At 37.4% G+C, this 72,089-nt stretch overlaps 1 protein-coding gene across 1 annotated transcript; it reads right to left on the bottom strand.

Annotated features, from left to right (window-relative positions):
• Positions 1 to 16,243: 16,243 nt before the first annotated feature.
• LOC110214904 (radial spoke head 1 homolog) lies at positions 16,244 to 66,967 on the bottom strand. The gene is given in 10 exon segments (XM_020996034.2): positions 16,244 to 16,359; positions 25,512 to 25,529; positions 25,532 to 25,630; positions 25,919 to 26,081; positions 30,396 to 30,467; positions 34,663 to 34,798; positions 45,737 to 45,827; positions 59,382 to 59,487; positions 59,572 to 59,685; positions 66,628 to 66,967. Coding segments are annotated over 10 exon segments (888 nt in total). The 5' UTR covers positions 66,682 to 66,967; the 3' UTR covers positions 16,244 to 16,324.
• Between the last annotated feature and the right edge of the window lie 5,122 nt (positions 66,968 to 72,089).

The following is a 72,089-nucleotide window of genomic DNA, read 5'->3' as shown; positions in this document are numbered from 1 at the left end:
ATAAACAATGTGTGGTTGATTCTACTTTCTAATCCATTCTGCTGCCCTTCTCTCTTTTGTGTTAACTATTGTGGTTGAGTTCCTCCCATTCACATTCCCTGTTAATATAAATATTTGTGTTTTTCTTTTGGTAATGTCCTCTTATCTACACCTACCCCTTTCCTCTGACTCTTCTCTAACAATGAAAGAAAAGGAAAGTGATTGATGCTAGTCACCTATAATTGAAATGGTTTTATCCTACTCCTCTACTCCTCCTCTCTTCACCTACTATTTATCCAAATCACTGGTTCTTACTTTTTTTTCTTCCTTTTTGATGCCCCTCATGACCAATCCTTATGGTACACTTTCTGAAATTGAAGTTTGTTTTGCTTGTGACTGTTGTTTTCCCTGGGCAGTAGATAGAGCACTGGGCCTGGAGTCAGGAAGATATGAATTCAAATCGAGCCTCAGACACTTACTAGCTGTGTGACTCTGGGCAAGTCACTTAACCCTGTTTGCCTCAGTTCCTCATCTGTAAAATGAGATGGAGAAGGAAATGTCAAATCACTCCAGTATCTCTGCCAAGAAAACTCCAAATGGGGTCACAAAGAGGCAGACACAACTGAAACTACTCAACAACTTTTTTCCTAACTCCATCCTCTATCTTAAACCCATCTCTCCACTCTCCCTAACCCTGCCTGTTTCCTTGAAGAATTTAGTGCGTTGATGTACCAAACGATTTGTGTATATGTCCATTTCTCCTTTTCCCAGTGTAGATAATAAGAGTAAGGTTCATGAGATGGCACCTCTCCACATCCACTCCTTAACATTTACATAGTCTTCTTGTGAACTTCAATTATGAGAAAAGTTCCTTAACCCTTCTTGCAGATTTCATCCCTGGTGTATATCTTTTTCTCTCCCCTTTTTTTCTTCTCTTACAATCAATAGTATGGAAACAAGCTACACCCAAGTCCATGCTTATCTTTCTTTTTTTACTCCCTCTGTGACACTAGAAGCTAGTAGGATTCTGAAGGGGTATTTGCTGCTGCTGCTTCTTCTTCTTCTTCTTCTTCTTCTTCTTCTTCTTCTTCTTCTTCTTCTTCTTCTTCTATTAGAAAGCTAGCAATTTATCATCACTTAACCCCTTCCCATTGCTCAACATTTATCTTTCTAGGTTTCTCTTCTGTGTTTGCATTTCAAAGATTCTAATCAGTTTTTATCCTGCTATGAGTAATATTTGAAAAGTCTCTATTCTGTTAAAAATCCATTTTTTACCCTGTGGAGTTATATTCAGCTTTTCAGGGTATTATTTTCTTGGTTGTAAGCCTTTGTCTTTTGCCTTTTGGAATATCATATAACCAAGATTTTCTCTTCTTTATAGCATAGTCCTGTGTGATCTTGACTGTGATTTGTTGGCACTTGAACTCTATCTTTCTTACTGTGTTCTCACAAAATCTTTTGACTTCATTCTATTTCTTATTGCCTCACGGAGTTATTGATCTGTTCTATTTTTTTATGTTGGTTACTTTTGTAAGGTTTACTATCCTTCTTTTCTATGTTATTTATTCATTCCATTTTTAAATGTTTTTTCTTGTTTATATGTTTTTCAGTCATGTCTGACTCTTCATGATTCCATTTGGGATTTTCTTGACAAAGACACAAGAATGGTTTGCTATTTTCTTCTCTAGCTCATTTTTACAGATGAGGAAGCAAGGCAAACAGGGTTAAGTAACTTGCCCAAGGTCACACAGCTAGTAAGTTTCTGAAGCCAGATTTGAACTCAGGCAGATGAATCTTCCTGATTCCAAGCCCAGTGCTCTATCTACAATTCCACCTAGCTGTCCAATTTTAAATACAGAGTTCTTATATATCTATTTTTAAAAATGTCTTCTACATACTCTTGCATTCCTTGTGACTTTTATCTGAAATCTTGAATTTGTATAGAGTTACTTTTTTCTCCGGGGTATATATCATGGACTTCTTTTCAATGCATAGTATTTTTTAATTGTTTTCAGTGTTGTTTTTTTTTTCTGTTTACACATATCTCTAAACTTAGTTTCCAGATTGAGATTTTATGCAGACTTTGCTCTCTCTCGTCTTAGCTTGGGTGGTAAGTCCAGCTTGGTCATATCCCCTCTATAGTCTGGAAGGTATTGCCTCTGACAACCTATATGGAGGGTATAAGTCTCCCAGAACCCACCATCTACAGAAATCCCTGGGTTTTGCTTCCTGAGGCTCCCACAGGTTTGTTCCCAACTTCGAGTTGGTTCCATTCCTTGCTATGACTCTGACAAGCTCTAGCTAGATGTTTTCAATTACACTGTTAACAAGTCTCCTGTAAGACCCCTGGATGTTATGCTGACCCTCCTGCTATAGCCCAGACACAGGGTGCCTGATTACTATTCTGTCCTTGTGTCCTGGTCCCCATATGCTACTATGCAAACAGCCTGAACAGCCTACGTCTGGGCCCTCACTGGCTTTGTCTTTTGCTATGATTTCTTTGTGGTCTGCGTGGGAGCCAATAATGACCCTGTTTTCCACTATGGCTCCTGCAGAGGCTGCCTGGGTGCTTGCTATGTATGCACCCTATCTTTGAGATCAATCTGTTTTGCTTGCATAGAGAGCATACTCTTTTAATGTTATTGCTTTTTGTTTCTCTGATTTGTCATTCATTTCCAGTTATTTGCATTCTCAATCAGATATCCTCTCTTTTATTTCTTCGGTGAGATGTGCCACTGTGGATTCAAATTTTTCTATTCTGCCAATTATTTTGTGCTGTATGGGCCATGTATTATGTTCTCACAGTATGCTATGGTTCTATGCTCTCTTCAAAATCCACAAGGTCAAAAAAAAAATAAATCCACAAGGTCCTCTGCCTCATGGAGTGTTGAATGATTTTCCTTCATACTGCAGTATTTATTCGTTGATGCCTGAACTCTTTTACTTGATTTGGAGGCCATATTTCTTTCTGCTGCTAATATTTTTCCTATTGGTTTACTGGCTTATGCTCAAGATTTTTGAATTTTCTTCCTTCTGGTATCTCTGCTAATTTCGGTCTTTTTACCCCTATTGTTCATTTTTTAATTCTCTCCCTCTGGTGGAGGTTCCCCTGGGGGCTAGATCTCAAAGTACTTCTGCCTCCTCCCACGCTAGGCAATTTATAATTCACCAGCCTATATCTCTGTCCAGGTGACTTGGGTGGGGGGGAGTGACAGAAGGAGTGACAGCCAGATGCTGGTCTCTTTCCTTCAGGCTTAGTGGAGTGTTATAAGGCACCCACACAGGTCCTGCCTTCCCCCCTCCCTATCTTCCTTCCCTCTATTCTTCAATTTTCCGTCTCAGCCAGAGAGTGCTACTGTGCTGCTATCACAGCCCAAGCAAATTCCTGTCATTTGGAGCTTGGATCTCTGTGGTACTGGGAGGAGCCAGGGGGTGTCAGGATGTGGATTGAGCCCTGCTACAAGGTTAGTCATAAGTACTTACCTGTTTCTCCTTATCCTCTGCTCAGGCTGAGCTCCGAGGTCAGCACAGAATGCTGCCATATGGGTGTCACAATCTGAGCAAATTTCTCTCTTAGAGTTTGGATTTCCTTAGTACTGGTGGGGGTGGGGGCAGAGGTTAAATTCTATTGCAATCCTTTAGAAGGGCTTGTGCAGCCTTACTGCAGGGAGCATGGTGGGTACTCAAGGGAGGGAGTATTGAGTAATTAGGGGCTAGGGAATATTGGCCTTCTCTGTTGTTAGTTTGGCAGCAAAGTGGCCCAGTGGATAGACCGCTGGGCCTGGAGTCAGGAAGACCTGAATTCAAATCTGGCTTCAGATACCTACCAGCTGTGTGACCTTGGGCAAGTCACTTAACCTTGTCTGCCAAAGTTGCCTCATCTGTAAAATGAGCTGAGAAGGAAATGGCAAATCACTCCAGTATCTTTGTCAAGAAAACCCCCAAATGGGGTCATGAAGAGTTGGACATGACTGAAGTGACTAAAGAACAAAAATCTCAATTCTAGATGTTTGACTTTGAATTCCCCCAGTATGTGTGCATATAATCTGTTACTCCCACTCACTTCAGTCCTGAGTATCATTATACATACCTGGATTACCCAAACACTTTCAACAAATTTCATTGAAACTTAAGTTTCATAACAGAAGTATCACTTACATTCATCGGTGTTATAGGAGTAAGTACAGAGTTCTATGGGGTCACAGAAGAGAATGGCATATGAATTGAGGGAGTCAAGAAGACTTTATAGTGATATTTGAACTATGATTAAAGGTTGTCTAGAATTTTATTAGATAGTGATTAAGGTTATTTTGTGGAGGTTTGGGGCGCGTTGTTTGTTCGTTTTTAAATTCTGAAACTTGTAGCCTATAAAGCCACTTTCGGAAACAGTAAGAAATTGTGGAGAAATAGAATAGTAGAGTTAAGACTGCCTGATACCCTGTCCTTAGGGAGGTGGATAAAGCAGGTGGGCCAGGAAAAAGGGTCTATTGTATGTTCATCCCAAAGTGTGTCTGCTACAAGTCAATTCTCAACATTCCCATTGTTAATAAGCTCATTTTCGCTTTCGAGTTGGCAGCCAGGCACATTCATGGCCATGCACAGCAGAGAAAAGAGGTCTGATGCACTCATGTTTGTGGAGCAGCTGGTATTCTACTAGGCATTTCACTGGTCTTGTTCACTCTACCGGTGTAAAGAGCTCTCCGTGCATGTTTTCATTGTTTGCCTTTAAAACTCAAATTTCATGTTGCAATTATGCCCCCAAAGCACAGTGCAAGTCTTCCGGGCTCTAAGTCCAAGTGGGCAAAGTCAAAGATGCAGCTTTAGCAAGAAAATAAAGGTGTTAGATAAACTTCGTGTCAGAACGTCTGCAGCCTCTGTCAGCCATGAATTTGGTGTTAACGAATCAGTAATTCGTTATTATCAGCAAAAAGAAGGTGAGTGTTTGCAAAAGTGTTTGTGAATCTGCTCCAGAAAGTGTTAAAGTAACCTCTCAAATGTGCAAGGAAGGAATTGAAAAAGTGGGAAAACAGTTAAGTTTGTGGATACATGAAAAGCTGATCATGCCAGCCCTCTCCCGAGCCACGGGGCTTCAGAGCATTGCAGGGTGACAGAGCAGCGCTCCCCTTTGGGCCTCCTCTGGCCTGCCATTTCTAGCTAGGACAAGGGGTGGAGACTCACCCCAAGGCATGAGCTTTTCATCTCAGACCAGGTCAACCACAGAGCTGAAACACATATTAGAGATGACAGGGTGCCCTTTTCCCTTTTTTCCCTCTGGGTTTTTCTGCCATTATAGCCTCTTCCCCTCTCATCTGGTCTTGCATTGCCTCCCCTCTCCTCTGTATTTTCTGGATTATTTCACGGTTGCTGTTAGGAAAAGCACATATTATCAAAATTAATATAAAGATGTTATGAAGAATTGTACACAGAAAAGTATATTTTCAGAAATATTTAGCAAAAAAAAATTCCTTTTTTGATAGTCATGGGAACTTAATCCCCTATTTCTCATAGGTTCAATGTTTCAACATTCATATTATTGACTTTTGCACTGTTTTCTAGGAGCATTGCCCCACCCCAACCCCCCTGGAAAATTGAGGTATCTCCGCTTGACCAGTGAACTGGGAGCCAAGGAACAGAAGCAATGTTGAGAAGGCTATCATGGCATTCAGATTTGAAGTAGAAGCCCTATATGTAAGGTTATGCAGACTAGGAAAGAATCCATGATCATAAATTTAGAACTAGAAGGGACTTTAGTGGTCAAGGCCACAACTCTCTTTCTACAGATGAGACAACTGAGGTTCAGAGAGGTTTAGTTACTTGCCCAGGTTCACACAGCTAATAAGTATCGAGATAAGATTTGACCCTGAGTTCAAGTCCAGCCTTCCACCCAAAAATAAAGTATATTCCCTGAATGTAGTGAAGCATAATAACCTGAGAGATTGTGATTGACACATGCCACCAGTTTGTTGTTTAGTCATTTCAGTCGTGTCCAATTCTTTTGTGACCCCTTTTTGGGGTTTTCTTGGTAAAGATATTGGAGTGGTTTGCCTTTTCCTTTTCCAGCTCATTTTACAGATGAGGAAACTGAGGAAAACAGGGTTAAGTGACTTAGCCAGGGTCACATAGCTACCAAGTATCTGAGATCACATTTGAACTCAGGTCTTCCTGACCCCTGGCATAGCACCCTATCCACCGCAACATCTAGCCACCCTAAACGTCACCATACCCTATTGTAATTTGTTTGTATATAGTTGTATATAGTCATAGGTTTTTCCCCTCTCCATAAAGGCAGAAAAGTAGTAGATGAGTGGAGTGGGCAAGCTGTGTCGAATGCCTCCCAGCCACTCAAGATGCAATGTTTATGTTAGCCATCAGGTAGTGCTCAAATTTTAAGCTGTTTTATTTCCTTCTCTAGGTATAGTTGGGACCCCACCTTCAGGGCTCCGATCTCCCACCTTAGAAATCAGTGCCATTTCTACCCCATTTTATTTGCTTTATGAAAATTATCATAATTTACTTGGACTGCCTGCCCCCATCATCGTTAAGGCTCTAATGTCTTTCCCAGTTTCTGAGGATCTACAAAGAACAAAGAATACTTATATTGTAGATTAGAGTGCATTTATTAAGCGGAATTGAAATTAAAAGACAGCATCAAAACTGCCAAGCAGTTGAATACACCTACTCCAAAAAAATGTCTAAAATCTCAACTTCGCAACAGCTGCAACTAGGAAAGAAGACCTAAATCATATGTAACCACTTTTCCCAAGGAACAGATTCACCTAGAACCCTTTTGTAAAGGAGGGCTATTAAGCATTCCCTTAAAATAAAAGACACAAAACGAGAGAAAAGAATTATTCTTACCAAATGGTAGCTCCATCCTAACTCTAGCTGTTATCTCATTTTCTTCCTGGTCAATGACCAGGTGAAACCTGGAGTCTGAAGAGCCCTTTGATGTCCCTGTAATGGTTTTAATACGACCCTGTGCCACCCCGGCTCTTAGGGCCACTTGGGTCTCAGGCAGATTTTCTGTACATGACCCCAGCTGAAAACCTGGAGTCCCTCCAGGCTCAAACTCATATATCATTGGAGACAAAGAGCCAGTATGATACCAATGGGACACTATCCTGTTATCTATAATTCCAGTAAAATGACCATATTTTTAAAATTAACAAAAAATTTCAAGTCCCCACTAATGAGCAAGGAATGTGGAGCTGGGAAGTGGGAATGAGGAGCAGGGAAGTACAAGGCTTACCCGTTATGATAGTATTCCAACAAGAGGTTGATGAGGGTGTAGGGTAGCAAGGAGGGTGGGCCACACTAGTCAAACAGCTTTTCACTGGCTCAAATCCAAGAAACTCCCTAAGACTCCAGGGACGGAAGGTGTCAGCCTACATTGATAGATTTTCCTGTACCAAATTAAATCAGAAGTCCTGTTCCCCACCTGAACACACCAAAAGGGGGTGGGGGAGTGAGGGTGAAGTGGGGGGGGGTGAGGAAGATCCCATAACTCTTTGCCTGTCATTTCACAGGTGTCTTCCTTGTGCCTTAGACACTGTGCTAAAACACTTAGACAGCTAGGTGCCTCTAGGGTATACTAGAGTGCTGTGCTAATGCCAGGAGTCAGAAACAGTCGAGTTAGAAACCAGTCTGAGATAGGTCACACAATCTCCCTGGTCCTCAGTTTCCTCATCTATAAATAATATATAATAACATCAACTAGCTCCCAGGATTATTGTAATGATCCAATAAGATAATATTCATAAAGTACTTTGCAAATCTTAAAGAGCTATGCAAATGCTAGATATTATCATTTTATTAAAATCTTCTGTATTAACTCTTGCCTGACTCATCACGTGCCATGATAAAGAAACTGAGGTGCAAAGAAGTAAGGCTGCTAACTCAAGATCATATGTTTCATTAAGTGGCAGAGACTATATTAGATTCTGGGTGTTCTCCTCCTAGAATATTATTCTTTCCACATTGTACCACATATATGACAAACAATGTGACCTTCAAGTTACCTTCGAAAATTAGCTGACCATTTATAAGAAAAATTGAACTAAATGGTCTATGATTACTAACTTCACCGATAGAATGATTTATATCTTATTTTTCATCACCTGAATCCTAAGCTTCGGCTTTATAGGTATAACTCACATCCCAAAACCCATCGGTATGGGATTCTCTACTGATTGGTGGAGAGGAAGGCCTTGACCTGCACAAGAGGAGGGCTGGAGTTGGAGAGAGGTGAGAGAGTTCAAGATTCTGCTGGTCCCTTTCTTGTCCCTTTGGAGACTCATCAGGTTTTAAGTCTCCTTCATAATATTGAGTCACTCTGGGGAGTGACTCAAGAGAGAAGAGGGAAAAGGTCAACGCACCTTCAGGTTGACAAAGAAAAAGACTGGGAAGACGTGGGAGGAGCTGGCAATCTCCATCATGTCCCTATGCCCAGCTTGCTACACTAGAGAGCCCGGGAATTCCCCCAGGAAATTTGACTCTTGCTGAGTCAATTTATCTTGATCCCAATGGGGAGAACTCTTTTACTATGTATTGTTTGCTCTATATTCTCCTATGTATACCTTCTCTGATTTCTAGTTTGCTATGATTTGGATAAATGGGTTTCTTTGCTGTTCTCTAGGTATGTTCATTGTAGAAGTGGTATTAAATAGGAAAGGGGTCAATCCTTGGATAGAGAGTTTGTCTTCCTTTTCCACCCTCCCAATGATAAAACAATCAAAAGTTAGCTCAAACATGATCATAAGCCCTAGATGAAAAACATTTAAGGGAACAGATATAATTCTAGCCTGGTACCCCTTCTCTCTGAGGAGAGCAGAGTAACCTCTGTCCCCAACTTCGTGTTTACCCTCCTATGAGAAATAAAAGTCTCCCTTGGAAAAGTGGAGGGGGAGAAGGGGCTAGAGATGTCCATTCTGCCTCCCTCGGAGACACAGAAGCCCCTCACCATAAGTAGCTCCATCTATACATGGGGCTGTCTCTCTCCTTCCATGGGCATTACTCTCAAGAACTGATTCATTAGTTTCTAGTAGACATTTCCAAATTCAATAAGCATTTTATCATGCCAATACAAAACCAACATCTAGTGGTGGAAGAAGGTGAGTTTGAGTTGTCCAGTAACTACATGTAAGAAGAAATCCCCCCCTTCTGCTGATCACCTCAAACAGTGGGGTTAACTACCTTATTCCACGCTTCATGCTGCTCTTTTGTGACTTCTTTTCCCATTTGAGGACACACCTTTGATGTTTTCTTTAGTCTGATTTCACTTGTTTCAAAATATTGGACGTGACTTTCTCTGGCCTCTGCACCCCTTCACATAGCCCCAGAAGGGGTACTTCAGTCAGTAATCCTCTAGCTTCTTTCCTGAGGAAAATGCTTTATTATGTTGTTAGAAGACTTATTATACTATTTAAATCTAACTAGAAATTGTTTGAACCCAGAATGTCACCCTGACCTCTGTAACTCTCCAGGAATGCTGAGGAAGGCTACAAGAAATTTTGGGTTCCTGCAAGTCCTGGAATAATTCAAAACATTCTTGTTTTGGGTCTTCACACCCAACTCTGGTTTTGGGTCCACCCAAGCTTGTGTTTTGGGTTCCCCTTGTGTTTCAGCTTTGCGCACACTTTATTGAATGTTTGTATTTACTCATATCCTTCTCTATCTACCTTGCTATCAAGTTGCCCTTTCAACAGAATTTCTTAATTTGTACATGTGATTTGTGTATAGATGTCCTTATCTAAGGGCAGCTAGGTGGCTCAGTGGTTAGAATACCAGGCCTGGAGTCAAGAAGAGTCATCTTCCTGCATTCAAATCTGACCTCAGATGCTTACTAGCTGTATAATCTTTGGCATGTTACTTAATGCTATTTGCATTAAATGAGCTGGAGAAAGAAATGGTAAACCACTCTAGTATCTTTGCTAAGAAATGCGTGACCCAAATGGGGTCACAAAGAGTCAGACACAACTTAAATGACTTAATAACAACAATACCCTTGTCTAAATCCTATATAATGTAGACTTCCCAAAACCTGTATGAGAGGGAACCACACCTCTCTTACAACTTGCTCTCCTCTGCCAAATGAACCAATAAATGTCTTTTTAAAACTATTTTAGATTTCAAGGCTTATGCTTGGGAACAATATGCCACATAAGAGACTATGGGACTTACGGGAACTTCTTATCACATGCCACGTACATCTAAATTCTCTACTTCAAAAGAGACATTCAAATCCTTCCTCCGTACACCCACATGTGCAGGATCACTGAATTTTAAAGAAAGAAGGGATATCAGAAATTATTTTGTTTAACCTCTTGCTTTATGCCTATAGTTACACAATTGTTCACTGCAGAACTACAATGAAGATCCAGATCTTTGGGCTTCGAGTTCAGTGCTTTACATGATTGGTTGATTGGTCGTAGTCCTTCATTTTCAAAGGACCAAAATAATATCACTATGTTGGAGTCAAGTCACAGGGTGTCTGACTATTGCTAATTAGACTAATATGAGCTCAGAAGGCTCTACCACAGCTTGGGCACAAACAGTCCATATGAACATTTGGAGTGGAAATGCCTCTAAATTTGTCCATCTCTCGTTTCTTTTGAGCTACTGCCATGGCAAGCAGGCCAGGGTTGGGTGAAGCAGACAGTTTTAGGGCATCTTTTATAGTCCCTTTCTTGTGCCAGGAGGTGAGCAGCACAGTCCTTCAAAAAGTCCTGCTTAGATACGTAGGAGGCTGCCAAATCCCACTGCTACTTCAGTCCAATGAGATGACCCAAAAGCCTGGACTGCCTGTGCAGGGTTGTGACTACAGCTCCCAGTGTAGCCACACCTGCTGCTTTGCCACTTGCCTCTTGCCACAGGATTTTGAGGAAGGTAAAAATGGCAAAATGGTGTGGGTGATGTCTCTTAATTTATTTATAAATTGGATTGAAATAAGGCAGAGTTGCACAAAGTTGTCAGCCTCACTCTCTCTTCCGAAGTCATCAAAGTCTAGTGGCAAGGCAAAAGTTAGAATCATCGGCAATGGCCTGGGATGCAGTAGATGAACTTGGTGTCTTTGATGTTTGACCACACTCTAAGTGCTCCACAGCGCATGCTTCAACCACCTTCGTGGCTGTTAGAAGAAATTATTTTCTTCTGCCCATTCCACTGGGGGGACAGTCTTCACATGCTTGGGGTAGACACCCCCCTAACTCACCAAAGGGTTTGAGACCCCTCAGTTACCCTCGACCTAGTTTAGTCTGTTTGTGAATACAGTTTGCCAGGGTGAGTCCACTTTGCATGCTACAGCTTCTTAAAACCACAAGTGAGAGCTGGGTGTTTCAGGTAAAGACAGATGAGCAGAATTTAGACTGGAGGTGCTAGTCTTCCCTGAGCACACCCTACACACCTGTGCTCTATACGCTACACCACACTGTCTTCTCTAATTTATCAAAGATTAAGCTTTATCACTGTTCTTCAGAGTACAACAAATCTCCTTCTACTTTCCTTCCCTTATATAGGCTGCACAGACAAAATAGAATATTCTTCCCTTTTTCCCTTTCTTCTTCCTTCTTTGTTTTTTACTTCCGTGATCTTGATGCAACTCTTCATTCATCCATTACTTTTCATCAGAGCTTTTATTTACAACAGTCAGCAAACACTAGCCACAAAGTAGAGGCAGGTCATGGGGTGCTTTTAGAGGGGATAATCTATGAAAATTCATGCAAACATATCACAAACTAAATATGTTGCCAACAATGGAGTATAGATGACGGTTTTGTCAATGAAGTAGAGTTAAAGAAAGTTGCCTGAGTTCATCCAAAGGCAAAGTTGGTTTTGCAGATTGTCACTTCTAAAGAACTCTGTTGTTTAATCATTTTAGTTGTATCTGACTCTTTGTGACCCCATTTGGGGTTTTCTTGGCAAAGTTTGCCATTTTCTTCTCTAGCTCATTTTACTGATGAGGAAACTGAGGCAAACAGGGTTAAGTGACTTGCCTGGGGTCACACAGGTAGTAAGTGGCTGAGGTCAAATTTGAACACAGGATGATCAGTCTTGTTGACTCCACACCCGGCACTCTATCCACTGTAGCACCTAGCTGCCCTGAAAGAAGTCTACTGTCAAATATTCTTGTTGCCACCACCAGAAATATCAGTCTGCTCCCAGAGTAGGCAAAAGGACTGAATATGGTGTAAATGGAGTCAGCTTCTAGGTGGGAAGTGGTTGTGCTTATACAGAGATCTTTTCCCAAAGTAGTTTCTAGTGATTCATATGGCTTAGACATGGAAAATGAAGTTGATTTCAATATGTATTCACTTGCTGGTGGTAGCAAGTTTCCTAGTTCTAAAGACTTTTTTTGGTAAGTAGGAGAAGGAGTTATTAGATCTGTAGCTTCATAGGTGTACACAGCTCCCAATACGGAAAATCTTTTCATTGATGCAGATCTATAACCATTTTCTCTGTCTCTGCTTCTCTAATTAGTTGTAAGATCTTACCATTTCCATCTTCACAGCATCTTTGGCTTCTGATTCCTTTTCTCTGCTCACACAGCATCACCTTAGTTCGGGTCCTCATCACCTCTTAATTAGATTATTACAATACCTTTTTAATACTTATAATTTATGGATACTCATCTGAAACTATTCTCTTCAAAGTTACCAATTAGCTGGAAAGAAGTGGGGGGGGAGTAAGGAATGCAGAGGTAGATACAGTTAAGTTGCCCTTCCCTTAATGTATTAATATATAGATACAGTTTGTAGCAACTACAAGTTTAGTTTGAATTTAGAGCATTTGGGGGAACTATTAATATGTCACGTTAGTTAATGTATTTACATTGAATGCTAGTTAAATTGTATTTACAAAAGAAAAGTTGGGAGGCAGCTAGGTGGCACAGTGGATAGAGTACCAGCCTTGGAGGCAGGAGGACCTGAGTTCAAATCTGGCATCAGACACTTACTAGCTGTGTGACCATGGGCAAATCACTTAATCCCAATAGCCTTTAAAAAGAAAAGAAAAAGAAGTTGGCAAAATGTATTATGAAAGACCAAGAGATGCAGAGGGGGCAGGGATGTACATAACTGAAATCGGGATAACCTGAGTACTTATGTGATTCTTTATTCACTATTGAAATATGCAACTAAAGATCACCTCTTGGTTGCTAAGTAAGCATTTGTAGCTTGTACGTGTGGCAAAACCATAGATATAGTAGAACCCTCTCATTTTATAGATGAGGAAAGTGAGGCTCAGAAGTTAAAGGATTTCGAGTCAGGATCAAGTTAGTGTTGTGAACTATTTTAAAATAAACGTATTTTGAAACAATTACTTTAATTAGAAATTTTTACATCATTATCCAGTACTGTTTTGAATCTGCCTTTTTGGACAAGTAAGCATAAATACATAGAAATTGAATGAATGTCTATTCAAATTAGGATTTCAACCAAGGATTTCTAGTGGGATAATATATATATTTTAATGCCTATCATATCATCAACTTCAATGTTACACTTTCTATTTTTTAAAAGTTCCTCTGTTGTGACTAACGTAAAAGACATCATTATGAGTTCAGGTTAACATCTCGACTTTTGCAGGCAATAACTTAGAAAGAAGTTTATAATGTGAAAAAAAGACTGAAACATGATCAAAAGAAGTATTTCTGCTATTAGGAACTTAAAAGAATCTTATTTCTTCATTATTCTTCTTTCAGAAGATACCAAAAAATGTGCTTTTCTATCTGACTTTCCATTAAATATTTGTGTTTGGTGTTTGCCACACTTTAAAAAAATCATATTTCCACTTCCTTCCTTTTTCCTCCCAAGTAAGTTATCCCATCTTTGGCTTACCAGTCTCCAGCAACTCTTATAATTGATATGTCCTTTTGAGTTTTCCTTCAAAATAGCTCATGAACATCCCTTCTATGTTCACACTGCCATAACCTCAGTCAAGGCCCTAATCACATAAGGCATGGATTCATTTCAATAAAATATTAAGCACTTCTCTATCTGCAGAACACTATGCTAATTACTAAGGGAGATTTTTAAATATAAGAGATATTAGATGTTGCCTTCATGCCTGACATTTAAAATTTAGTATAACTATGCAACATATTTTTAAGAACTATATTGCTAGACATGAGGGATATAGATTATACTAAATAAATTAATGTAGCAGCTTTATAGTTATCTTCCATGGTTGTATATTCTTTCATGTTTCTTCCCAATATTTGATTACTTTTGAATTTATTGAGTTTTAGATATTTAGAAGCATTTTCCACACATAAGTCTATATGCAGCTGTAATTTTTCCCAGTTGCAATGATTTGTGAGGAGGGTGTCACTATGCAGAGGAGAGAGAAAGGGACTGTTAATTTGAAGCAGACAATGAAATAAATCATCACACATCTTTTTGCTTTGACTCAAAAATTATCTTATCAGGTAAGTAAAAATGGTCAACTACCTCAAAAAGTAAGCAAACAATCTTTCTCACCACTAATGGTAGTCATATAATTGTTTGGCAATGCCAGGCATGAAAGCAAAATCTCTTGTCTCCCCCAGTACCTGTATAATGACTAAAATGAAAGATGTTATGAGTTTAGCTTAATATCTGATTTTTACTGGTAATAACTAGGAAAGAACTCCCTGTTAAAAGCTATAATCAATTGAGTATAATATTAGTTTATACATCACAGCTCTCTATAATAACTGATTTATAATTTAAGTTAGCAAGTCATTAATCTATTTCCCTGACTTCCTTTAAATCCTTTCTAGGGACTCCTATTTTTAACAGATTTGTTTCGAACTTTTTACTTTGAAACTGCAAAACATACACAGTTTCCATGATTGGAGTCCTTTCTTCACTGCCTGGTACAGATTACATTCTAAGTCTTAATGAGCATCATGCATTGCTTTCCAGATTGAACTGGAAATCTGCCCCTCACTCACATATCTAAAGCTTTCTGGCTTGAGAAGGCCAACCATAACTTGTGTGCCATTGGCATAGCTCTCCAGAACCAAGGGTCCCCTTGAGACCAAATTGAAACATCCATGTTATAGAACTTGAAAGTAGACTGTCCTAGAGCATCGGGAAAATAAGGAAGAAAATGACAATCCATTGTAATAATAATAATAATAATAATAGACACTTTAAAGTTTGCAGAGTGCTTTACCATAGATAGGCAAGGCTCATCACAATCTTCTAAGTTAGGCCTTAGAGAAAGGATTATTATTCCTGTTTTGCAAATGAAATGCAATTCAGAAAAGTTGAATGATTTGCTCAAGGTCAGATAGTCCAATGGTCAAAATCAGTTGCAAAGGATGCCAGAGAAGGAATTGCTCTGAGGGGTAGAGAGAGTCTCTTTTTCTCTCCTCCCCTTCTCTACTTATAAACTTGGAAAGGTAGCTCTGTGCCATGAATATCAGCGGCTGATGAGTGTCCATATCAGAAGCTGAAGCTCACATTATGAACCAACTGACACACTGAGTAGGTAAGGGGCTGCTTAGTGCATATAAAGTGCTGGGCCTGGAGTCAGGAAGACCTGAGTTCAAATCTGGCCTCAGACACTTACTAGCTGTGTGACCCTGGGCAAGTGACTTAACCTCTGTTTGCTTTAATCCACTGGAGAAGAAAATGGAAAACCACTCCAATATCTTTGCCAAAAAAACCCCACGGACAGTATTGGTGTGCTATGGTCCATGGGGTCATGAAGAATCAGCATTTCTGAATGACTCAACAACAGACACACTGAGGAAAGTCACTCTGCAGGAAACATGACCCCTGAGGTGGGGTGGAGAAGTTAGTTGGTTGTCCTTCATTCTCATAGAGGACCAAAATGACATCACTATGTTAGAGTGAAGTCACAATGTGTCCTACTGTGGCTGATCAGACTAATACAAGCTCAGGGCGCTCTACCACAGGTCGGGCACAAATAGTCCATGTGAATATTTGGGGTGAATTCTCTCAATTTGCGCATCTCATGGTTCTTTTGAGCAATTTCAGTTTTGTTTTGCACATAGAGCACAGCACTTTCTTTGATGAGGGCATGCCATGGTGGGTGGTCCTGTGCCAGTGTCTCCCATGTCACATAATCAATTTTGTATTGTGGGAGACAGGGGCTGAATGATTCTGATTCCAAATTTGCTGCTAAATCCACCATACCATGCTGCCCGGTAAAAAACAATCTAGGACCTTTCTGTTTAAGGAACTGTGCAGAAAGGATTTCATAAACAATTGACCATTAAACTGTTTATTATCATATTTAAACCAATTTTACAAACTAGGTAAATGAGATTGCTATAATTTATATGCACAACATGTGCTCTTTTTCTGTCAGTCTGTTCATTTTAATCTGGTGATGCTGATCATCTTCCTTCCTCTTCCTCTTCCTCATTTGATGCTGGGAAACAAATGTGAGTGAGATACAGCTTAATTTTAAATAATTTCAAATTCTTAAATTACTTAGCAAGACTTTAGTGATTAAAATCATGAAATAGTATATATTGTTTTTAAAGAAAGAAAAGGAATACATATATGTATGTATACACATATATACTATATATGTATGTGTGTATACATACATACACACATATTAGTTATGTTCTCAATGCCATCTAGTAAGGACAATTTGAATGTCAATTCAAGGAATATTGCACTGCCAAGCACTAGGTGCTGGTGACATAAACACAAAAATGAACAATTCCTACCCATTAAACTAAGGAATTAAAATTTGCCAAAAGGAAAAGTTCATAGCAGATAAATGCAGCAAAACATCTTTGTTTCTAAATATGCATTCCCATGTTAACAACAATAATTGAAAGGATACCTACCATGTAGACTAGGCTAATTTTTTTCCCTAAGAGGCTGGGAAATTGTCCCTGAGAATTTTATGCTTCAGCTGAAGTTTAAAAAAAAAAAGGCAGAGGTAGCAATCATGATCTCAGACAAAGCAAAAGCAAAAATAGATCTAATTAAAAGAGATAAGGAAGGAAAGTATATCTTGCTAAAAGGTACCATAGACAATGAAGCACTATCAATACTAAACATGTATGCACTAAATGGTACAGCATATAAATTTTTAAATCATACTTTAAATGAGTTATAGGAGGAAATAGATAACAATACTGTATTAGTGGGGGACCTCAACTTTCCCCTCTCAAAATGAGATAAATCTAACCAAAAAATGAACAAGAAGGAAGTTAAGGAGGTGAATGGAATTTTAGGAAATTTTAGAAGAGTTAGATATGATAGACCTCTGGAGAAAATTGAATGGGAATAGAAGAGAATATATCTTTTTCTCAGCAGTACATGGCACCTATAAAAAACTGACCATGTATTAGGGTATAAAAAACCTCATAATCAAATGATTGTGATTTCAGATCATAATGCAATAAAAATTATATTCAATAAAGGGCAGTGTTAAGATAAATATAAAATTATTTGGAAATTAAATAATCTAATCCTGAAGAATAAGTAGGTCAAAGAATAAATCATAGAAACAATCAATAATTTACTTAAAGAGAATGACAACAATGAGACGACATATCAAAATTTATGAGATGCAGTCAAAGTAGTGCTTAGGGGAAAACATATGTCTCTAAAGGACTACATCAACAAAATAGAGAAAGCAGATCAATGAACTGGGCATGCAACTAAAAAAAAAATCAAAAAAATCCCTAATTAAACACCAAATTGAAATCCTGAAAATCAAAGGAGAAATTAATAAAATTGGAAGTTAGAAAACCATTGAACTAATAAATAAAACTAGAAGCTGGTTTTATGGGGGGAAGCAATAAAATAGATAAGTCAATGTTAATTTGATTTTAAAAAGAAGAAAACCAAATTACCAATATCAAGAATGAAAGGGGTGAATTCACCACCAATGAAGAAGAAATTAAAACAATTATTAGAAGCAATTTTGCCCAGTTATATGTCAATAAATCTGACAATCTAAGCAAAATGGATTAATATTTATGAAAATAGAAATTGCCCAGATTAACAGGTGAGGAAATAGAAAACTTAAATAACTCCATCTTAGAAAAAGAAAGTAAACAAGCCATCAATGAATTCCCTAAGGAAAAAAAAAGCCCCCAGGGCTAGATGGATTCACAAGTGAATCCCACCAAATATTTAAAGATAATTAATTCCAATACTATCTAAATTACTTGGGAAAAAAGGCAAAGAAGAAGTGCTACTCAATTTCTTTCATGACACAAATATGATACTAATACCAAAACCAGAAAGAGCGAAGACAGAGAAAGAAAACTATAGACCAATTTCCCTGAGGATATTGATGCATAAATTTTAAATAAAAGACTAGGAAGATTACAATAATATATCACAAGGATTATACACTATGGCCAGGTGGGATATATACCGGGAATGCAAGGCTGGTTCAATATTAGGAAAACTATCAGCATAATTGACCATATCAATAACAAAACCAACAGAAATCATATGATTATCTCAATAGATGCAGAAAAAACTTTTGACAAAATGTAGTACCCATTCCCATCAAAAACAGTAGAGAGCATAAAAATAAATAGAACTTTCTTAAAATGATAAGTAATATCTTTCTAAAACCATCAGCAAGCATTATCTGTAATGAGGATAAGCTAGAAACCATCCCAGTGAAATCAGGGGTGAAGCAAGGATACCCATGATCACCACTATTATTCAATATTGTGGTAAAAATGCTAGCAATAGCAATAAGAGAAGAAGAAGAAATTGAAGGAATTAAATTAAGCGTTGTGGAAACAAAACTATCACTCTTTGCAGATGAGATGATGCTATACTTAGAGAAACCTAGAGAATCAACTGAAAAACTAGTTCAAATAATTAACAACTTAAGCAAAGTTGCAGGATACAAAACAAACCCCCATAAATCATCAGTATTTCTATATATTGCCAGCAAAGTCCAGCAGCAAAAAAGAAAGAGAAATTCCATTAAAATAACTATATACAAGATAAAATACTTGGGAGTCTACCTGCCAAGACAAACCCAAGAGCTATATGGACACAATTACAAAGCACTTTTTGTACAAATAAAGTCAGATCTAAACAATTGGGAAAGAATTAATTGCTCATGGGTAGGTTGAGCCAATATGATAAAAATAACAATTCTACCTAAATTATTTTCTCAGTGCCATACCAAACAACCAAAAATTATTTTATAGAGCTAGAAAAAAATAATAACAAAATTTATCTTGAAGAATAGAAGTTAAAAAACATAAAAGGAATCAAAGAAAAAAAATATGAAGGAAGGTGGTCTAGCTATACCAGATCTCAAACTATATTATATATTATAAAGCAGTAATTATCAAAAACAATCTGGTACTGGCTAAGAAATAGAGTCATGTATCCATGGAATAGATTAGGTTCATAATACATTATAGTAAATGATCATAGTAATTTAGTGATTGATAAACCTCAAAATTTAAGCTTTTGGGAGAAAAACTCATTATTTGACAAAAAACTAGAAAACAGTATGGCAGAAACTAGGTATAGACGAACATCTCACACTTTTTACCAAGACAAGGTCAAAATGGGTACATGAGCTATATATAAAGTGTGACACAATAAGCAAATTACAAGAGTGTAGAACACTTTACTGCCAGATCTATGGATAAGAGAAGAATTTATTAGCACCAAACAACAAATAGAGAGTATCACAAAATGTGAAACAGATTAATTTGATTATATATAATTAAGAAGTTTTTGCACAAATGAAACCAATGCAACAAAAATTAGGAGGAAAGCAGAAAACTGGGGAGGGGAATCTTTTACAGCAAATATCTCTGATAAAGGCCTCATGTCTCAAATAGATGAAGAACTGAGTCAAATTTATAAGAATATAAGTCATGCCCCAATTGATAAATGGTCAAAGGATATCAGAGGCAGTTTTCAGATGAAGAAATCAAAGCTATCGAGAGTCACATGAAACGCAAATTAAAACAATTCTAAAGTACTACCTCAGACCTACCAGACTGGCTAATACGACAAAAGAGGAAAATGATAACTTTTGGAGGGGTTGTGGGAAAACTGGGATATCAATGCACTATTGGTGGAGTTGTGTACTGATCCAAGCATTCTGGAGAGCAATTTGGAACTGTGCCCTAAGAGCTATAAAACTGTTCATACCATTTGATCCAGCGATAGGTCTGTATCCCAAAGAGATTTTTTTAAAGTCAGGGGAGGGAAAGAATCTATTTGTACAAAACTATTTATAGCAGCAGCTTTTTGTGGTGGCAAAAAATTGAACATGAGGGGATGCACATCAATTGGGGAGTGGCTAAATAAATTGTGGTATATGAGTGTAGTGGAATATTGTGCTATAAGAAATGGCGAGCAGGATGATTTCAGAAAAACCTGGAAAGACTTACATGAACAGAGACAAAGTGAAGTGAGCAGAACTAGGAGAACATTGTACACAGTAACAGCAATGTTGTATGATGAACAGTTGTGAATGATTTAGCTATTCTTGGCAACACAATGATCCAAAACAATCCCCAAGGACCCATGATGAAAAATGCTATCCACCTCCAGAGAAAGCACTGATATCATTAGATTCAGGCTGAAGCATACCATTTTTCACTTTCTTTCCTTTTTTTGTTTGAGTTTTTTTGCACAAAAAAGACTAATATGGAAATTTTTTACATGATTGCATATATATAATCTATATCAGATTGCTTACCTTCTCATGGAGGAGGTAGGGGAGGATTTGGAACTCAATGTTTTTTAAATGTTAAAAACTGTTTTTACAGTGGAAAATAAGGTATTATTAAAAGAATAGACAATGCAGAAATTTGTTTTGCTTGAATATACATGTAACAGGGTTTTTTTCTCTTGCTTTATCAATAGGAAGTTGGTGATGGGAGGGAGAAAAAGCATATCCTAATTTGAAAAAACAAATAACTTTGACTTAACAACTCTGATCAACGTAATATCTAACCACAATTCCAGATAATTCAAGATCAGCTATCCACCCATATCCTGTTAGATAATGAACTCAGAGTGTAGATTGAAACATTTATTTTTAGACATAGGCAATGTGGGACTTTGTTTTGCTTGACTGTACAAGTTTGCAACAAGGATTTTGCTTTTCTTGAATTGGGGGATGGAGGTGGGAGGGGGAAAAGGTGGATTTTTGTTCATTAAAAAATAAAATAAAAAAAAGGAAGTGGATGGTTTTGATTACAGAAAAATAAAAGGGTTTTTTTACAACAAAAACAATGTCTTTAAAATTTAAATAAAAGTAATGGATTAGGAAAAAATAATTGCAGCAAATAAATCAGAAAATGTCTGACATCCCAAATCTATATAGAACAGATACAGACCTGCACCCTGAGTGTCATCCTCTGCCTCAACCATAATCTTAAGGGCCCTCAATAATAATATTTATGGATCACACCTCCACTTAGGCTTTCCCCTAAGAATATTAGGCTATGGCTCATTTTGCTTCTCCATAGAGAGTTTTCTCCATTTCCCTACAAATATTCAGTCTAACAAAGGCATTAAACATAGAACAAGTCAGAAATGCAATCATGAAAGCTCCTCCCAGGGAACCCCCTTTTCCCTCAGTTGTAAGTACACCTGCAAATTCATGGAACTATATTTCATGAAGTTCCTACCTGGTGAGAGGAATAATGAGCCATGGGCACAGGTTTACCATCTACCTACTCACTCACCCACACCCCATGTAGTTTCAAAAGGCTCCTTTCGCTCCAATGTCCTTATCTCTTTGTATAGCACCTACATAGAAATACACTCAGTCCTGGGATATGTAGGTCCAGGCAAGATGGGTTCCCCAATATGTCCTCTTGACATAGCTCTACATCGTAGTTAGGCACATACTTGACTTCTCTAATGCTGTTGAAGGCACTACTATCGTTCCCAGTTACCTAGGTTTATAATCTTAGGGCAACCTCCAGTATTTGCTGTCCCTTACCATGTGATTGCCAGTTTTGTCAGTCTAACTCTAAAATATTTCTTGCATCTGTCCTCTTCTCTCCACTCTCACAGGTATAACCCTAGTTACAAGCCTTCATCACTTTTCACCCAGACTATGTTAATAGCCTTCTGATTGATCTCTATCAATCACTAAGCATTTATTACTCTGTGCCAGACACTGTGCTAAACTCTAGGGATACAAAAAAAAGGCAAAAACACCCCTTGCCCTCAAGGAGCTTACAGTCAATTGGGGAGACAACATGCAAATAACTATATACAAGCGAGATATATACAAGGTAAATTGGAAGTAATCTCAGAGGGAAGGAGCTTGCATTATGGCAAACCAGGACAAGTTTTTGGTAGAAGGTGATATTTTCACTAAGGCCTGAAGGAGGCCAGGGAAGCCAGGAAATTGAGAAGAGGAGGGAGTCATTCTAAGCATGAGAAGCAAGTATATGGTCTCTTCTTTAAGACTTTCTCCTCTCTAATTCATCTTTCACGTAGCTACCCAAATAATGTTCCTAAGACACAAGTCTGACCAAGTTACTCCCTTGCTTTAAAACCTTTGATTATTCCTTACCCCCAAAGGATAAAGTTCATACTCCTTAGCTTAGCATTTAGCAAATTCCATAATCTGGTTCCAGCCTACTTTCCAAGCTTTATTTCTTTTCACTTTCCTTCAAACATGCTATGTTCTCACTGAACCATACCACTAGCTGTAACTCAGTCTGGTTCCTCCAAATACCACACGCTTTTGTGCAGGCAATTTTCTTGATATGCTTCCCATTGCTTCTGCTAGAAGCCTAATGGCACATTCTACTTTTAACTTTCTGAAAGGGGTGTTTTTCCCTACTTTAGGGAAGGCTTAGATCTCAATGGGGAAGGCACCACACATTTGGGAGAACTAGAAACAATGAGTCTCGGTAGAGATGTACAGTTTCGCTGAAGGTATCACCAATTTTGAGGGACCAGGCTGTTTTCAGACTGCAGCTAGCATCCAAGGGACAGGTGAGTCCCTGAAGGACAAGGGAAGGAAAACCATCCAAGTGGGTGGAGCTAAAGGAGCAAAAAAATGTGGCAAGAAATGCATGTCTTTTTAGAGGAATAAGGCAGCTGATTAGATTAGTGAGTACAGTCCTTTGATTCCCCATGTTGATGGATCTGAGGGGCTTAATTCAAATTGTTATCCTCACAAATATATCCATTCCATTTATCGGGATGCCACCAGAGGGCAAAGACTGAGACACCCGCGCAGCTGTCCTAAGTTGGTTCGCCAAGCTCCCAAGTTCTAGGATCTGCCCCAACACTAACCTTGACACTTAAGGAACTAGTGGAACAAGAAGCCATCCCATACAGAAAGAGAGAAAGGAGAACCCACAAGAAGCAGACACCAAGAAGAGCTGTGAGGAGCTGCAGGAAAGAGCCCGTGAGCTGCCTGGGGCTGTGCTAACTCAAATGGCTGTAATGATTCCTGATCCCAAGAGGAAAGAGATCATAGCATGAACTAGGAACTGGAAAATATCTGTACTGCTCAGGTATGAGCTAAGAAAAGAGAGTATGTGTCTAATAGGAATGTATATATAGCCTATACCAAATTGTGCACCATGTTGGGGAGGGAGGTGGGGAAGAAGGGGGAGAAAAATTTTAAACTCAAAAGCAGACGGAAGTGATTGTTGATAAATCAAAATAAATTAATAAAACAAAAGAAAAGAGAGCTTGACACCTTTTCTTTCTTTCTCTCCCACCCACCTCCCCACCCCCTAGAAGTAAAGTATATTGTACATTATCTACTAACTTTAAAATCCCTACTTTTCTTTCAAACCTGACAGTCTTGGAAAGGCAGAAAGGGACTTTCACTTCTAAGACTTAAAATGTGACAAAATATAACACTTACTAGCTGTGTGACCCTGGGTAAGTCACTTAACCCCATTGCCTAACCAAAAGAAAAAAAAATGTGATAAAACTTTTGGTCAAGAAAAAGCCAAATAGCTTGTTGTGTTTTACTTAATGCTCAGGTATATAGATTAGAGTAAGGGAATTCTTCTTTCTCTGATGGGAAATTTGGTTTGGTTGAACCGAAGCTGATATCTGGAACCAATAACCTGAGCAAAGTGGAGGGACTGGTGTTAAAAAAAAGAAGGTAGGGCACCATAAGCGGCCCCTAGTGGGAAGTAAAAATCCCCACCCACGGGCAGCTAGATGGCACACTGGATAGAGCACTGGCCCCGGAGTGAGGAAGACTTCAGTTCAAATCTGGCCTCACACACTTGACACTTACTAAGCTGTGTGACCCTGGGCAAGTCACTTAACCCCAATTGCCTCACCAAAAACGAAAAAAATCCCTACCCACTTCAGTAACAGTAACTCAGAGTTACCCTATACCTATTCAAAAGTTAAGCTGTGAAGAGGGAAGAAAGCAGAGTGAAGGCTACAAGCCCTCACCAAGCTGGCAGGTTACAGTGGCACGTGCCCAACTTGCCTTCCTAGGACATGATGGGCCCCCAGCGATGCTGCCAGCTGCCAGAAATCAAAAGCTCCCACTAGTGGTCAGATGTGCAAATGTTGTATCGTTCAGTATAATGTAGGGTCCTTGAGAACAGTGACTATTCCTCATGTTGTCTTTTTATTATTAGGGCATAGATGAGTGCCTAGCACACAGCAGGGTTTAATAGTGCTTGTTGGTTGATAGATTAATGGAATGTTCAATTCCACTGCTCCCTATTATTAATGTAGATAATTGAGACTTGTAGACCAATTAGTTTGATTATAATAATGGATTTTGTTAATCACGATAGATAAGTACACATTTTTTAAAAGGTCAGTTGTTTTATATTATATTGACAAAAAGAAATTCCGCATGCTTGTGAATGATATACATTCAAAATATCTCTCAGTTTACCTTTTCCACTAGTAAAAGCCAAGATAAAAAGCCAAAAGAAAAAAGCCAAGATAAAAAGTTTGCATTGATTTTTAAGCTTCTCACTGATTTTTTTCCTCCAACTTTGTCCAGCTGAAAGAAAACTGAATTTCTTTTCATAAGGGTCAATTGTGATTTAAAAAAAAATGCCATGTAATATCTGCCAGTAATTGTATGCATAAAAGAATTCCTTTTCACTTTAAGATCATAATATTAAGGTATCTGTAGTGCTAATCACTAGCATTTAATAACTAATTTTGCTCTTTCTTTCTAGGGTCTTTAGCAGGGGTAGGGAACCTAGGGCCTTGAGGCCACATGTGGCCTTCTAGATCAAGGGTGGGGAACCTGTAGCTTTGAGGCCACATGTAGCCTTCTAAGTCCTTGGGTGTGGCCTTTTGACTGAGTCCAAGTTTTACAGAACAAATCCTTTTATTAAGGGGATTTGTTCTATGAAGTTTGGATTCAAAGGGCTGCACTTGAGGACCTGGAGGGCCACATGTGGCCTTGAGGCTACAGGTTCCCCACCCCTATTCTAGATCCTTTTAAAATTTGAATTCATTCAAAAGGCCACACTTAAGGATGTAGAAGGCCACATGTAGCCTCAAAGCAACAGGTTCCCCATCCCTGATCTATAAGAATTATCTCCTTCCCCTGATCCATATTGTAATTTCTTATTTCAATTCTACCTTCCTCTCTGCTTTCGCTCTCACTTCTTCAATTTCTTCTCCCTGTTTCATTACTCCTTCAAGGTCTTCTGCTTCTGAATAGTCAGTAAGAGGTTGAACATCCTCAGGCGCTTCACTGGCTGAAATACAATGATAGAAAATAAACTAGATATAAAACCCAATCATGCTGTTCTTTACAGCAGGCTAGAGGACTTTAATGGATTCCTGAGATGTTTGAAAACTGTTTCACTAGGGGCAGCTAGGTGGCACAGTGAATAGAGCACTCAGACACATAACACTTACTAGCTGTGTGACCCTAGGCAAGTCACTTAACCCCAATTGCCTAAAAACAACAACAACAAAAACAACCAAACCAAAAAAAAAAAAAGCTGTTTCCCTAACTAGAGTAATCCAGGCACACCACATACTTTCCAAGGAAGCTTGTGGCTCCTCTGGCACTGGGGCCACATCAGGCTGTGGTGGCTCTTCCACAGGATCTGGTTTCCAGAGTTCTAATGGGCTAATTTTTTGAGCTTTCCACTTTGGAAGAGCAGTTGAAGCTTCTTCTTCCTCTTCCTCTTCCACTGTTTCCTATTTTAAATGGAAATATATGTGTTATTTTATCTACAAAAACATAAGGTTTGGAAAAAAAAAGACAATAGTTCTCTCTCCTCCCCAAGGCCCACCAAAAGTAATGCCAACAAGTCCTTATTGAAAAAAAGGAAAATAAAATAAAAATAAACATTGTCTTAGAAACAAAAATATGTAACTTTTAGGTGGTTTATCTCATAGGATTTTATGACATTACTAAGGTGTGAGACCACAGAGTCTAGATAATTTTTTTTTAGGCAATTTGGGTTAAGTGACTTGCCCAGGGTCACACAGCTAGTAAGTGTCAAGTGTTTTGGTCTGAGGCCAGATTTTATCTCAGGACCTCCTGACGTCAGGGCTGGTGCTCTACCCACCGAGCCACCTAGCTACCCCCAGTTTAGATAATTCTAAGGAAAAGTGTGGAGGAAAGGGAAGGAAGATTATAAGGGAAATTTTTAAAATTATTACTTTTTATAAATGCTCATATTTTTAATTCTAGAAAATTCTACTTAACCATGACAGAAAAATATTTATGAAAGGAAAGTTGTATATGCTACAGTAAAAGCTCATTATTTTTCATTTCTGTGCTTTCATGATTCTTTAAGGTTCTACCTCACACTCATCAGACTAGCAAAGACAAAAAGGGAAAATAGAAGTTGTTGGAGGGGATATGCTAATGCACAGTTGGTGGAGCTATGAAATAGTGCATTCATTCTGAAAGCAATTTGGAATGACACTCAAAAAATCATGTATTGTGCATGCCCTTTGACTTAACTATCATTACCAGGTTCATATGCCCCAAAAGATCAAAGATGGAGGAAAAGGACCTATATGCACAAAAATATTCATAGCAGCACTTTTTTTTATAATAAGGAACTGAAAAATAAGAGGATAGCTGTTAATTGGAGAACTATTAAATAAATCATGTTAGATAAATGTAGAGGTATGTCATAGTAAGAAATGACAAAAGGGATGGAATTCAGGGAAACAGAAAGTCTAGTATGAACTGATTCAGAATGAAATGAGTAGAACTAGGAGAACATAACTGCATACTACAGAACTAACCACAACGGCATAAAGAAAACAACTTTGAAGGATTTAGGAACCATGCTCAATGCAGTGACTAACGACAACCCCAGAGAACAAAACACTTTACCCACCTTCTAACAAAAAAATTAACAGACATGATATATTAAATGAGAGATGACTGTTTTGAACCTGGCTAATGTAAGGATTTATATTACTTGGTGAGGATTATTTGATACAAGGAAGGGTTTTTTTTCCTTTTTTTAAAATTTGCAAAAGGGTCTTGCCTATTCATATCCTTTGACCATTTTTCAATTCTAGAATAATAACAACAAATCTCTAGCATTAATATAATACTTTAAAGTTTCCAAAGCATTTTATAAATACTAATTTTATCCTCACAATAATCATGGGAGATAGGTATTATTATTATCTGCATTTTATAGATGAGGAAACTGGCAGACACAGGTTAAATGACTTACCCAGGGTCACAAAGCTAATATGTGTCTGGGGTTGTATTCTAACTTAGGTTTTCCTGACTCCAGAATGGCTTTTATAAATTTGAATGAATCCATTCCTTATATTTCTTGTAAATGAAACCTTTATTAGAGAAACTGGCTGCAAAGATTGTTGCCCAGGGGGCAGCTAGGTGGCACAGTGAATAGAGCAGTGGCCCTAGAGTCAGAAGGACCGAGTTCAGATCCGGCCTCAAACATTTGACACTTACTACCTGTGTGACCCTGGGCAAGTCACTTAACTCCATTGCCTAGCCTAAAGAAAAAAAAAGATTGTTTCCCAGTTAACTGTTATCCTTACCATTTTGTTGTATTGGTTTTCTTTGGGGAAAACTTGTTAATTTTATGTAATTAATATTGTCCATTTAATCTCCTGTGATTTTCTCTATGTCTTTTTTTTTGTCATGAAATCTTCAAGTATAGAGAAGAAGTCATTTTTTTCCTTTACTCATCTAATTTTTTTATGATGTCTAGATGACGTATATACTTATAGTTTAACTTGGCATACAGAAGTAGCTGTATGTAGTAGCTGACCTACTTGCTGTCAGACCAGTTTCCCCAGTAGTTTTTGTCAAATGAACACTTATTTCAGTAGCTGAGGTATTTGGTATTATCAAACACTATGCTGCTATGTTAGTTTGCTTCTGTATGCTTTATACCTTATCTGTTCTACATATCAACCTCATTATTTTTTAAACAGGGACCACATCATTTTGATGATTATCACTTTGTAGTGTTGTTTGAGACCTGGTACTAGCAGGTTCCCTTCCTACAAACTTTTTTTTTCATTATTTTCCTTGAGATACTTTATCTTTTGTTTCTACACATAACTTTTGTTATTATTTTTCATAATTTCAAAGTAATCCTTGGATAGTGTTATTGATATGGCATTGGATAAGCAAATTAATTTAAGCAAAGTAATTTTGTCATGATTATTATATTCACCTGTTCTATCCATAAGCAATTAATAATTCTTCAATTATTTAGGTCTATATTTGTGTAAAGAGCATACTATAGTTGTAGTTCCTGTGTGTTGGTTGGTAAGTATTTTATTCATTCTGTAATTATTTTAAATGAAATTGCTCTTTGTATTTCTTCCTGCTGGGTTTTGTGGAAAATACATAGAAATGCTAATGATTTAAAGAATTTGTTTTGTATACTGAAATTGTTTCGATCAATTTAGTTGACTCTCTAGGGTTCTCTAAGTAAGCTATCATCTGAAAAAAGCAATAACAGTTTTCTCTTTTGTTGTTTAATCAATTAGTCATGCCTGACTCTTCGTGACCCCATTTGGGGTTTTCTTGGCAAAGATACTGCAGTGGTTTGCCATTTCCTTCTTTGGCTCATTTTACAGATGAGGAAACTGAAACAAACAGGGTTAAGTGACTTGTCCAGAGTCACACAACTAGTAAGGGTCTGAGGCCACATTTGAACTCAAGTTCTCCTAATTGCAGTGCTGTTGCTCTATATACTGAGCCATCTAACTGCTTGTTTTCTCTCTGCCTGTATTTATTCCTTCAATTTCTCTTATATCTCATTGCTATATCCAGCATTTCTAGTTACATGTATCAACAGTTGTGGTGTGATAGAATTAATATGTGCCAGCATTTCCCCACAATATCAGGTTAGCCCAGGCTCTTCTTCCTTTGCTGTTTTGACAGGTATTCACTTTCCCTAAAAGATGACAAAGTTGCCACAGGGACCTGATTGGCCAGGCTTCCCTGATAAAGTTTCCTAGTCACCTAAGAGCCTAAAAAGACTAATCAGACCTTAGCCGTCTTAGACTTGGTGAGTATCCAAGATCGTGGAAGTCACTATGTCTTACTCTCCCAGATACATTTCCATAAGGAGGTGAGAGAGGTCAAGTGTATCAAATTGCTGCTGTATTTTTGTTTCATAGCCTTATTGTGTTATGACAAAGTAAATCTCCTTTTCAATTACTGTTCAATGACCTATAAGTGGCTCGTTTTGTCAAAAAATCTAACCAAAACTATAAGAAATTACTGGCATTAGATCTGCCTCTAAAAATGTGTCAATAATAGACATCTTTGCTTATCCTTATCTTACTGAAAGGACCTCTAGTTTATCTCCACTGTAAATACCACTTTCCCTTGTTGTATTATACAAGGAATGGTTGATTGAATAAACAATTTAGTGATGTCAGTTAAATGAAAAAATTAAAAGGCTGAAAAAATTATCACTATGGTCCCAAGATATGGTAGATATGAATTACATAGATATGAGCTATATTAGATATAATACACATGCAACACATAACACCACATAAATTTAATTCTGAAAAAAAATATTAGCTGCTTCAATTTAATTATTGGCTGCATCAGTCTGTCTAATGCTTACTAGTGTGAAAAACAAAAGAATGTTTTGTTGTGTCATAACCCAAACTCTTGAAATGACTAGCATCAATTTACAGAGCAATAACATTGTAATAGGTAACTTTGCAAATTTCATTTGCATCTGCAAAGACTTGACACTCAAACTTTGCCTGATAAATAGTAACTGTTTAATTTTGACAAGCAAGACAGATGAGACTTTAACAATAAGCAATGAGCATGATATATTTTAATTTGCTAACATCATCAACATTTTAACTTTCTATTTCTGAACACAAATAAAACTAAAAAGTAGACTATTTCCCAAAGCTGTCTTAAGTTTTTTAAATCATACTACTTCTGACTTTAAAGCAGCAATATAACTAGACATTCCATGATACCTACAAATGTACTAATTTATTACATCCTACCATACAACTTACCATATCTGAAAGTTTATATTCACCATGCTGTTCGCATCCAATATCAAAAATATACTTTCCAGGGCCCATTGGCTATGTGAAAAAAAAAAAAGAAATAAAATATTACTTCCAACTATGATGGTTCAATTTACAATACAAATAGAGCATGCTTTATGACATGTTTTTTCCCAGACCTGTGATTTCTTCAGTGTAGAAACTCCTTCCATCAATATGGATCAATATTTTGTCTGTAACTTAAAGTCTTAAAGAGTTGCCAGGGGCACCAACAGATTAAATGACTTACCCATGTTCATACAATCAGTTTGCATAAAAGGCAGAACTTGAGCCCTGGACATCCTAATCACAAGGCTGACCCTCTCTACCCATTATAATAGTACACTGCCTCTCCTAGATCATAACCATAGCACAACTTTAACAACCAGAACAATTAGGGGAAAGAAAATCTTAATTATTTGTTACTTTTATGAATTAATGATTGTTGCAAAGCAGAGCTCCTCATTAAGTGAATAGATAAGACCAATTTGCATTCATTTTAAGAGGATTTCCAACAGCTTTATTGAGTAAGTACTAATGATTTTCTTAGCAAATTCTTTCTGTAACTAACTGACTGTAAAGTTCAGTTTTATCCCCTGATCAAATGACTATGATTTCCAGACTAAGAGGTTCAGAATTAATAAGGTTTTCTGCATTTTATATTAAAGTTCAAAATCTACACAAAAAGGAAAAAAAATTGTACAAAATGCCAAATGCCAGGTGTATTTTAAGACACTTGAAGAACAGTACTAAATAAATGATACAATGTAAGTATCCTTTATTAAACGTTACGCAGATAATAGCACCTGTCTTCAAGGTCTTTGTGAGAATATAATGAAACATTTACTAAGTGCTTTGCAAACTTTATAGTGTTACATAAATGGTAGCTTTCATCATCATCATTATTATATTATAACTGCTCAATAGACTTAATCTTTCTATACTTATTTTGTTAGACAGGAAAGGAACTTGACACAAATTATCTGTAAAGAATTTTATCTGAATCCTCATGAGATCCAAATAGGACACATCATCCAAGAGCACCTAAAGATGGAACTAGATGGAAAAAAATAGACAAAAAGTATAAAAGATCTGTCAATACGTCCATCAACATTTTCTTTATCAATAACAATGGAGACATATACAACTTTTAAACTTTAATATCAGAGCTCAAAACAATCAAATGTGACAATATGTATAAAGTACTTTGAACACCTTTAAGCACCATATAAATATTTGCTATTACTAATATTACACGAAATAGTATCAATGGCACTAAGGAAAACAAAAATAAAACTAGTAGCTGAACGAGACCAAGTACATGGGGGAGGTCTGTGCTTGAAGTGACTAAATGCTAAGGAAGTTGAGGAAGAAAAGAGAGGAAAATAGCAAATGGGGGTGAAGGGGATCACAGATGATTTTGAAATTTATTAAAAGGTGATCAAAAAGGAATCTGTTATTGATTCATACCTGCTTTCTCACTTCTAAAAAATCTTGATGAAAATGATTTACTCATATAGTTGTGTATGTGCATATGGGTTTATATTATACACACAGAGACACAGACATACATATGTATCATGATAGATAACAATATAAGAAGAAAACAGGCAGGATTTCACAATGAAATTCTATAGCTGGTGCTATTTTTAGAGTCACACAAATCACTGAAAAGTACATAGAACACAAAATCAAGTTGTATCTAAGTGTTTGATTGGAACAAAATGCTCACTTAAGACTCTCCAACGGGGTTCTTCTCAAGTAAATGTCAGGATCATAGGTTCAATGACAAAAGTAACTTTGTTTAATGACATTCCAATTAATATCACATGGGGCACAAAACAGGGAGAGGGTCCTTGTGATGGAAGAGAGCTTACATGAAATCCAAATGGAAGAAGGGTTACCTTTAAATAGTGAGGCACCATAGATGATCTGTTTATGGATAACTTTGACTTGATTAAATCAAGACCCAGAAAATTACAAAGCTTTCTAACTGGAAATTCACAACTACACAACCTACACAGAAGAAATGTATTAGATGCCAAATGTCCAGATTATGCTGCACAGGTGGATGGATCTATCCATTAAGCTAATCTATTTGTACAACATGTATATCTTAGTCAGAATGTAGCTAAGACCAATACTTAATAGAAGGAAAAGAGCAATCTCAATTTCAATGACTCCAAACTTCTCTATAAACAAAATTCCAACCTTTTTTAACACCAATCTTCTAAATGCCATTGCATGGAATAATATAGTCTGACTAATCAAAATTACAATGCCCAAAGTACAATGGAAAGATGTTTTAATTGCTCATGGTTGAACTGGGCTAATATAATAAAAATTATCCTACCAAAATTGATGTATCTACTTTCCCTTTGTATTTTGGAATCATATCATAATATTTTCTTTAATTTCATAAATAAAGAGGAATCCTGGACTCTTCTGATTGAATTCCATGACAGCTGAAGGCCTATCTCTTGTCTTCCTGAAATCTTTATTGAATAACATTGAAATTCTAACATTTAACTAATACAATCCTTATAGATGGAAATTTGAGTTTCCCTTTTTTAGTGAGCTACAGATTCTATTAATCTGTACTTCTCATCTGTTTCTAATACTTTTGAGTAATTTTCTTGTATTATTTCCTGCAGTATGATATTCAGGATATCCACTATATTTTTCCAGGTGATCTACAATCCTTAAGTTACCTCTATACATTCTGACCTTCAAAGTCAGTTTTTCTGGCTAGTTAAGGAGATTACATTTTTCCCTACTATCTTTTGATTGTGTTCAAATTTTCTTCCATTTCTGGATTTTTGAATTTCAAATCTGCCATTCTCTTTTTCAAAGTCTATATACTTTTGAAGAGATTCTCCTTGCCATGTTCCAAATGTTCCACTTTCTTATTGACTGATTTCTTTTTCTGACAACCTTGTTTTCTGCATTAATTTCATCCTTATTTCTTCTTTGAAATCTTTTATTTTATCCCAAACCAATATGGGGTTTGTTGTTATTGTTCCATTATTTCAGAGTATTCTCTATGGAGCATTCTCATTTTTGATTGAGTATTGATGGTATCATGAATTCTTCCAGATTGCTTATTTTTCCCTCTTTGTGCATTTTATTAGGGGTTTATTATCTACCCTTCCTCTTCTTTATTTGTGTCTTTTCCATTTTACGAACCAGATAGTCTCGCCCCTTTGCTCTCTGGTACCTTCCAGATCCACTACCATTTATTTTCTCCTGTCCATACTATAGAGGGTAGACATCTTCAGTGACTTCATTATGAAGCAGATACAGGTTCTAAATGGATCCATGCTGCAGGGAAACTTCAAACGGGGAGAGTTGATCACATCTCTATGTATACCTTCCCTTCTACTGCTCAGTCTCTTCTCCAACCCTAGTTTGCTTCTTTCTCTGTCTCAAAGCTGGGCAAGTTCACGGTACTTCCTCCATTAAGGAGTGGGCATGGAAGGATCAGGCTTGGTCACTGTCAAGAGGGAACGAGATTGAAGATGCCCTCAGCCAAAACTAAAAGGAAGAGTCAGATGCACTGGGTGCAATAAGGGGAGTGAGATCATCATCAAGTCCTCTGCTGCTATTTCAGAAGATTTTCTCTGGAGGTGTTTCCTATAATTTTTTTTATTGTGATTATTTTATTTGATGAATTTCTTATTGCTCTGAGGTGGAAGTGGTGGGAGGTTTCATTTTGATGTAGTCACTCAGTCTATCACACAATTGGAAATATCCCTGAGAGATGCTGACTTTCAAAGAATGTAAGGGAGGTCAAAAAAGTTTACTTATAATCATATATGTGTAAGAGTCTTTTATGAAGAATAAACATTTGAGGTCCCAATTTTCAAGAAATAAACATTTATAAAATAAAGAATTAAAAAATTTGACCAATATTTTTGGAGAGATGCAATGAAAAAGGGATGTGAGAAAAAATGTTATTAAGATACTCATAGAAAAAGTCTCACTCCATCCACATCTTGCTCCTCTGTTGATAATAAAGGTAGAAGTGGCAAGATAATCATTCACAAAGTGAGGCAGAAAGTCTTAATGTTTTCATACATCATAGCATTCTGTTATTTCACAGGATGCCTCCATATTTTAAAAAATATTTTCAGTTTTCAGTTATTTTTATTTTGTAATTTTTATACATTGAAGGATACTTAATGAAATTATTTTAAGGCACTTATTAGAAAGCTGCATTTTAAAAATTACTTACATTTTTATTTACGAACTTGCCCTGGTATCTGTGGTTGAGGTGAATGAATTCTCCTGATCCCTCCTGTTGTCCATTTAACCAAGTACCAACATACTGAGAGCCAGTCTCAGCATAGACATATGTGCCTTGCCCCTGCCTGTTGAAGATTGAAAAGGTTTTAATTTTGTATAGGTTAAAATATAAAGAATTTTTTTAACTGATTGGGAAATAAAGGGAAAAAAACCAAGATAAAGCCAAGTTCCAACATGTAGAGGAAAAGAGCAAGGGACTAGGAGTCAAATGATTTGGGGTAATTTCCTGGCTCTACTAATTACTGTGTGACCTTGGACAAATCACTGTACAGTTAAAGCTCAAAGGGACCTTGTTGATCACCTGGTCCGACCTCTTCATTTTGCATTTGTGGTATGTATGAGCAATAGGCTGTGGGCCTCAGTTTTCTAACTACACAGTAAGTGAGTTGGACTGGATCAAAGGTGTCAAACTCTGGCCACATATGACCAGAAGAACTCCAATGTGGAGTAGGAATATGATTCAACATAATGTTAATTGGTTGTTTTCAAGGTCAATATGGTACCTGCAGGGACCTATTTGTATTTGTTTTATGCCGTTGAACCAGGTAATGTCTAAAGTCTCTTCTAACTCAAAATAAAAACAAAACTGTGAAATAGCTGACATCGTTTTTGTTGGAGGCTTAGAAATGTCCTTGAATCTGAGTTGGAAAGGACTCTAAGATGCCATCTAAACCAACCAAGAGTTGGACAAGAGTATCTTCTACAAAATATACACTACACCCCAAAGTGGCCTGGTTCCCTTTAGACAGCTTTAATTATTAGGAAGCCTTTCCTCATGTCATGATTTGGATCTGCTTTTGAAATACCCACTTACTATTCAGAGCTGTGCTTTCCAGGACCAAGAGGACAAGCCTAATCTCTCTTGCAAATGTCTTACAAATACTGGAAGACAATTACTATCAGTTCAGAGTCCTGTGCTCTGCAGAATAAATATCCCTCATTTCTTTCAATGCTCCTCACAGAGCATGATCTCAAGGCACTCCTGGTCACACTGCTTTGGTCATCTCTCCGGTTTATTGACGTCCTTCCTAAAATGTGGGAACCCACAATTAATGCTATAATCCAAATGTGGTCTGATCAAGAATACGATAAGACTATCACTTATTGTTAGCTAGACACTATGCCTCTCTTAAAATAGTCTCATATTGAATCAAATTGTTTGTTACACTCAGTACTATCTAATGTCTATTCTAGCTTTAAATCCAAGAGAAACTATGAATTGCCTGATGGCCTTCCCCTTTGATTGATACTTAAAAACTTAGTAAAACCCTTCCTGAGCTTGTAGGCCACTAAAACTGTAAGATGTTTTGCAGATGGATTATTATCTAGTCATGTTTCCCTCATCTTGTACTGGTAAAGTTGTTTTTGAAACCAAGTGTAAGATGTTCTATTCAACTCCTCATATGAGAAATAGCATTGTAATGGATAACATCCTAGTTCTTGGAAGACAAATTTTCACAAATTTACTAGATGGATGAAAACGGAAAACTTTCTTAACTTCTCAGTCTCAGAAAATAAAAAAAATGATCAGTTGTAGATAGCTTGTAGTCTACATCAGTAGAGAAAATTCTACACTAAAGAAATTATAGGTCCTTAACATAGGTTTCATTTTATTAAATTGGGTCCAACATTCTAGCCTTTCAAGTTTATCTTAGATTTTCCTGCATTAATTGGTTAACTTTTCCTCCTAGCTTTGTGGTACCTGAAAATTTAACAGTGATGCTATTTATTTCTCTATTTAAGACATTGATTGAAGTGTTAAACAAATTCTGTCCCCTGGCTTCCTTCATCTTATACAGGAAGCCTTTCCTGATCATCCTTAATTTTAGCACCACCCCTCAATTGATTATCTCCAATTTATTCTGCATTATCTTCTTTGGACATAGTTGTTTGCATGCTGTCTCCTCATTAGACTGTGAGTGCCTTCAGAGTGGGGACGATCTTCTGCATTTCTTCATATCCCTAGGACTTAGCACAGTTCTTGGCACAAAGAAAGTGCTTAATAAATAACAAGGCAGATTCCTAGAACATTGTAATATAGACATTCATCCAACTTGAATTAACTTTTGTTTTATTGTTTCTTAATGTCTGTCTCATGGAATCATTAGCTCCACTTGACCAATTCTAATTTTTAAGTAGTTATTCTCTTCAGTTAGGTTTTGTACCTCTTTTACCAAGCTATTAATTCTCTTTTCATAATTTTCTTTATTGCTCTCATTTCTTTTCCCAATTTCCCCCCTATCATTCTGATTTGATCTTTAAAATCATTTTTTGCTCTTTTTAAAAATCTCTTCCTTTAGCTTTTCTAGGGATTTTTACTGGGCTTGGGTCCAATCTGAACTTTGCTCTCTACCCAGGTACGAATCCTGCTCCCTTCTGTGATCACTCCTTTCTGCCCCAAAATTGCTACCCATAACTGGGTAATAGGCTACATAGCTGCCAAATGGTGCCAGGTCCTATGCCCAGGGCTAACACAGGAGTCTCCTGGAACCTCTTTCTGACCAGCTATTTAGTCACCTTACCATCTCTGTGCATTGAGAATGCCCAGTATTCCTGATGATGATGATGATGATGATGATGATGATGATGATGCAACTTCTACCTGCAAGGCCCCCAGCTAGTACCACTTCTATGCCCACTCCAGTGTCTGCAGACCTCTCTGTCTATCTAAGCTTCCCTGAGCCAGAACAGTGATTTATTCTTTTTGTTGGCTTTTTTGCTCAGAATTTGATTTGACATTTATATGCTCACCTCATAGGAAAGTTTCTGGGAGAAGTGTGGTAGTTGTGATCCTTCACTCTACCATCTTGACTTTACCCCCAATTTGACATTAACTTTTAACAATTAATCTCTTATTATACTCATTCAAATAGTTCCAAATCCAGCAAATAAATTAATTTCTAGCCTAAGTTCACAAGAATAGTACAAGAGGCTTTGTCAAATATTTTGCTAAAATACAGATAATCTACCACATATCTATAAAAATTCCCGATCTATCAGTCTAGATTATAAATTTTTTTGGTTCAGAAGGAGTAGAATGGGAAAGACCCCTGCCAATCCTAAGTAAGGATCTCTGCTCTTTCTGGTTTTGTTTTAGTATTTCTTGTTCATGGAATCACTGAATAGTCACCCATTCTAACTTTTAGGGAAGCTGTGACTTTGGCAAGGTTTTGCACTTCCTACACTAGGCTTTTTATTATCTTTCCTATTCTTTCCTCTAAACTTTTCATTTCATTTTAAATTCTTTTCTCTGGAGCTTTCATTTCATTTGTAATGTTATTTTTAAACTTTTGCATCATTTCTTCCAGGGATTTCACTAAAACATGTGGCAAAACAGTTTTTTTGTTTGAGAATTTGCTTATAGATGTGAGTTTTTTCCTAAATTTTTATCTCATACATCCCCAAATAACCTGTTTATGGTCAGTGCTTTCTTCTGTTGACTAATTTTTCTAGCCTTACTTCCTTAATGAGGATTTTGTGTCAGGGTGACTCTGAATTCTTCTGGAAGGAACAGTGGAACTTTATTTGGTCCCAATCTATGTTATTTGTGGTCTTGCAATTGCTTCCTCTGGGTGTGGAGCACAATTCTTCAGGGACCTCAGTTAGTGCAAGCCAGCAAAATGAAAACGTTCAGTTCCTTAACTGGTCTTATCTAGGGCATGGTTTGATTGCTGCCTTCCTGGTATGAGATGTGCTAGTCGGGGATCAGAGTAAGACCCGTGAAGGCTCTGGTATCCCTGATCCAAATTCTAATCACAACTTTAAGATCTTTATACACTGGAAGCTTTCTGTGCTCGTTGCTCCTAGGCTGGGCTTCTCTGACTGAAGCCTTTGGTTCTCTCTCTCTCTCTCTCTCTCTCTCTCTCTCTCTCTCTCTCTCTCTCTCTCTCTCTCTCTCTCTCTCAACTTCAGGCAGTTTCTCTCTGTGGATTTTACTCAGTCTGGTGTTCTTTTTTTCATCCTTGATGCTATTCTGTTCTCAATCACTTTGCTGGGCTAGTTGAAAGTCTTTCTCTGCAATTTCCAAAAATGCTACATCATAGCTGGTTTGAAGATGTAGATGGGGACTTCAGCTGCCATCAAGAAACAAGCCCAGGGAGTCCAATTGTTTGATCCATCTATGCCCTATAAGAAGCATGGCCAGTGCAACAGCCTATCACAGAAAGAAGAATCTTCTATGACTCATCTTGAAAAAGCCTGGAGTCCCTGATGAGCATCCTGTGAGTTGTTCATTGGATGTATCCCACATTCCACTTTTGCAGCAAAAATACCTTCCTCCTGCTACTAAGATGATTGCTCAACTGATCTTGCCATTTTTCATGCAATAGAGAGCCACCAAAATTAAATTTCTCTGAATCTTTCACTATTGTATATCTCTAAAATTCTGAGTCCATATATCATCAATTTCCCAAGACCCCTATGACTCTGTTAATGATCACAGAGATTTATCAAGAATATAAAGACACTTTCCATTTCCTGGTGATTTACAGATTCTTTAGTACTTCACATCTCTCTCAAATTATTGATAGCATATCACCAGACGCTCTCAGTATCTTCATCTCTGTGGCACTGCTTCAACTGGTAGTCATCTGGCTCTAGGTGCATTAATAGGCATTAATACTTTAAGTATACAGCATGCATATTGTAAATATCAGCCAACATACTTGTAATGGATGGAGGAATACAACTCACAGATGAAACCTTCTATGTGTTATCTCCCCCATTAAAATATTAGTTCCTTCAGATCAGAGACGGTCTTATTTTTCTATCTGTATCCCCAGTACCTAGCACAGTGCTTTGCATGTAGTAAGTGCTTAATAAATGCTTCATTCATTTAGGAATCAGTACTGGCAAACAAAAACAATCTCAACTGAACTGTTCAGACATGAAAAGGAAACATGCAAGAAAATATGCTGTTCAATACCAATCTAAACAAAAGAGAAAAAAATTCTAATTTTTCTTTTTTATGATCCCTATAAAAGTATGGTATTCAAGTAGGAAAGATACAGATTGAAAATCTCCCCAGGGAACCTGCAAATGTGAAGGACATCTAAATATGTTCCAAATGAAACTCACATAGTAAAACTCCCCTTCATCACTCCCCCAGCTTGGTTTTGCATGGGTGGGTCCAGAGAGAGATGGCTGCTATTTTGGATTCCAGGACTAACCTTGTGGATGGCTACACCTATAATGATAGCTTCTGAGCCCCCACCACTGGTCTTCCCATTAGCAGTCAGAAAGTAGACAATTAACTTTTACCAAAGGGATTTACTAAGATGGTATATTAGGAAAATTTGATTAAAAAACCCCCAAAACAAAACAAAAACATTCCCACATAAGTCTGGAGTACACTCTCGCACAAATGCACACAGCATCACAGGAAGAGTGAGTTCAGACTTAGTGTAAAATGGTAGGCAGAACACATATAAGATTCATATATAGCAAAGACTAATTATAATTCTTGTTATTTCATGACCTTGAAGTCTTTGGCTTCTAGAGTCTTCACGCAGCTACATTTCAGTGCAGTGTTTTTGCCAGAGACGGTCACTCCATGTGTTGCCCACAGGGCATGGTGTCTGTGCTGGATAGGTCTATCTTCTGGGTTTTCTTCTCATGGACAGCAGTAGCTTGCAACACCTCCAGCTTCAGGATCAGCAGCAACCCTCAGGGCCTTGGCTCCCTCCGATGTTTGCCATCTCTCAGGAACAATTTGAGAAAATTCAGTCTTTCCTTTTAAAAATTTTGTGGTTCAGACTAGGCCCCCTTACAAATCTTCAGCTATAACCGAGAAAGTAATGGTCATTTACCCAATAATAACCAAATGGTTCTAGGGTTTCTCCAGTTGGCCTATGCAAATAGATGGCTTATGAAAAGATGATGAGGCAATCCATGAAATTTCATTATTTCTGCTGGCCTTTTCCTATACCAGTGGGTTGCTGAAAATCTCAGATTCATTAAAAGATGTAGACTCACACCCTTACATGTCAGTGTTTCTGTCCTTGCTCCGGCCTTTCTCTGAGATCTAAAAGAGGCATACTCTTATAGAGGCAATTTCCACAACAACACTGTTTCTGGAGGAATAAGAGCACGTGCCCAGATCAGTGGGTGATGCTACATTAAAAAATGAGCCTGAAGGCTAACAAGGAGAAGGTGCCCACCGCAGAGCACTTTTCTCTGCCCATGGTGATGTGAGTGCACAGGAAGGCTGTGAGAATTTAAAAGTAGAGGACCTGATCCTGCTAACAAATAAGCTGTAAAGTCAGTAAAGAGAGCTACCTATATCAACAAAATCAGGTCTTGGCTATGTTTAAGAAATCATCCTTTAGCCTTTCACTTGTGTCTCTCAGAAAGTTACAACTAGAGGGAGAGATTTCTCTCTCCTCACTCCCTCCCCATGATGGCAATGAATGGATGAATGAAAAGGTATTTTTGAAGCCCTATGCTAAAGCCTGGGGATGGAAATGCAAAGCAAAAAACAGTGCCTGACCTCAAAGAACTTACATTCTAACAAGAAGAGACAATACATAAAGGAAAGTGGTGGCCTGAAAGGAATATTTTGGTTTTGAAAAGTACAGGTCTAGAGAGCAGGGCCATAAAAGAGTAGAATGCTACAGATTTTTCCAGATAAATAAAAGAATTGATTTGATAATAGATCCAGAATTAGGAGTGGCATAAAGGGTACACCTGAAAAGTGAAGACATACACAGAATAAAAATGAGATTTTAGAAGAAAATTTACTATACACCAGGTAAATCCAAATAATCTGTAGTTGCAATCAAGCGATCAGAAAAAGCAAAAACAAAACTTTACAACATAAAAAAGCATAACAAGGAAACCACATTTTGCTGAAAGGAACTATAGATCAAACTAATATTAATAGTAAACTCATATGCTCCAACTGCTTTAGGATCTAAATTCATAAAGGAAAATCGAACTAAATTACAAGACGATATAGACAGTAAAACTGTAATATTAGGTAACGTTTATTTATCTCTCAGTTTTGGACAAATCTAAAAAGTAAAAGGGAAATTGTAGAAATGAACAAAGTTCTGGAGAAACAAAAGTTAAAGGTCTTATGGCATCTTCTAAATGACAGTGATAGAGTGTACATATTTCTGAGCATCAGATGTAACTTTGGCAAAAACTGCTGATGTTACAGCACAATGATATTGCCAATAAATAGTATCCTTTGCAGACCCTAACACAATAAAAACAGTTATCAGTTTAGAGTACAAAAAAAGACATAGATCCAAACAGAGACTTAAGAACAAAATCCTAAGTAATGAGTTGTCAAAGAACAAATCACTGAAACAATTTGTAATTTTCTAATTGTCTGAAAGAAAATTATAATGATGAAGCAACATGACAAAATGTCTAAGACGCAGCTCAAGCAGTCCTCGAGGGAAAAAGTATATTACCAAAATATACAGTGACAAAATACAAAGAGAGAGAATTAAGTAGCTGAACTACCTACTTTTTAAAATTCGAAAGCCCACAAACCCAAAATAAGCAGAGGAGATATTCAAAATTAGAGGGGAAAAATGGGAAAACCTGGCAACTAAAAACACTATAGAAATGACAAACAAAACTAAAAGCTGGATCTTTGAAAAGACTAACAAAAATGATTAAACTTTAGTCAGCCTCATTAAAAAGAAGGCAGAAAATCAAATTAACAAAAGAGCAAAGGACTGGGTGAAATCACAACAAAGCCAGAACCATGAGACTCTGCTATGTAGTTACATGCTTTTAAAAAAAATTTTGAAAATACAAAAGAAATATAAGAATACTTTCAAAAATGTGAAATGCCAAAACTAACTGAAAACCAAATAGAGATATTAAATACTCCAATTTCAGAAAAGGAAATGTAACTATCTATAAAGGGGGAAGGGTCCTGATGGATTCACAAATATTCTATCAAAATTTTAAAGAAAAATTAGGACCAATACTAACCAAATTATTCTCCAAAACTGAGAGGAAAAAAGGATTCTAACAGACTCCTTTTGTGATACAAAAATAGTCTGGATACCTAAACTAGGGAAGCATAAAGCACAGAAGAACTAGAGACTGATACCATTAATGAATACTGATTCAAAAAATGTTAATGAATTCTTGTCAGACAACAATAATTCATCCATGAAATCATTCATTATGACCAAGTATGCAAGGATGTTTCAACATTAGGAAAATAATCAATGCAATTAATGATGCTAAAACCAAAAACATCTAAATCCACATATTATCTCAATACCCTTACCTGTGGGTACTCTGCCCAATGAAATATAGATTTTGATCACTAAAACCTCACAGGTTATCCTGGAGTTTGTAGGCTGGATTTCTTTTTTTTTTCTTCCCTATTTATTTATTCCATTATTTTTGAGGAAAGAAAAGGCTGGGACAATCGACTTTTTGCCCCTACATAGTTTCATTTATGATTTCTTCAAATACAGCATTGGAGGTTGGGGCTTTGATAAAACCCATTGGGACCCTGCCTTAAACCCAAATCACTCTGGCTCTCACTGACTGGCCAACAATAGGTCCCAGGCCAAGCCTCACTTGGTCATTGTTTGGGTTTTGATGGTTCAGAGTGAGTGTAAATAGCAATTGTTTCTGTTTTGGCCAGAAACCCTGAATATCTTTCCCTCCTACATTAATTATTTTTTTTACTATGAGTACATTTTTTTTTACCACATTTCTTACCCAGCCTTAATCAATGAATGGGCATTGCCTCAGACATACTGAGACTTGGGAAAGATCTTAGATTAAAAAGGCCAAGGCCTCCCGATATGTCCTGGCCCATCTCCAGTCTTCCTGATCCATATCTCGCCATTGGACCCAGATGGCTCTGGAGTAGAGGATGAGGCTGATGACTTTGCACAGCCCTGCCTCACTTAAATCCAATTCACTTGTAAGTCAAAACATCACCTCCCTGATGTCATTGGTCTTCTTCAAGAATGAAGGACAAACAACAGTCTGACAGTATGTGATAACACACTATTGAGTAACATTTCATGGCAACTATGAAACCAAGGTCAACATGAGCCAGGTGAATCTAGCATCAAAGGCATGAGTCACTCTCCTTGGCTGTTTATATTCCCTGCATGTGTGCCTCTCTACTTTTGACTTCTGTATGAATTCTACTCTTCTAATCGCTTTGAATACTTATGGGATAGCATAAGCCAGGTTATGGAGAATGTGCTTATTACCATGTTAATCAAGGAAATGCCTTTGGTTTTAGCCAATTTTACCCTCTGGCTAACCATTGGAGGTAAATTCATTAATGAGGGTTCATGAGTTGTGATTTTAAGTGTATGGAACCAGAAAGTCCCTTCAAACTGGGGTAGCTGTTCCTTAGGGAACCCAGTCTGCCAGAATGAGTTGGGTAGGTATACCAGATGGTGAGCTACATATCTATAAAACAAGAAACATTTTACCCAATTCTATCATGTACACGGGGCAGCTAGATGGCTCAATGGATAGAGTTCTGGGCCTGGAGTCAGGAAGACCCTAGCCATGTGACCCTAGGCAAGTCACTTAACCTGTTTGCCTTAATCCACTGGAGTAGGAAATGGCAAACTACTCCAGTATCTTTGCCAAGAAAACCTCACCAATGGTGTGATCCATGGGGTCACAAAGAGTCAGATGTGACTGAGCAACAACAACAAAAGTCATGTACATTGGTCAAAGAGGAGAAAACCCCCCAAGTCTAAGCTGAAACAAAGGAGCCAATCATGGAATCACACCTGGCTATGCATGTGTGATGATTGATTTAGTCGTTCTGCATACCACTTTAAAAGGTACACAAGGAAGTTGAACATTCCCTAGAGTACAGTACTATAACTCTTCCTGGGCCTTCTACGCAAACCCTCCTATGATGATAGCTGTATTTTATATAGCATGTTAAGATTTACAAAGTTATTTATATACCTTATTTAAGACTCAAAACATCACTGTGAGAAAGTTATTATATATGTCGTTTATTCCCATTTTACAGGTGAGGAATTTAAGATTTTAAAGAAGCTAAATGATTCATCCCTGATCACAAAGATTTCAGTATCAGAGGAGAAACTTGGGCCTACCCAGAGGTATAACTAGCATTTTGCTTTCAGGGAATGTTTTACAAAATGCAAGACCCAGTGATGGCTGCTCTATGCTATGTAGGGTTTGAAGTGAAGCTCACCTGGGCTGTAGTAGCTAGGGGGAAGAAAACACATTCTACCTCACAGCTTCCTATTTTTCCTGATTGTTCTAAGCACAGTTTTTCCTAAGTTGCACAGGGTACGCAAGTGCTATGAGCAACCTCCAAATTCTAGCATCTAAAGCAAAGCACTGACCTAATTATATGTCCATTTAATCCATGTCTAGCATTCTTTGCCCGCGCCATGCTTCATCTTTATTCTTCTTTCCTCAGACATCTCATTTCCCACCTAGCTGCATTCATTTTGGATTTGATCTAACTGTACTCATTTTGGACTTCTTTCTCCACCATGCTCCCATGCCAGGTACCTACCCTTCTATCTCCCCTTTTCAATTTTCTTTTGTGTGTAGTCTTTCATCACTAGATTGTAAACTCCTTAAGGGCAGGCCTATTTTTTTCACATTTGTATCCCAGCACTTAGCACAGTGCCTGGCCCATAGGAGGTGCTTAATAAATGTTTATTCACTAACTGACTGATTCTTCTGTGCCCAGTGGATAAAGACAGTAGTGTACAAACGCTATCTTCTCCAATTGTATGATAAAAACTTCTCCCACAGAAACCCGTGGAAGGATACCTTAATAAGTTATCATGAACCTTGTTTTCTGATACAGATGCCATAGATTCATACTGAAGTGAATATTTTCCACAATGCTTTATTTTTAATTCAAGTATAGTTTGAAAAGAGTTTTGTAGATTTTATTATTCTAAATTTTCTTTCTTAATAAGAGTAATCAATCTAAAGATATATCAGGATCTTCTGCTTGCCTAAATAAAAATATAACACTGAAGAAATAGTAAAAAACAAACCTTTGGTGAGCAAACCATTCTCCAGTGTATGTATCACTATTTACATAGTAATAAACTCCATGGCCATGCCTTTGGTCATCTGCCCAGTCTCCTAAAATTAACAATTCAAAAAACATGCCAGCATAAGTAATCCAATTTAGACTATCTTTGAATGTTTATAATTTACTATGGTTATTTACACACACACACACATACACGGGAGGAAGTACCCTTAGAAAGTGAAATAATGGTACTTTTAAAATGTTTTATTGATGCTTTTTATTTTTACACCATGATCTATTCTTAACAAAACCCCATCCAAAAAATCTTCCTTTGCAATTGTAACTTGATTCTGGCCTGGAGAGGGAAGGGGGGGAGAACCTTGAAGGAGGTACCTGACCAATGCACAGTGACCTTGACTCCTAAGCCTAACCCCCTCACCTTTAGGAAAAGAATGTTTAGGGAGAAGATGAAAGAAACTGGAGATGGAAGAGTTGAACAAGGAGGAAAAGAAGAGATGTGAGCACAGATATGTGGAGAAAGACGGCTTCCAAGAGATAAGTTAGCCACGAGGACCTGTCAGAGGACCTGGACTAAACCTGTACTGCAGCATGATGGCACCAGGAATTCTCAGCTCCTGGGCAAGGACAGCCAACCAAGGAATAGGGCAGATCCACTGACCCCTGTCACATAGTGAAGTCTCTTTTCCAATTAACGGGTGTGCAAGCTTGCTTGTGCCTTCTATGCGTTTTAATAGATTTTTATTTGATATCTTGTTTCTACATTATCTAGATTTACGCCTATATCCCATCTCCTCCCCCCTTGCAGAAAGCAATCCTTTACAGAAGGAAGGTAAAAAGAAAGAAAAGAAGGAAGGAAGGTAGGAAGAAAGGAAAGAAGGAAGGAAGGAGGAAAGGAAGGTAGGTAGGAAGGAAAAAACAAAGGAAGGAAGGAAGGAGTGAAGGAAGGAAGGAAGGAAGGAAGGAAGGAAGGAAGGAAGGAAGGAAGGAAGGAAGGAAGGAAGGAAGGAAGGAAAGAGGAAGGAAGGAAAGAACTTTTAAAGGAAAAAAAGAGGAAGAGAAGAAAATAGTCCACAAAAACCAATAACTATATTAGAAAATCTGGCATTATATGCAATGTTCCACATCTGTAGGACACCCACCCCTGCAAAGAAGGGGGGGGGCAAAGGGGTAGGAGGAGGTACCTTCTTATATCTTCTTTGGGGCCAAAATAGTACTTTAAAAATATGTAACATTTATTTTTTGCTTCTTTGTAGTTGTTGTTCTTTCCATTTAAATTGTTGTAGTAACTGTATACCTTGCTTTCCTGGCTCTATTTACTTCATTTTGTATCTGTTCATGTAAGTTTTTTCTGTGCTCCTCTGTATTAATCATATTCTTTATTTTTTTTACAGCAGAATACTATTTTATTACATTCATATAATACAATTTATTAATCATTCCCTAATCAGTGGGAGTCTTACCTTTTTTGAGTTCTTTGCTGCCACAAAAAGTATTATTTATAGTAATACTATAAATACTATAAATATTTTGGTGTATATGGATGTTTTCTTTGTCAATAACCCCCATACCTATTAGTGAAATCTCTAGGTCACAGAGTATAGACACTTTAGTGGCTTTATTTGCATACTCTAATTCCAGATTGGTCATGCTGATTTACAGCTCTAGCACCAATGCATTAGTATGCCTGTCTTTCCCCAGCTCCTCCATCATTGACTCTTCTCATATTAGTGTGAAGTGAAAGTTCAAGGTTGTTTTGATTTGCATTTCTCTTATTAGTCATTTGGCTCATCTTTTCATATGGTGTTTAATAGTTTGTCTTTCCATGAACTTGGTGGTGGCCATTTGTACTGCTGTGCTTTAGAAGAGGAGAGGGATAAAGTCAAGATGGTGGAGTGAGAGGTAGCATTTAACACAGCTAAATCAGCATACCTCCCTTGACAATGATCTAGAAAATGCACTAGACCAAATGCTGATTGGGAAAACCAAGGAAAAAGTCACAGACAGACATTTTCCCAGCCCACAGCAGCTCAGGGAGACACAGAGGGCTATGGACACCGGTGACAGGGTCCCACTAGGAGCACAGCATGGTGCATTCTAGCACTCCTAAGGACTAAAAGAGGGATGAGACAGAACACCAGGGCAGGAAGTACTGGGGCAGAAGGAGATCCCAGGGCATCACTGAATAAGTGCTAGGTACAAGAAGGGGTAATTGTGCCTCACTACCCAGTTCTAGGTCACGGATCCAAGGCACAGAGATCACAGGTGTGGGCCCTAGTTGTACAATGAGCAAGAAACGAGTTCTAAAAGCAAATAGTAGTTGTGTGGCTCTGATCCCAGAAGCAGAGCAATGACTCAGTTCTAGCTTTTACCTCAGCATGCAAGCCTGCAATGAAATAACCAGGACAGGAGTCCCATACCAAAGGAGAGTCAGCAGACAGGTCATTCAAAACACAAAAAGCCTCCCAGTGGGGCAACTGTGGCTGAATCCAGCAACAGTCTGCTGAAACTCCCAAACAAGGACAAGCCCACAAGCCCAAACCTGGGTCAGGAATTTGCAGAGCTCAGACCAAGAGGGCAGTAAACTGACCTCACCATGGATTACACTACCTTGGGAGCCCTAAAAGCTTGCAGAACCCCAGCTTGAGCTGTGAAAGCAGCTGAAGGAAATGAGAGGACAGACAGTTGGGCCAGACATCTTTGCCCAAGAAATGCACAGAGCCCATCACTATCATACAATCCAAAGTCAACAAGTAGATTAGGAGAATAAGTAAACAAAAAAAGTACCCCATCATAAAGAGCTACTATAGTGACAGGGAAACTCAAAACACAAACACATTAGAAGACAACTATGTGAAAGCATCTATAAGCAAAGCCTCAAAGAAAAATATAGATTGGATACAAGCCCAAAAAGAATTCTTAGACTAGCTAAAGATTTTTGAAAGAGCAAAAAAATTATTTTAAAAACCAAACAAGAGTAGTAGAGGGAAAAAATGGAAAAAGAAATGAGAGTCATGCAAGAAAGTTATAAAAAAAAAAAAGATTTAATAGCTTTATAAAAATACAAAGCATTAGTAAAGAGAATAATTCCTTAAAAATTTATTAAATGAAAGCTAATGACTTCATGATATCAAGAAATAATAAAACAAAGACTTTTTTTAAAAGAGAGAGAAAGAGAAGAAAATGGTAAATATCTCATAGGAAAAACAACTGACCTGACAAACAGATCAAAGAGAGAAAATTCTTTTTTTATGCATAATTTATTTATTTTTAGTTTTCAACATTCACTTCCACAAGATTTTGAGTTCCAAATTTTCTCCTCATCTCACCCCTCCCCCCACCCCAAGATGGCATGCATTCTAAATACCGTTTCCTATAATCTGCCCTCCCTTCTGTCTCTCCCTTCCTTCTCTTATCCCCTTCCCCTTCTATTTTCCTGTAGGGCAGGATAGATTTCTATACCCTATTTCCTATATTTTGTATTTCCAGTTGCATGTGAAAACAAATTTTTAACATGTGTTTTTAAAACTTTGGGTTCCAAATTTTCTCCTTTTCTCCCTCCTCACCCACCCTCATTGAAAAGGCAAGCAACTCCATACAGGTTATACATGTGTAGTCATGCAAAACATTTCTATAGTAGTCATGTTGTGAAAAACTAACTATATTTCCCTTAATCTTATCCCACTCTCCATTTATTCTATTCTCTCTTTTGACCTTGTCCCTCCTCAGAAGTGTTTGCTTCTGATGATTACCCCTCCCCAAGTCTGCCCTCCCCTCTATCATCCCCCTGCTTTCTTGTCCCTTTCCTCCCCTATTTTTGTGTAGGGTAAAATAGATTTCCATACCCAATTGAGTGTGTATGTTATTCCGTCCTTAAGCCAAATCCTGTGAGAATAAGATTCACTCATTCCCTCTCACCTTCCTCTGTTTCCCCTCCACTGTAAGAGCCTTTTCTGTCTGTTTTATGTGAGATAATTTACCCCATTCTACCTCTCCCTTTTTCCTTCTCCCAGTATAATCCTCTCTTACCCCTTAATTTTATTCTCCAAATATCATCCTTTCATCTTCAACTCACTCTGTGCCCTCTATCTATCTATCTATCTATCTATCTATCTATCTATCTATCTATCTATATACATACATATAATTTTTTCCCTACAACTACCCTAACACTGACAAAGGTCCTCATGAGTTACAAATATCATCTTTCCGTACAGGAATGTAAACAGTTCAACCTTAATAAATCTCTTATAATTTTTCTTTCCTGTTTACTTCTTCATGTTTCACTCGAGTCTTGTATTTGAAAGTCAAATTTTCTATTCAGCTCTGGTCTTTTCATCAAGAATGCTTGAAAGTCCTCTATTTCACTGAATGATCATTTTTTTCCCCTGAAGGATTATGCTCAGTTTTGCTGGGTAGGTGATTCTTGATTGTAATCCTATCTCCTTTGCCCTCTGGAATATCATTTTCCATGCCCTGTGGTCCCTTAATGTAGAAGTTGCTAAATCTTGTGCTATCCTGATTGTGTTTCCCCAATATTTGAATTGTTTCTTTCTGTCTGCTTGTAATATTTTCTCCTTGACCTGGGAACTCTGGGATTTGGCTACAATATTCCTAGGAATTTTCCTTTGGGGATCTCAAAGAGAAAAAATTCTAAGAATCATAGGACTGCTCAAAAGCCATAAATAACAAAAATCAAAAAAAAGCCTAGACATAATATTTCAAGAAGTCATAAAAGAAAATTCCCAGATAGCTTAGAACCAACCAGAGGATAAAGTAGAAATGAAAGAATATACCAGTCATTTCATGAAAAAAAGTCCCAAATTTAAAACTCCTGAATGTTTTAGCCAAAATCCAGAGAGATCAGGTCAGACAAAAAATTCTGCCAGCAGCCAGAAAGATAGAATTTAAATACAGAGGAGCAATAGTCAAGATCACATAAGATTTAGCAGCCACTACTATAAAGAAGCAAAGAGCTTGGAATACAATATTCCAGAAGGCAAAGGAGTTATTATTACAAACAAGAACAACCTACCCAGCAAAATGAGTATTATCTTACTGGGGGAAAGAAGTGTACCTTTAATGAAACAGAGGATTTCCAAGCATTTCCTAAAGATTAGATTCCTGAGTAGAAAATTTGAAAGTAGTCAACAGCAGCATGCAAAGGTAAACAAGAGCCAGCAATCATAAAGGAACAAACAAGGTTTAACTGTTTACATTCTTATATGCGGAAATAACATGTAGTCCCTCAGAACTCTATCATTATCAGAAATCATAGAGGGAATCTAATTAGACAAATGACTCTGATATCTTTGGATGATCTCAAAAGAAGAAAAGAGGATCAAAGAAAGAGGGAAAGAACCTAAATATTTTAAAAATCCCAAAGGAGTACTAAACTTTTTATAGCAGTTAAGAATTGGAAACAAAGAGGATGTCCATCAATTGGGAAAGGGTTGAACAAATTATGTAATGTAATAAAATATCATTGTGCTATTAGAAATGATGAATGGGATTGGTTTGGAGAAATCTAAGAAGACTGCACGAACTGACGCAGAATGAAGTGAGCAGAACCAGAGCAACTTATACAATAACAACATTGTAAAGAGACTTTAAAACTCTAATAAATTTCAGAGGATTGATGAAGAACCATGCCACTTACCTTTTGACAGAAAAATGACAGGCTCAAGATATAGGATGAGAAATACATTTTTGGACATGACTAGTGGGAGCATTTTTTTACTTGACTATACAATAGTTGTTACAAGGGCATTTCTTTTCTTTTCTTTTTTCCAATGTATCTAAAGCAGGGGGTGAAGTGAGGAGGAAGAGAATGTTTGTAAAATGAAAATAAAATTAATTAAAAGAAAAAACCCCATCTATATCTATTACTACAAATGGCAATTTTGTTCAAATCTGACTATTCTCCCTCCTGCTCTAAAAGCCTCAATGATTCCCCATTGCCTCTCTGTTAGAATTAAAGCCCTCTACAATCTGGTTTACACCTAAGCCTCACCCTCAATCTATAATCTTGCCAAACTTGTCTATTTGTTATTCCTATATAGGAAATTCCATTTTCAGGCTCTGTGTCTTTGCACAGACTACCCACGATTCCTGGAGTACTCTCTTTCCCCACTTCTACCTCTTAGACCTACTACCTTCGTTCAAAGTTCCACTCAAGTACCCACTTCCTACATGAGGCCTTTCTTTGATTCCCCTGCTCACTAGTGCTTACAACCTTCTTCCAAATTACTTCATATTTATTTACATTGTGCAATCTTTAAAAATGTCTTTGTATTCCCAGCACCTAACATTGGGGGGGGGGGGAGTCAACCAGAGATTGCATCTTTATAGGGAGCTCCAATTGAGTACACTCTCACTACCAATGTAGAGCATGTAATGTTCCATAATATACTAGAGTTAATTGAGGAGGGCAGCTAGGTGGCACAGTGGATAGAGCACTGGCCCTGGAGTCAGAAGGACCTGAGTTCAAATCTGGCCTCAAACAGTTGACACTTACTAGCTGTGTGACCCTGGGAAAATAACTTAACCCCATTGCTTAGCAAGAAAAACCCCCAAAAGTAATGAATACAGATGCAAAAATTTTCAACAAAATAATCGCAAATAGATTACAGCAGCTTATCACAAGAATAATACACTATGACCAGATAGGATTTATACCAGGAATGCAGGGCTGGTTCAATATGAGGAAAACTATCAGCACAATTGATCATATCAACAACAAAACTAACAGAAACCACATGATCATCTCAATAGATACAGAAAAAGGTTTTGACAAAATACAACACCCATTCCTATTAAAAACACTAGAGACCATAGGAATAAATGGAATCTTCCTTAAAATAATAATAAGTAGCATCTACCTAAAATCTTCAGCAAGTATCATATGTAATGGGACAAGCTAGAAGCATTTCCAATAAGATCGGGGGGTGAAACAAGGATGTCCATTATCACCACTGTTGTTCAATATCATACTAGAAACATTAGTTTTACCAATAAGAGAAGAAAAAGAAATTGAAGGTATTAGAATAGGCAAAGAAGAAACAAAGGTATCGCTCTTTGCAGATGACATGATGATATACTTAGAGAATCTTAGAGAATCAACTAAAAAACTACTTGAACTAATAAACAACCTTAGCAAAGTTGTAGGCTATAAAATAAACACACATAAATCATTGGCATTTCTATATATTACCAACAAAGCCCAACAGCAAGAGATAGAAAGAAAAATTCCATTAAAAGTTACTATAGACATTATAAAATATTTAGGAGTCTACCTACCAAAACAAACCCAGAAACTATATGAACACAATTACAAAACACTCTCCATACAAATAAAGTCAGCTCTAAATGATTTGAAAAACATCAGTTGCTCATGGGTAGGTTGAGCTAATATAATAAAAATGACAATTCTACTTAAACTAATTTACTTATTCAGTGCCATACCAATCAAACTACCAAAAAATTATTTTATAGAGCTAGAAAAAAATAATAACAAGATTCATTTGGAATAACAAAAGTTCCAGAATATCAAGGAAATTAATGAAAAGAAATTCAGGGAAAGGTGGCCTACCATTCCAGATCTTAAATTGTGTTATAAAGCAGCAATCATCAAAACTACTTGGTACTGGCTAAGAAATAGAGTGGCGGATCAGTAGAATAAGTTAGGTATGTAAGACACAGTAGTCAATGACTATGGTAATCTATTATTTGATAAACCCAAAGACTCCAGCTTCTGGGATAAAAACTCATTCTTTGACAAAAACTGCTGGAAAAAGTGTAACAGAGTATGGCATAAACTAGGCATAGACCAAAATCTCACACCATATACCAAAATAAAGTCAGAAAGGATTCATGATTTAAATATAAAGGCTGATACTATAAGCAAACTAGGAGAGCAAGGAATAGTTTACCTATCAGATTTATGGAGAACAGAAGAATTCATGACCAAACAGGAGATAGAGAACAATATGAAATAAAAAAATGCAAAATTTTGATTATATTAAATTGAGAAGTTTTTGCACAAACTAAGCCAATGCAACCAGTATTAGAAGAAAAGTAGGGGGAAGCTAGGTGGCACAGTGGATAGAGCACCGGCCCTGGAGTTAGGAGGACCTGAGTTTAAATCCAGCCTCAGACACTTGCCACTATCTGTGTGACTCTGGGCAAGTCACTTAACCCAATTGCCCTACTAAAAAAAAGGAAAAAAATATAGAAAATTGGGAAAGAATTTTTACAACCAATGTCTCTGATAAGAGCTTCATTTCTAAAATATGTAGAGAATTAAGACAAATTTATAAGAATACAAGGCATTCCCCAATTGATAAATGATCAAAGGATATGAACAGGCAGTTCTCAGATGAAAAAATTAAAGCCATCTAAAGTCATATGAAAAAACACTCTAAATCACTATTGATTAGAGAAATGCAAATCAAAACAACTCTGAGGTACCACATCACACCTATCAGATTGGCCAACATGACAAAACAGGAAGATGATCAATGTTGGAGAAGATGTGGGAAAATGGAAACACTAATGCATTATTGGTGGAGTTGTGAAATGATCCAACCATTTTGGAGAGCAATTTGGAACTATGCCCAAACGGCTATAAAAATGTGCATACCCTTTGACCCAGCAACAGCATTTCTAGGGCTGTATCCCAAAAAAGATCATACAAATGGGAAAAGGACCCACATGTACAAAAATATTTATAGCAGCTCTTTTTGTGGTAGCACAGAATTGGAAATTGAGGGGATGTTCATTAATTGGGGAATGGCTGAACAAGTTGTGGCATATGAATGTAATGGAATACTACTGTGCTATAAGAAATGATGAGCAAGCAGACTTCAGAAAAACCTGGGAAGACTTGTGTGGACTGATGCTCAGTGAAGTGAGCAGAACCAAGAGGACTTTGTACACAATAACAGCCACATTGTACAATTACTAACTTTGATAGACTTAGCCCTTCTCAGCAATGCAAGGATCTAAGACATCTCCAAAGGCCTATTATGGAAAATGCTATCCACATCCAGGAAAGAACTGTGGAGTCTAAATGCAGATGGAAGCATACGACTTGCTCTTTTTTTTAGTTCTGTTTTGTTTCTTCTTTCTTGTGTTTCCTCCTATTGGTTCTAATTCTTCCTTACAACATCACTAATGTGAAAATATATTTAATAGGAATATATATGTAGAGCCTATAACAGATTGCAGGCCATATTGGGGAGGGAGGTGGGGAGGGAGAGGGAGAATTTACAACTCAAAAGCTTATGGAAATGATTGTTGATAAATCAAAATAAATTAATTAAAAATAAAAAACAAAAACAAAAATGAACATAATATAGTGGGGTTAATTGGAGACACCCAAAAGTTTTACAACTCACCCAAGGTCAGAGGTAGTCTTTGTACCCAAAATTTTCTGTCTCTGTGGCCCTGGCTCTTTCTCTCTGCTAGACTACAGTTTCTCACTTGCCACATAAGAGGAGTTTGTTTAATTGAATTAACTTTTTATTGCTAGTGGTCTGGAATGACATACTCATGTGTGTGAGTGGTGATTGTTAACTTTTCCCCCTTGTATTTGACCAGACACTGAATTAAAAGAGAATATAATTTTTATTGCGTTATGATAAGTAAGTGATATTTAAATACTTCTGCTTTTATCCATTTTGGTTGGGGTCTTTATGCCACAATACATTGTCAATTTTTGTCAAGTTACCATGTACAGGTGACAAGTACACAAAATTTTTCTATTCCATTTCAGTAATTTCTGGAGATCTATCATAGCTAATTTTTCTAAAGTTCTATTCAGGTACTCAACGTCTATCGTGTTTATCTTTTGGTTAGATTTGTCTAGATCTGAAAGAATAAATTAAGTTCCCCCCACTATTGTAGTTTTACTGTTTGTCTGTTCAATTCAATTAACTTTTGCTTTAAGTATTTAGATATGTCATCAAGTATATATATATTAAGTATTGGTATTGATTTGTTATCTATTTTATCTATTTATTATCTGTTATCTATTTAAACATAATAAACATGATAAAATTCCCCTGCTTATCTCTTTTTTTAATCCATGTTTATAGAGTAGCCTTATTTGAAACAATGCCTTTCTTTGAATCTTCCTTACTTAGAAAAGGCACATAGTAAGTACTCAATAAATGGTTATTGACTGACTGGTATATATATATATATATATATATATGTACATATATACGTATATATATATGTACATATATATATGTACATATATATATACATATATATGTATATATATACATATATATATGCAATAAGAAATGATAAAATTGGCAATTTCAAATGAAATTTGGAAAACTTGTTGACTGATAAGGAGCAAAGTAAGTAGAACTATTGGAATAATTTATAGAATTGTAACATTAGAGAGAAAAAAGTTCTGAAAAATTTTAGAACTCTGATCAAAACAATGATAAATCAAAACTCCGAAAGAATGAAGATGAAACATTCAACTCACTCTTGATAGATGTAATGAACTTTAAATATAAAAAGAAACATATGTTTTCAAATATTGCTCATGTGGAAATTTGTTTTCATGGTCTATACAGCTATATATTGAGAGATATAGAGGGAAGTGCATTTATTTTTTTAAAAAATTTGCTTATTGGGTATGTTAGAATTAGAAGGGCTTAAGTTTCCACAGGTAGAATAATGCAGAGATTTAAAGAACAAAGGTCCCAGGGGGTGGTACACTGTAGGTGGGCTGGGCTTGACCAATAGGAAGTAAGTGGATTGTTCCAAGAAGACCCCAAAATCAAGATAGGGGTCGAGCCAGCTCAGACCAGTTAGGGTCAACCTGAGGACACCTGAAAAATGTTAGTGCACCTGCTTAATGAACTTCATTACTGTTATCTGACACACCCCGCATAAAATTGGAGCCTCATTAACGAGTCATGGGACATATGACGGGGGGGGGGGGGGGGGGGGACATACTTGAGCATATGAAGGGGAAACATGTAAGGAAAGGTGTAACCTGGGAAGGGATGGACCAATCCCGGCCTGGGAGGTTTCGTGCCAAATTCAATTGCATAAAAGCACACTTGCCCTTATACTCAGGGCCCACCCCTCCTGAAGAGGGGTGGAGCCCGCTTCTGGCCAGAAACGTCTAAATCCTCTGGACTTCCTTTATAGTAAGTTTTCTTGATACTAAATTTTTGGTGTCAAGTCTATTTCTAACAGGTATTAGGGTTAGTGGTTATAGGGTGGACAGATTAATAAAATAAATGCTTGTTACTTGGGAAAATAAAAATAAAATTCAAAGAAATGAAGGTGGTATAAAAATGAAAAATACCAATTAAAATTTTAAAGGAAAAAAATATGTACTTATATAAGCATATGCAACACACACAAATGCACAAAGTAAATACAAGGCAGAGGTGGGGGTGGGGATAGGTGTAGAAGGGTCACGAATTCCAAGAAAGGTATCAGGTAGGAGGTGGAGCTTGAGCTGAATTTTGAAGACAAGCCTTGGATTCCAGGAGGTGAAGATGAACAGGGCATGCATCCAAGGTATAGAAGGAGTACAAAGAGGGTAGATGGAACAGTCTTTGTAGGAAACAGCTGAAAGACCACTTTGGCTGGAACGTTGAGCTCTTGAAGGAGAATGATGTGTAAAGAGATTGCAAAGGCAGACTGGATCTAGCTTGTGAACAGCTTTAAATGTGAAACATGACCCTTATATTTGATCCTGGAGCAAGAGAAAACCTTCAACTTCTTGAGCAAGGGAAGAACATGGTCAGACCTATGCTTTGGAAACATTACTTTGGGGGACTGTGTTTTCATTGAGAAGAATACATTGAAAAGGAGGGAGACTTGAGTAAAGGAAACCAGTCAGGAGATTGTTGTAATAGTTTAGGCAAGTGAAAAAAAAGAGGTATCAATATGAAATGAGGAAGCAGGATCCACAAAGTATAGCAATGTGTGTGAGGAGGGAGATTAAGAATTGTTAAGATGCTAATTGTTAACATTAAGAAATGTAAAGAATTACTCCAAGGCTACAAACTTGCAGGCCTGGGGGGAAAATGCCACCCTCAATAAAGGAGGTGAATTGGGAAGAGGGGTAGGGTTGAGGGTCAAGATAATGGGCTATATTTTGGACACGTTGAGTTTAAAAATAGCATAGTTATTTCCTTTCATAGTTCTTGACATTCCTTCACCAACTAGTTCTTTGTGGGTTAAAATTAGATTTAGAATGTCATTTCCCTTATACTTTCTCTACCTTCTGTAATAAAGATGAAATTATCAAAAAGATAAGTAAGGAATTTAACAAATTCTTTTGTTAGAGGAGAAAGAGAACTCTAGCATAAATAGCTCATAGTATTCTCACACAGACTCTCTTCAAAACTGTATTCTGCCTCAGTACCAGCTTTTGGCATGTTAGAAACTCATCCTTCACTTCCTCCAACACTGGCCCAGAATCAGCCTAAAACTCTTCCTACATTGTGTCAATCACCTGCTCAAAATCCTTCATCTTTTCCTAGCTATCTACTAGGTGAAGTCCTAAACTCCTTAACCTGGCATTCAAGGGCCTGATCTAAGCCCTATCTAACTTTCTAATTTTGTCTCTGATTATTTCATAACATAATCACTCTGCTACAGCCAGACTGCTCTCTAAATATAATTTGAATATCTCCAGCTAACCTTTTGCTCAAGTCATTTCCCTCACTTGAGACTCAGGTCCTTCTCTTTACTTCTCTGAACACACAAACCCAAAATGAATTTTTAAAGCAATTTTTTTGGTCATTTATTAAATGCTACCTTACATTGCTAGCTATCTTTTTATATTTAGAGGTCCTGTCTCACTGGCTAGATCACAAAGTCCTTGAGGAAGGAATTATATTTTTATCTATTATCTCCCACAGTGGATATTGTACAAAGTAGGTACTAATAAATTACTTTTGACTGACTGAACCAAAGAATTTAGAGTTTCCCATGTACTTCAATATTCACAGATAAGCTCAGTCACCAGAAGAAAAATTGAACTTATTTTCTTATGTTGAAACTGAATGGGATGTCCCAGTGAAGACTTCTCAGTGTAGTTAAGGTAATGAGTTCAGAAGGTAGTGTGAGAAATGAACTCTCAGAAGTGAAGGCTCCTCAAAGGGTCAAATAATTCTTGATTATTACTTTCAAAATCCTCCCCACTTAAACCCTGTTTTTAAGCACTTAACAGAAAGAATAAGCCCTGCCCACCCCCAATCTGAGCTTCCAGCCTCTTTCCTTGTCTTTGAATTTCGAGCTTAGAATGTAAGCCCCCAGGTAAGGGGGTAAGGGATAGTGGTGGGTGGAAACTTGTTTGCGTGGTGGGTGGAGGCTTGTTTGCGTGGTGGGTGTAGATTTGCTTTCATAAGGCGGACCCTGTTACTCCGTCTGTCTGTCTGTCTGTCTGTCTGTCTGTCTGTCTGTCTGTCTCTCTTCTCTCTCTCTCTCTCTCTCTCTCTCTCTCTCTCTCCCTCTCCCCACATGTATCGAAGGAGCAGACAGCCATTTCGAGAGATTGTAATAAAGGTAACCTTTACTTTCCACCATGAGGTCTCTGAGTTTAATTTGAGTTGGTGTCGCTGTCCCACACAAAATAATACGTAACAATACAATTTTACCTTCATATTTTGATCCATCTGGATAGATAAACAAGCCTTGACCATGTTTTTTATTTTGTTGGTATTCTCCAATGTATCGTGCACCATTCTTAAATCTGTAAGTCCCCTGAAATATATTATTCTTGTCATTTCTAAGTCTAATTCAAAGAACACTCTTTTAAAAAAACTCAGAGAACACATTCATTCTTACCTGACCATGTCTTTTACCAAATTCATATTGTCCATCATATACATCCCCATTGGGCAATATTGCCTTCCCTTTTCCATGTCGTTCACCTGCCTCATTGCGGTCTCCTTCATATTCCTGACAAAATGAGATAAGCAAAGTGAATTGATTTATTAAATAGATGAATTAGTAAAGAGTAAGTTATTGAAAAATATTTTTAAAATATTGAATGTGTAGAATATTAGCAAAGCTGGTAGAAGAAGGAGCTTATAGTGTGTAATTTCAGGGAGCTTCAGAAGGATTCTCCTATTCCCCAAAATATTTTTTTTCACATGGTAATTGATACCCGAAATTTCTTTTAGTTAACACGGAGCTTTTTTTCTCCCATAATCAGAAATAAAAATTAAACTGCAGCCAGAGGTAACACAATGAATTGCACTCACACTTAAGAATTGGTAACTCATATTGGATCCTTTCCTGAGAATAAGTATACACTTAAGCAAAGTGTAGTGATATGAGATTTTTGCTATATCTATCATTTACTACATGCATTTAACTGGTTTTCTTTTCTTTTTTAATGTTGTTTATTTTTATTTTTTTCTCAATTATATGTAAACAAAAATTTTTTAACATTTGTTTTCCAAAATTTTGAGTTCCAAATTCTCTCCCTCCCTTCCCTTCCCCCACTTTTAAAAGGCAAACAATTAGATATAGATTATACATGTGCAGTCATGCAAAACATTTCCACATTTAATTGGTTTTCTAAAAGCATTTAACTCAGTAGAAAAAACTTGAAGACTTTACTCACACAAGAGATCTCTCACTTGTATAAAAATTACATGACTCCATGTACAAAATGTAGAGAAATTATACAATACACAACTAGAGAGGTAACTTTGTTCAATCACCTACTTAGTTTCAGTGTTAAATAAGATACAAAACAAGAACTATGCTTATCTAAGACGTTGACCAATGTTATGAAAAATGGGAGGTGCAAAAGAAAAGAATACATTGAATATGGAGTCATAGAACCTGGATTTGACTCTCAGATCTACTACTTACTCTATGACAAAAAAAAAAAGATAAAGTTACTCACATTAAAAGATAAAATTATACTAATCAAAGCAATACCTAGATCACTACAAAACATGTTCTGTGAAATTCACCAGAATGTGAAAGGGAATAGGCTGCCACCAGCATATAACCATTGAGGAACCCTGAAGAACAGTGTTTAAAAGGTCAGTATAACATAATGGACTATGTGTTGAAATTGGAGTCAGAAAGATCTGGGTTCAAATCCCTCCTTTGACACTTACTTGTTGTGGAGGGTGTATGTGGTGTTTAAGGACACCTCTAGTGTGAGTCTGGCCTGCTCATCCACCTTTGGTATCTACCAGGCACTCAACTCTCACCTCCAAGAAGCTGTAGCATGGACAGCAGCCACACCCCAGTAAGCCATCTTGGAAAACTGGCTAAACCAGGTTGAGAGTAACTGACCCTCAAACCCTTCATTCAGTTAGGGGAGTAACTACCCCAAGTATGTGAAGCTTGCCCCCAGTGGAATGGGTAGATGAGAACAATTTGTTCCAAAGGCTATGAAGGTGGTTGAAGCAGTGCTACGGAGAGCTTAAAGCCTGGTCAGACATTGAAGACACCAAGGTAATCCACTTCATCCTGGGCCATCACCAGCTGTCTTGATTTTAGTCTTGCCACTGTACTGTGATGATTCTGGAAGAGAGACTGAGGCTGATGACTTTGTTCGACTCTACTTCACTTCAATTCAATTCATACACAAGTTAAGACATCACCCCACGATGTGATTTGTCCACTTTGAAAATGAAGTAAAAACAATAACAATCTAGTTGTTAAATGTTTGAGTCTCTGAGAATCTGGACTATTTTTCCTATCTCAATAAAAAATGAACATTTATTAAAAACCTTAAGAACCAATTCCTTAAGTTGTATTTGTTCCCTCTTGCAATGGTCTATCTTGTCCAAAAGTCTTCCAAACTGTTAGACAGAAATGTAGGTCATCTACTTTCCTTCTAGGGTTAGATCAAAAACAGACATCTCCCAGCTGAAAAGTCCCTGGAACTCCCAACAGTGGCCTCCAGATTACAAAAACAAAACAAAATAAAGCAAACAAACAAAAATACTAGTAAAGAACTATCTCCATTTTACAACAATTTACTTTCAACATAAAAATTCTGATGCCTTAGGAAAAAAAATTAAAATTAAAGGCATTTGAGGAGGGGAATGTGGAAGCCTGGTTTATAGGGATGCACATTTTTTTGTTTAGTAAATGCTCACTTTGCTTATACTTGGAGACCACAAAGCTCCTAGACATTTGAATCTGTCAACATCTAGTTTAGCACCTTTTGAATGTTATGAACATCTCCATCTAAAGATTATTTGAGATCCTTGGCTTAGTATCCATGATCCCGCCATTCTCTGGAGGTGAGTATCCCTATCTTTATTCACCCTGCTACCATTCCAGGGATTTGCAATGTTAGAGGGAGATTCCAAATTTATGGGATTTCACATACATTTAAGGAGTGAACCAGGGGACCCATAGCACAGCTAACATTTTGGACTCTCTTTAAGGATGACCACCCCTAGAGACACAGGTCTGGCCACTGGTCCTGCCACCCATTAAGCATGAGAATTTCTGTAATGTAATTTTAAAGGAGAAGCATGGAAAAACCATGTCTAGTTTTTCTCCCCTCCAATCCATCCCACATACAGCTGAAAGATCATTAACATACATCAGTGTAGATGTCTCTTCCCATGATACAGAGCACAGCCTCTTCATTCCTGCCGATTTTTGTGACCCCTGTATGTGTCTTGCTGTACAGGTGCCAAATGAGATTTGTCCAATGTGCTGAGGACCTTCACAACTTTCTCTTGATGTTGAAAGCATTTCAATGGAGTACAAGAGCTGTTCATCTTTCAGTCTCACTAAGTGACATCTTGTTCTACCATCCATGACTCCATTCTTTACTCTAGTTCTTCAGAGTTTCTTGTCATGTGCCATAATTTCCCACATCCACCATGCATATCTCTATTGCCCTTTGCATGATTTTCTTTGGAGGCTGGAGACTGGCAGTACAACCAGTAGAATATTGATATTTTTAAAATGGACTCTTCTAGCCTCATTTCTAAAATATTCAGAGAATTAAGTCAAATTTATAGGGAATGCAAGTCATTCCCTAATTGATAAATGGTCAAAGGATATGAACAGGCAGTTCTCAGATGAAAAAATTAAAGCCATCTATAATCATATGAAAAAATGCTCTAAATCACTATTGATTAGAGAAATGCAAATCAAAACAACTCTGAGGTACCACATCACACCTATCAGATTGGGCAACATGTCAAAACAAGAAAATGATCAATATTGGAGAAGACGTGGGGAAATTGGAACACTAATGCATTGTTGGTGGAGTTGTGAAATGATCCAACAATTTTGGAGAGCAATTTGGAACTATGCCCAAACGGCTATAAAAATGTGCATACCCTTTGACCCAGAAATAGCACTTATAGGGCTATATCCCAAAGAGACCTTACAAATGGGAAAAGGACCCACATGTAAAAAATATTTGTAGCAGCTCTTTTTGTGGTGGCAAAGAATTGGAAATTGAGAGGATGCCTATCAATTGGGGAATGGCTGAACAAGCTGTGGCATATGAATGTAATGGAATACTATTGTGCTATAAGAAATGATGAGCAGACAGACTTCAGAAAAACCTGGAAAGACTTGTATGATCTGATGCTGAGTGAAGTGAGCAGAACCAGGAGAACATTGTACACAATAACAGCCATGTTGTGCAATGACTAACATTGATAGACTTAACCCTTCTCAGCAATGCAAGGATCTAAGATATCTCCAAAGACCTCATGATGGAAAATGCTATCCACATCAAAGAAAGAACTATGGAGTTTGAATGCAGATCGAAGACTACTATTCACTGTTTTTTTTTCTTCTGTTGAGTTTTGTTTCCTCTTTCTGGTGGTTCCTCCTATTGGTTCTAATTCTTACTTACAACATCACTAATGTGAAAATATATTTACTAGGAATGCATATGTATAGCCTATATCAGATTGTTCACCATCTTGGGAAGAGTGGTGGGGAGGAAGGGGGAGAAAAATTTGAAACTCAAAAGCACATGGAAGTGATTGTTGATAAATCAAAATAAATAAATTTTAAAATGTTTTTAAAAAATAAAATAAAATGGGCTCTTCTCTCAAGGTTAAGTTAGGAGTCATTTAAAATGTTTTATAGGGCAAAGTAGCAGGAAGAATTACAGTGAGCCCCCACTCCAACAAAACTGCACCAGACTGAATCTTGATGGAGAAATCTAAAAAAAAAAAAGTCAAAATGAATAAATTTTTTTAATCCCAGGTCAAAAGAGGAATACAGAGAAAAGTCTGTGTACACTGGAAATAGGGTCTAACCAGGAGCTCAAAGTATTCTAATAGGTAAGGCTGTATATTAGGAATGGGTACCATCTGGCAACTTTGTCACTCACTACTCAGTTCTGGATCACAGATCTGGGACAGACTGAGGAAAGAATCTTATCCATAGTGGTATTTGGGGGTAAGGAGTGTTAAACAGGTCCTAGCCTATGTACCAAGAGAGGAGAAAATTCAGAAGCAAATGTCAGCAATATGGCTCACATCCCTGGAGCCAAGGAGGATCTCAGTTTCAGCTTTTAGCCCATTCTGAAGCCTGCAGAGAGATAACCAGGGAAGGAAATCCCAGACCACAAGTTTCATCATGCTGAACCTATTGAGTGGCAGGGGCTGAATCTAACAGAAGTATACTCCAAACCCAGGTCAAAATGTTGTAAAACTTCTTTCCCAGTTTTCTGCTTCCCTCTTGATCTTGGTTGCACTGGCTTTGTGCAAAAACTTTTCAATTTAATGTAATCAAAATTATCCATTCTGTATTTCATAATGTTCTCTATCTCTTGTTTGGTTATAAATCCCATTTTATAAATGAGGAAAATTAGTCTTGGATTATCCTTGTCCATACCCAATACTCTTTCAACCTTATAATACTGACTAGATCACAACAGAAAGATTGCATTTGATCTGGGTCTTTAAGGATACATAAGCTTAAGTTGTAGGCATATTCTGAAGAATATTCTAAATCTAGGGAATGTTGTGAACAAAGTCATGGAGGTAACAGGAAGTATTCTTAGAGCAGAGTGATCTAGTTTGTTCAAGCACAAAGCTGGAGAAGGGGAGTAGCTTGCAGCAGTGATTTTAACTTGAAATTCAGGAAATGTGGGCATGAATCCCAGCTCTGACACATCTTAGCTTTGGGAATTCAGGTAATCAAGCAATAATTAAGTACCTACAATATGCTAGGCAGTATGAACCATCTTTGCATCCCTGATATAAATGCACCTTGATCATAGTAAATGATTTTTTTGGACAAATTGCCGTAGTCTTTTTGCCAAGATTTTTAAAAATTCTTAAATGACTATTAACAATATTGGTGTAAGGTTCTCTTTCTTTCCTTTATCCCTTAGTGGTTTGTGGGAGTGGATGTAGGAAAATTGCAACACTAATATACTGTTGGCAGAGTTGTGAGTTGATCCAATCATTCTGGAGAGCAATTTGGAACTCTACCCAAAAAGTTATAGACCCCCAAACCCTTTGAATCAGCAATACCACTACTATGTCTGTATAAAGACATTTTTAAAAAAACAGAAAGGAAAAGGGCCTATATGTACAAAAATATTTATACCTGCTCTTTTTAGTGGTGGTAAAGAATTGGAAATTCAGGGAATGTCCATCAGTTGGGGAATGGCTGAATTGTTGTATATGATTGTGATGCAATACTATCATGCTATAAGAAATGACAAGCAAGATGCTCTCAGAAAAACCTGGCAAGACTAACATGAATGGATACAAAATGAAATGAGCAGAACTAGAACATTGTATACAGTAACAACAATATTGTGTGATGAACAGCTGTAAATAACTTAGCTATTCTCAGCAATACAATGATCCAAGACAATTCTGAAGAATTTATGATGAAAATTATCTTCAGAGAAAGAACTGATGAAATCTGAATGCAGGTTGAAGCATACTTTTCCTTTAAAAAGTTGGGGGGGGGGGTTTGTCTGTGTTTCTTTCACAACAAGACTTACATGGAAGTATGTTTTGCATGACTGCATATGTATAACCTTTGTCAAATTGCTTGCCTTCTCAAGGGGAGGGAGAGGAGGGAGAGAATTTGAACTCAAAATTTGGGGAAAAAAGAATGTTAAAATTGTTTTTACATGTATTTGAGGAAAATACTGATTTTAAGAGCATTTTATAAGCTTAAAAAACATTAAGGAAATAGAAAATATTACTGGTAACACATGATGAAAAACTTTAATGCCAAATTTAAAAGTTTTGCCTAAAATGGGTATTGCTTAGGAAGAAAAGGGAAGAGGGATTGGGAGACAGTAGGGAGAGGGTAAAAGAAAGAAGTGAGTGGTAATCATTGGCCTTTTGGAGAAATCAAAGGTCAACGGAGTCTCCATAGGTTGAATCATCCCGATACCTCCTGTCACTAATGGTTAAAGGGGTCTTCCAAAGGGTGGGTCTTATACACTCTCACAGAGTGGACCAGAGAAGTGAAAGGACAAGTTCAAGAAACACTCTCAAGTGGCCAATAAAAATTCAGGCCTCCAGAGGCCAACCTTCTGGGAGGGGGGGAGGGAGTTCACCCCTATTTCCTTTCCCACATCAAAAACTGAACCCATTAGAGTTGAGATCATAGAGGTAGGGAAGACAGACAGGTACAAAGAGAGATCCTTTTGGACATGCTCACACGTTTAAGTGCTGGCAAGAGCTGATGTTGCAGAAAAGGTGAGGAGGCAGCGGGGGAGTTGTCAGAAAGGCAAGGAGCAAGCCAGAGCTGAACGCCTCACAGTGTGATTATCCCTGTTAATAAACCCAGGACAATCCAAGAGAAAGGGGCGGCGGTATTGCCCAAAGCTGAACTGGCACAAATGCCCCCAATCTTCCTTCCCTGCTCCAGCCACTTCCCTCACCCTGAAGCCATTATCCTCATCCTCACCCCGAGATAATTCTCCCTCTCCTCCTCTATCTCCTCAGAGCCCAGATCCGACATGACTTCATCACCACCACCACCACAATCCTGCCTCCTGCGGGTTTAGTCCCTGCAGATCGACACTTTTCTGTTAACAGTCACCTCGTTATGAGGAGGGCTAAGGGAGCTCGCGCCTTCACCCCTGTAGTAATCACCTCCCAACCTCTAGATCTCCTTTCCTGGGGAGGAGGAGAAAGTGTTCGTAGTGGGAGGTGAGAAGAGGCGTGGCCAAAACCTAGGGGCTGAAGGAGAACAATGGATACAAAAAGGGGGGAAGAGAGGGGGACTAGTTGGCTGGGAGGAGCAGGCAGTGATGGAAACACAGCGGTTGCCATAGCAACGGAGACAAGTCTTGTTTTCCTGACTGCCCCAAAGGAAGCTATATAAGGAGAGAAGTAGAGAGAGCAGAGAAAGAAGCAAAAACCTATGTAGACTCAGAAATAGAACAGATTCTTAGAGGTGGATACCTAGGCTCTCTTGACTCCCTTCCCCCCAAACTATTGTAAACTCTCTCCCAGAGCAACAGATTTGGGACAGCTCTAATCATCAGAAAATTGTTTTTACGTAGAACCTAAATCTGCCTCTGTAACTTCCATCCACAATTCCTGGTTCTGCTCTCCAGAGTCAAGCAAAACAAATCTAACCCGTCTTCCACATAAAACAATCCTTCAAAATACTTAAAGACAATTATCATGACACCTCTAAACATTCTATTCTCTGGACTAAATAGCCCCACTCCCTAAATCCCCAGTGCATCCTATATAAAGTCATCTCCAATTCTATCACCTGGGTGCTCTACCTTTGTATGCTCTCATTTGTCAACGTCCATCCTAACATTTGGAATCTAGAATAAAAGACAATTATCTACATGTCGTCTGACCTGGGCAAAATACAAGATAATCACTTTTCTGGTTCTGAGCACTATTTTTTCATGTAAATAGTATTTTCTTTTAATCATTCATAATTAACTTTATTATTAATTGTAAAGACAATTTTCAACATTCACTTTTTACAAGATTTTGAGTTCCCAATTTTTTCCCTCCCTCACTCCCTCCCCTGCCGCCTCCCCAAGCAATCTGATGTAGGTTATACATGTGTAGTCATATAAAACATATTTCCACATTAGTTATGTTTCGAAAGAAGAAACAGAACAAAAGGGAGGGCAAAAACACACAAAAAAAGGAAAAATAGTATGAGTCGATATGCATTCAGATTCCATCAGTTCTTTCTCTGGATGTGGGTAGCATTTTCTTTCATGAGTTTTGGAATTGTTTGGGATCATTGTATTGCTGAGAAGAGCTAAGTCAATCATAGTTGATCATAGCAAAATGTTGCTTACTATGTTTAATACTGAACGCTACTTACATCTACTAATCATGGTGCATATGGAATCTCCAATGCCAATTCTCCGATTCCAGATCTCCAAGTTCAACATACTCTATGGGTCCACATCCACTAAGGTAAACACTTTTTTCCTCACCTAGAAAACAGAATTATTTCAGAACAAAAATAGTTAATGAATTTGCCTAGTGAGAAGATCTGCTGTAGAACATTCCCCTCAAAAACCTAGGGCACACAAATATACACATCATCAGCAGAGAAAGTAAGCATACATTCAGATTAATGTACACATGGGGCATATATGTGGAGGGCAACTCATATCTCTGCCCTGTAGGATCCCTGATGCCTTCTGATCATGTCATCACACTGCAGCCACTAGGTCAACTCCTTGCTAAGCATGCCATCTCTATTGGACTCTCTGGAACTATTCCTGGTCCTATCTGGACATAGCATCTCTTCTCTCATTGGTTCTGTTGACCTCACCACACAGTTTTTACCATATAATCTTTACTGGTGTGCCTTAGTGTTGCTGTCCCAGGGGCTCATCTCCTCAGGGTCAGCCAAGTCAACTCAGCTTCAGTCAGTTGGAATGAAGTCCCTGAGGAATATCTCCCTAAGAACTGATTAACAACTCTTACCAGTCCAAGATTAAATCTCTACTTTGCAAACCCTTTATCAGGGTAGGGAATCAAAGCCTTCCATTACAGATAACAATCTAATTTAGAATTCTGACAATCTTACATATTCACAAAATCCTCTCAGGCTTTGTGGTGAAGAAATTTAACCCAGAACAAAAGGTAAGCTAAGGAGACCCACTTAGTTCAAATTCCTGCCTTTATTATGCAAATCTGTCAGCAGAAAAGCCTAAGTGCTTTGAAGCTCTAAAACCTCAGTGTTCCTACTTATATTAGTATATCCTAAATCACATTAGCTTTTGTTGGTTGCCATAACAAATTGTTGGTTTATATTGGAATTGCAGTCTAAGAAAAGCCCTGTCTTTTTCCTCAAGAATTATTCTCTAGTCACAATTCTTTTATCATGTACTAGTGCACCATTTCTATTGAGATTCTTGAACTTTTGTTCCTCCAGATGAATTTTTTAAATCATTTTTTCTGGTTCTATAAAGTAATCTTTTAGTAGTTTATCATATAGTCTGAAAAAGAAAACTAATTTGGGTTGTATTGTTTTTGCTCTATGTTCATGGCTCAATAAGGAATGATTAATATCTGTCCATTTATTTAGGAATAATTTGTTCAGTTTGGTCCCATCCACCACTTCATGACCCGATTTGGGGTGTTCTTGGCAAAGACGCTGCTCATTTTACAGATGAGGAAAGTGAGGCAAACAGGATTAAGTGACTTTCCCAGAGTCACACAGCTAATGTCTGAGGCCAGACTTGAACTCAGAATGATGAGTATTCCTGACTCCAGGCCCTATCCACAGTACCACCTAGGTGCCCTAGAATAGTTGCATTCATATTCCTTTGTATATAATGGATTTCCAAGTATTATTATAGACATTCTGTAGTTCTTTTGAATGGAATTTTTCTCTTTGAATTTTCCTGCTATAGTGAAAATAACTTTGCTAGCATAGCCTAAATAACTCCATTTTGTTTTTAAACTTCTATTTTGTGATTGAATGAGTTATGTGCTTTTTTTTTTCATTTCTAAAACAAATGCTTGTGTGGCATAACTTGGTAAATAACATGGACCTGTTGCGGGCTAAGAGGTTGAGAGATTGTGACCCCTCAAACACCACAGGACTGGCGGTCTGGAAGGAATTCACAGACTCAAGCATTCTTTAATTCAAGGTGGCAAAGATTTATTGTTACACTTTTCAGCGGGCAAGGATTCTTAAAGGATCCTGCAACCTTAGAGAGGTACAGTTAAAGTTTATATAGGATAAAATACAATAAAACATGTGCCAAATATGCTAACTAGGGGATTCAGGGTGGGATTAGGGAATGGTTAAGGAGTGGTCAGTTCTCAATTGAAACTCAAGATAAGAAAAGTCCCATTATTCAAGAGATTATCTGGTCCCAGACATCCTGGGCCCAGGGATAACAAACAGGAAGAATACTGATCAGCTCTATCTGGTCCTGGAATTTGCTAATACAGGAAGGGGTGTTTTTAGTTCACTCAGAGAGAAAAAGATTAATTTAGGTTTTTGGCCCTTATTGGGGCTCAATTGATCTTAAATGATTATCAAGGGACAGTGTTTCTGAGGCTAGGGAGAGATTGGGGCCCAAGTACAAGCACCCAAGCATAAGCACCCAAGCCCCCCAACAGACCCATGATCATCAGTATATGGAACTTCTAGATGAAAAAACTACCTCCACCAATGCAGGTTGGCACCTCTTTATAATTTATAGTCTTAGATGGTAGCCTTAGCTTAGTCTCCACACTATAAAGTCCTGCACAGCAGATCCTATCCTCAGTGTCCACACACCTTGTCTGTCTCATTATGCCAATGTGGACTGAAAAAAAAATGATCCACTATGATTTGGGGGGGGGGATGATTTCATAATCAGGATTCATCTTAATGCATTTTATAGGCCTTTTTGGAGTAGCTATGTATGTGTATGTGAGGGAAGGGAATAAGACAGATTGTACTGCTTTCTCCTACTCCACCATCTTGGCTGAAAATGTAAACTTCTTGAGAACAGTGTCTTTCTATCCCTAGCACCCAGCACAGTGCAATGCACATAATAGATTTTTAATACATGCTTCTTAATTTGAATTGAAAGAATTCTTTGTAGGATTTTACAAATAAATTTATATTCTAAACTGACATTGCCTTTGGCTTCTATATTTCTCCATTTGGCAAAGAGATCATGTGTTGGCCATCCAAGGTAGTTTCCAGATTTATTTACAGGAATTGAACTGCCATAGGAAGTATGATCATCTGTGATGTGTCAATACCTTTAGCAACTTTCTGTTTTTCATTATCAACATTTTATTCACATAGGGCAAGTTGGAACTACTAATTTCATACCTTGTTTTTTTCTTATGTGAATTTTCTGTGGATTTTTATCTTTACTATAATAAATTCATGATCAGATTGTACAAAGACAACAAATTTAGAAATGACTCCCAGTCTTTTCCTGTTTGTTCATATATAACCAATTGTGTGTGTGTGTGTGTGTGTGTGTGTGTGTGTGTGTGTGTGTGTGTGTGTGGTGGGAGGTGGGAGGAAAGACAGAGAGACAGAGACAGAGATTCTATTTGATCCTTGAGGCTTGTGTCTAGGACTTTCCCACTTCCTTCTTGAAAAATAGTATTAATGATTCATAGATGTAATGATGTGGTGTTTTTCTTTTAGTCTTTGGCTTTTCTCATTTATAATTCCTGAACCATATTTTTCAAAATATTTTTCACAGTCCTCTTCTCTGCCACTTTTGCATCAGTCATTGAGTATCAGTTAATTTAATTTGGGAGATCTGATTGAATTCTTTGGATAATTTCTCTACCATCTCATCTAATGCAGTAGGTGTTGGTATATAAACTATATTACTTTCATGGTAGTCTTTTTATAAATGCTTATCACGAGTACTTCAATATAAAGCGAATATCCAATTAAGTGGTCTCTTGGTAACTTAGAAAAGTGACTTGCTTCTCCAAGGAGGACCTATGAATCATCTTTCCATTAATTACAACTTTCATCTTCTAGTTTCATTTGTAGAAAAAATGTAAATAATTGTATATCTCAATTTCCCTAAGAACACCCTCTGTCTCCTCTCCCTCTACTCTGCCACTACCACTGCAGAAGCCAAAAGGGACTACATGGGACTGAGATCTATTTCATGTTTTTCCTTGTTTTGTGTGTAGCAAGAACCAAAGAATTCTTCACTTAGTGCTCAGCCTCCTGGGGACTTCAATAAATGTCTTCAAACCAAAGGCTTAGTTTATATTCTAAGCTCCATGCAAACATTTTAACAAGTATTCTCTTACCTTTTGCTAATTGTAAAATAAATACATCTTCAACAGATGGTGACTTGGTTCTCTCCTGAGAGCCTTGTATTGCTACAACTACTTAGGTCCTCTTTACATCTGTGTGTTTTATGAAAAAGAATACATAATTTCAAATTA

The sequence above is a fragment of the Phascolarctos cinereus genome, unplaced genomic scaffold (genome assembly GCF_003287225.1).
Source record: "Phascolarctos cinereus isolate Bilbo 61053 unplaced genomic scaffold, phaCin_HiC Scaffold_726;HRSCAF=1367, whole genome shotgun sequence".
Taxonomy (NCBI): domain Eukaryota; kingdom Metazoa; phylum Chordata; class Mammalia; order Diprotodontia; family Phascolarctidae; genus Phascolarctos; species Phascolarctos cinereus.
This window is presented reverse-complemented; position numbering and strand designations above follow the sequence as displayed.